The 68824-nt window shown below is 39.8% G+C and overlaps 2 protein-coding genes across 2 annotated transcripts in view; both read right to left on the reverse strand.

Moving 5' to 3' along the window:
- Positions 1–2471: 2471 nt before the first annotated feature.
- LOC139736429 (pumilio homolog 2-like) lies at positions 2472–37847 on the reverse strand. Its single transcript, XM_071647181.1, has 23 exons — positions 37786–37847; positions 31257–31587; positions 30136–30225; positions 28495–28591; positions 27310–27521; positions 26299–26501; positions 24327–24645; positions 23588–23690; positions 22356–22439; positions 21611–21744; positions 19095–19302; positions 18148–18276; positions 17202–17432; positions 16688–16879; positions 15669–15677; positions 13978–14100; positions 11329–11546; positions 10386–10661; positions 9622–9759; positions 8604–8756; positions 7736–7830; positions 6459–6542; positions 2472–4532 (listed from the first exon to the last, which is right to left on the reverse strand). Exons 2-23 carry the CDS (start codon positions 31494–31496, stop codon positions 4304–4306), a joined length of 3567 nt encoding a protein of 1188 aa, XP_071503282.1. The 5' UTR covers positions 31497–31587; positions 37786–37847; the 3' UTR covers positions 2472–4303.
- Positions 37848–60922: 23075 nt separating this feature from the next.
- LOC139736438 (epidermal retinol dehydrogenase 2-like) overlaps positions 60923–68824 on the reverse strand; it is a 16418-nt gene continuing 8516 nt past the window's right edge. The window contains exon 5 of the mRNA XM_071647188.1: positions 60923–61526. Coding sequence (XP_071503289.1) covers positions 61433–61526 — 94 coding nt within the window. The 3' untranslated portion in view covers positions 60923–61432. The remainder of the gene's footprint in view (positions 61527–68824) is intronic.

The raw sequence follows: 68824 nt of genomic DNA on the forward strand, positions 1-68824 counted from the left end.
ATTACAGATACGCAACACCAAATCTTTCTCGTCATTGACATGTGTATGGAAAAATATTCCACCGTTGCGCAGCAATGTTTCGAATATGACGGTGGGCTACGCCCTACCTTCCTTCAACACTGCAATGCCACTGCCCACTTTTTCCCTATTCTTCGCTCACTATCTCCTCTGCATGTTGTTGTTGTTTCTTTTTTAATTCTGAACATGACAGAAGAACTTTATCAAGTTTGCCTCGCAATAACACAGCCATCCTTGGAATTCCGTAACCCACAGCTCCCATCAAATGTCTGATCGACATCCCTTCTCCACTAAGTATGACTTTCATTCACAATCAGCCATTTGGGGGGCAGCAGAGGTGTCCTAGTAATACATAATTTGCCTGGAGGTAAAAACTTGGAAAAAAAACAAAACAAAAAGGAAATTGCCTGATTGTACAAAGAGAATAATTTGTAATGGAAAAAAAATGAGAGCATTTTACAAGTTCAAAGAGTAACAAATTGAAGTGAAACTGTACATATGTCGATTTTTTAAACTGTCACCTTTACAAAGTGGGTAGTTTTTTTTTTACAAATCAAGGAAGTGTCATATTGACCCAAAGTCAGAGCTTGATATATGTCTCTTTCGCTGTACACTGCGGTCACATATCCGACAACATTGGCACAAAAAGTTTTTGTCTATCTATCCATACACTGTACACATTTTACAGATTAATTGGGGGGAAAAACACCTTGATTCTAGGGTGCTCCGGAGTCTGTGAAATTCGTTGTAACGCCTTGTTCATCTGTCTTGTCTACAAACTGCAGTGTTCGCCCCCTCCACCCTCCCCCTATTCATGTCATACACTACACATCTTCATTTCTCTCACTTGCAGTATGCAAATGTTGTATTTGGTAACTGAAACGGGATGATGCCCAAAGGCCCAAGCCACCAAGGCTCAGTGGTTCAAAGGGTATATCTCAATCAACCACCCTCAATGATGTCTGAGGAAGCAGAGTGCTACACACCAGACATCAACCAGGCTAACCAGATGAGTGAGGATATAAAATCTAATTTGCACTCTGCAGTACCAGGACATTTTCTGAAGGCCGTTAAAATCTGTAGTGCCGGCTTTAATATCCATTTTCTTTCCTTTTCTTTTCTTTTTTCTCCCCCCATTTGCTGCATACTGTATCACCCTCTAAACGTAAGATGGCAAGAATTAAAGTGGATCCCCGTGAACAAGGCGATTTCCGGTTTTTCAGACTATTGAGAATTAGTATTCATGGAGCAAAGGAGAAGACTGCCGTTCGGTGGCAATAAACACTCGCGTCTCGGAAGTGGGGAGAGTAGTGGGTTTAGGCTCTATGTACATTTGCTTAGATTTCTGACGATCACGGAGATATGTGCACAGTCCAGTCGCAGACGCTACTCAAGCGCCGCATCCGTCCACTCCCTGCGTCCCTTTGTACAAGTCGTCAATTGTGTGACCCTGAGGATGACACCCCTCTACGGGGAGAGCTCGTCGAGCCGATATTTTCACATCAGGATGGATTTCTCGATAATTAGAAAAGGAAAAAAAAAATTTACAATATGTACTCTTCTCTATATTACAATAATTACATAAACATATGGGTCTCCGTTGCCATAGTAACACAAATCTACAGTATGTAAAATATTCCCTACATTATGTGGATGTGGCCTGTTACAAGGCACGCTTTGGAAGACACAGGGTAAGACAGGGTTCTGATAAAATGGAAAGAGAAAAAAACAAAAGACAAAAAAGAAAACAGTTTTTGCAGCTATCAAATGTTTGAAACATTGCCGAATCGTCCACTTCACTTTCATGGGTCTATAAAGTGAACAGTATTCCCACTCTTCTTGGTGAAACCTGTGAAGTTCCGCGCTCTCTTTAAAATTTTCCGACGGGGGCAAAATCTAGGCGTCACTTTTACGTCAAACAAAAATATCACGTTTCCCTTCCACGTATAGATATGGTGATGTCTGTGCTGAGGAACCAAAAACAATATGTGTGATGGTTTCTTGTGCATCTCTGTTTTAACAAGGGTAGGGCATGTCTTGGACTCTGCTAAAAATGTTTATAAAAATAATCCTTTTATGTCCATGAAACAAAATGTCCATCCTAATAGTTGTTCTCATTACCATGGGAAGTATGACACTCTAAAAAAAAAACAACAACAAATATCAGACATAAACTGAAATATTATTCAAGTGCACACTCTGAACCTGGGTATCACAATCTATCCTGTTAAGGACTAAAATTTGTGTTCACAGTTAAGAAATCAGCAAAAGTCCTTTGTACCCTCAAAAAATGCTATCAAAGAGATTGAGCCAATTTACAGTAGATATATAACTGCTAATTGCAGTCCATTACGCATACACATGCAAAGTAAAATTCACTCAAAGAAGAGAGAGAGAGAGAAAGAAAAAGGTCTGTGAATATAACCGAAGAGCTATATCCAATGCACATAAAATAACTATTTATCATACAAATAGAGCATATTCAAACTTCCATTTTACAATCCCACATAATTACAAATTACAAATACTCATGCAGTACATACGATGGATATCTACATAGTCCATGCTTATACAACGGTCACTGAAAAATATGTCGGAAAATGAAAAGCTATACTAGTTTGTCACCAGTCCACTTAGTATACATAAGCTGGCCTATTCTACCACTGGTTAAGCATCAATACAAGCAAAAAGACCACAGCAAAAATTGTCATGACTAAATACAATGTTAATACACTGGGCATTTTTTTTTTCACAAGGAGCCCCTAATTCTAGCCTCTATAATAATTCTGAGATCATATACATCTTCAAAAATGTTTACACGAAAAAGAGAGAGAGAAAAAATAAAATGGACATCGCTTTCTCACGGAGGTTACTGCCTCTTCCTCCCTCAACCATCATAAATTCATGCACAGAATCTGGTATGCACTCTGCGATTTTGAGTTTATAGCTTCTTTGCAAGATTGCAGGAAATCTGACCTTTGAACTTGACTCTTGAACGACCTCACTTGTCTCCGCTCAGCAGCTACACGGGGTCGATCAAGGTCAAATCGCAAAAGAGGCCTAGTGTACGGAAATAAGCAGATATCTATCTGCCTATCTGCAACCAAAAGAAGTCATTGCTGAATCATTGCTAGCCAACAGTACAGGGCGGAAATGGTGACAATCACCATCACGATTTGGTCTAGACCTGAAATGATGTCCCAAACCAACCCTCTTCATGCAAGTGCATGGCGGAAGGTTTCTGGAGAGCTGTTATTTTGTTGACTGTCGACATCCTTTCTTTATTTTACTGAATCTAAGGAACTGGCTCACTTTGAGCGACGCACAATCAATGTCATCTTGCCCCGCTACAGAGGAAGAACATTGGGCTTATGCCGTCCACAGTGATGCCCAGCCACAAAGCGTGACACAGGTTCAGAGCAAGGCACTTGCCGAAGTAGGGCCGCGGGTCTTCGGAAGGAGTACGTATGTCTGCAGAGGCAGAAGAAGGAAGCGTTGCAATTTGTGCCACACCTAACGTTCGCAAATGTGTTCTTACTATCTTTTTACATTTCTGTTCTGTTTTGCTTTGTTTTGTGGAGGTAAAAAAGACATATAAATGTGCATGCGTTAAGCAGCTTCCAGAAAACTGATGACTGCTAGCAGACATCCCGTCAAGTTTCTACCGTTTCTATGAAAAGAGTATGGGTTGGCCATTCCTTGCTGCATCCTACCTAAAGTTTGCAATGGCAGGGAGACGACTCGGCTGAAGGATCTAAAATTAAGAATTTGATATGCGGCACGCAAAAGTGGCAAGTTTCAAAGATGAACGTTTGTCTATTTCAACCTGATGAAAGGCTCCGTGTGCCATGTAATCATTTTGCTATGTTTTACAGCAAGATGGGTTGGAGGGGGGAAGGAATATATCAATATTTCGGCGAATCAACACTCCACGTCTTCCAGTATGACATAAGACAATGGGCAAGGTACTGGCTTTCCCCAAACATTCAAACTTGAATCAACATGGCCACAGCGATCAATTGGGTTTACTCTCAGCAAATGCCTTGCTCTCTACAGATACAAGTAGTAGGTGACTGTCACTGTTAGTTTTAACTGAAAGCTATGAATTCGTGTGGAAATCAATATACAATGCAATTTTTTCTCTCAATTCTTCCTTTTTGTATTTTTTCTGACAGGTATATCCACATTAGTTTTCTCTTTGCTTTTTTTTTGGTACTTTTTCAGAATTTTTTTGTTTCAAAGTCGGGTCTCTCTGTAGGTGATATATATGTGGGAGCGTGTGTATCTACAGCGTTCCATTGGTCGGTCCTCCGATGGGGCCCAGGTCGTTGTTCTTCATGAAGAACTTCTCCAGCTTGGCGAGGATGTGCTTGCCGTAGGTGTACTTGCGCAGCGAGGCCACGTACGGCCGGATCTTGTGCATGAGGACCTTGCGCTGGTTGGGCTCGGCCACGTCAATCATCTTCTGCACCACATAGTTGGCGTACTGGTCCTTCATCATTGTGTAGAGGGCACTGTGAGGACTAACACAGACAGCAATAGAGACTTTTTGTGCTACAGTGTCCGATGCATCAGCCAGGCCATGGGGTGTACCGAGTGACCCTGAGCATGCACGGTTTTTACAACATTTTCCCCTTTCTAATACATGTATTCATAAAACTTTCATTAAAGGGATAGTACAGTATTGGTGGAGATGAGAATTGGGCTTTTAACTTTTTGTGAGATAACAAGAAAATACTTATGATATAGTACAGAGCATACCATTTTAAGAGGAATTCAAAGTTTGTTTGATGAAAATCAGGTTTGGAATGACTGAAACAGCCAAAAACAAAGTAAAACAAAGCATTCGTAATAAAGTGTGGGTCCCACACTTTATTAGAATTGCTGTTTTTTTTTGGATATCTCAGCCATTTCAAAACCAATTTTCATCAAATAAACGTTGAATTCCTCATAGAATTACATGATCTTTCATATTTCATAAGAGGTTTCTCATTAGTTCACCAAAAAATGTTAGAAACCCAAAATTACCTCTCAACCAAAACTGTATGATCCCTTTAACTCTCTGTGTGCCAAGGTGCAAACCCCCCGTGTGCCTCCGTATTCTGAGACCGCTACGCTTAAGGGCTTTTGGAAAACATCCTGTTTTCAAAGCCATGTAACTCTCTATACATGCGTTTATGCAACAAATGCAGTACAGCAAAGTTGTAGAGAAAATTGCAAGCTGTGATGGGAAGTAAATTTTATGAAAAAGCTGTGGCCATTCTTCTTGCAAATGGCCAGTGTTCAAAACAATCGGTTTGTGTGTAGTTGTGCATCTGAGCACAATATGCGAAGTTGGCAAAGCCATCTACTGAGTTGGGCATGCAAACATGGCACACAGTGAGTTAATACAGTGGACACTCGTCATATAGAACATTGCTCTAACAAATGCTCATGGTAACAGAATAATTCATCATTCCCCCCATATTTCACAGTTTTGTTGTAATTTACTGTCGTTCAAACCCTGAAATTACAAAACTAAAATACAACAAAACGATTCCACCTGTCCAAAAGGAGCTTTAGATGACGAGAGTCCATTATATCAGTATTTTCCCCCCTTTCAGAGCACTCACTTACTGGGCATTTGGTGTAATGCCTTCATCAAACTGTGATGTACAATACTCTACACAGCAGATTTCACCGATTAACCATTTTATCCACGTAACAGGTAAAAAACACCCTACTCTACAGAAAGTGTTTACATGACCCTACCCTAATAACATGAGTACCATATTAATTGCTAGCTAGTGTGTTTAGACATCTACATGCCAGGCCATTCATTAATTACTGTATTCACTGATCCTGAGTGTGCACAGCAGTACTACTACACTACTGTACATCAAATGTTTCAGAAAGCTTGCATAATATATCTCACAGAAAATACATGTATCTCTTCAGAGGGATACAGTAAAAATTAAAGTAAAGAAAGGATATATCTGACAAGAGATACGAACCTAATGGGATATAGGGTACACAAATAATAACAAAATATATTCTGCTAGAAGATATACACCTCTTCTGAGGCGTATTGTATACATGAATACAAGATATATCCTGGCAGAACATATACATCTATTCTAATTGGAATATACTGCAAATGCCATACATCCTACAAGCATATGTTACAAAAAATCAGCAATTGTAAACAGTTTTGCAAGTGGTTTAATTTGCAAATGAGAAGCACAGCAAAGGAATGAGAAATTACTGTTGCTCTTTTTCAAGAAGCAAAATAAGTGATTTCACACTTCAGAGACTATACACTCTGCATTTGTCTTTTGGAAAGTAATGTTTCTCCTGGTTGAACTTTTGATTTTCAGTTGACTTGCAAAATTCACAAGAATGAGAAGATCGCAAAGAATATATGGCATTTACAGCAAATGTGAGGAGAAAGATGAGCTTACCCGTCATTGTAGGAGCAGACTTCGTCGATAAGGAGCGCCCTCTCTGGCCTCGATGAGTGGGTAATACACTTCTCAACAACGTTGCTGTTGGGGGATGAAATCAAATTACTGTGAATGCACTAGTGAAACAAATTACCGTTCTTTAGAATAATCACAACAGCTATTCCGTCGCAATAGCTGCAATGCAGGAGAAAGAGCAACATGGGCAACTTTCATCTAAGAAGACCTGCACTGCACAAATCTGATACGCATGTAGCATGAAATGCGATCAGTACTGCGCTTTTAAAAAACCTGGTAGCATGGATATACCATGAAAGTGGGAAGCCTGGTCCGATTCGGACATATTCAAGAATCCCTGTACCGAAGTGTGTAAGGCTTTATCACTGATCTCTGTGTAAGTATGCACACAGCTGCAGAATCTTGACTGGGGTCGACTCAATGAGCTACTGATGAACGTACGCTTCGATGCACATATTCCCTGACCAGTGCTATTCGTAGTTTTTGAATGTACCCCAGTGGCCCCAGTGGGCATCAAATGCATCCAGCCACTCATGCATCCCCATGCTACCAGGGGGGTGTTTCATAAAGCTGTTCTTAAAGTTACGAACAACTTATGAGCAACTGGTGATCAGTTCTTGTGCTGAATTATGGAAATTCTAATGAGTATAGCACATCAGAACTGATCACCATTCGCTTGTAAGTTGTTCGTAACTTTACGAACAGCTCTATGAAACAGGGCCCAGGTGTGTTTAACTTCACATCATCACTGGCTTGCAGCATTCCTCGTCACCCTGAGAACATTCATACGTACAGGCATACGACAGTGCTCGTCTGTCCATCAGAGCATGGTAGGGTCTTGTCTTCTCTTATCTGTAATATGGCAAATTTGTGGACTTTAGGTGCTGGCACACCGAACAGAGCCCGAGCTGTGAAAGATGAATCGCCTGTGTGCTATTCTAATGCAACCACCAAACACACATCATACTGTGGTGACCAAAACGTTTTTTTTTTACGTGATTGCTCTCAGAGTGATTTGATTCAGACAATGCGAAGGGGCCTCTAGTTCGGGCAAAGGTAGCTACGGGGAATATTCTCTTCCATTTGCCCAAATGCCCGTATGGGCAAGGGTCCAACTGCCAAACCAGGAACAAAATCCAAAGCGCTTTAAGAAATACGATTAACCCTTCATCTCTATGGGACTGCAAAGTCTGTGCGTGAGCGTGTGTTACACAGCAAAAGACAATCGGCACGGTACAAACTGGAATGACCACACCTACCTGGCAAACTTGTGTTGGCTGAGGACGAGCACCTTCCCCCGCATCTCTGCCACTATCTTACTCTTGTCCTCAGGCCGACCGTGCTCCAACACATGCTATTGGGGGAAAAAAGTACATGTAAATGAATTCAAATACACATTTATGATTTATATACATATCACGGCTTGACATAAATTTTTTTCCATGGTGACCCATTTGGACCACTAAAATCTTTGCACATTAACTTTTGTTGGCCCGAAATAATAGGAAATATAAAAATTCATTTTTAATTTTAGCTGCCTAATTAGGCCACCAAATGATAGCCTTTTTTAAATTTGGGGGCCTGATCTTCAGTGGCCCCGAGCCACTGGTTAACTGCCAATGTTGGGCCCTGTATACAGAGATAAGTTAGAATTGATTGATGGAATTTATTAGAACTGATTTTGTTTTACATGTCCGCTACGGAAGCATTGGACACTCGCTACAAGCATAATGAAATAAGTTCTAACAGTATAAGAGCCATATTTCAAATAGACTTTGATGGGAGATTAGAACAAATAAGGCAGCTTTAAAAGTTGATTTCTTCTTTTTGAAAGTCAAGAATCACAGCCAAATTGCTTGACTGCAGCAGCCACTGAGGCACTCTTCCGGGATGCTAACTTTGTAAACAAAAAATTTGCAGCATTCATATGGGGTTGAAAAGGCATATTTTTGGTGGAAAAACGGTATTTCTACCTCACATGCAATAAAACAAATATGGAGTAATGTGATTTGGGGAATAACAGCATTTTCAATGAAACCTTCAGTATTATTTCACTCCCCACCCCAAAAAATTTACAAAATATAGCAAAAGAGTAACAGTTGGCATCTTCTGACTCTTTGGCGTTACCTGGATGACATAATTGCCGTACTGGTCTTGCACCAGGCTCTCTGTCTGTTGGTGGAGTTCGTCCAGCAGCGGCTTGGTCTGCTCCACGATGCAGTGCTCCAGGATGCGCTGGATGACACGGCAGCCGTATGGGTGGGTTGACAGCGAGTAAACCTGCCGAATGAGAATGATAGAATGAGTAACACTTGAGCGGTGGTGAATTGCGAGTGTCGACGCCGCATACCGCATGTGCCCATAAATCTCACAAGCATGATATTTCGTTTTGCGTCAAAACTTGAAAGATAATTTGGCAAGTGGTTGATTTTACAACTGAGAACCACAGTGACGAATTAGAATTAAGTATCATCTTCAAGAGAGACATTAGTGTTTTCTCACTTTGGAGAAAATATATCAAGAGTTTAAATACAAAAACTGATATTTTCATTTTTTTAATCAGATATCAATTAAAGATGCTAAAAAACAAAGAAAATAATCAAAATAATTGTGATAATTCTAATATCTACTATCTAGATATTTCTTGCCATGTATCAAGTGCAGTAACACTGAAAAAATTCAAGTTTACTTTATTTGATGACTTTACTTACTAAACTTTGAAAATGGCAGTTAATTATCATTTTTTTTTGCATTTAAACTCTTTATATGTCATGGGAGGTAATATTTTTCACGAGTCAAAATCCATATAATGAAATAATAAATAATAACATAATAAAATAATATCAAAAGTCGTTAATTTCACAAAATCCCTGCAAGTTAAAACACTGCAAAGTACATGGCTTGTAACAAGAGGCAGCAAACAATTGTTCAACCTCAATATGGACATGGGTCATCAAAACGCAATCTACTGGATGAAGAGTTACATTCCATGCATCAAGCAAGGCAGCAAGGCAAGGGTTTTGCCGTCTTGGAACAAAAACGTGGGAAAAACGAAATAAATCCGCGATTCAGACAATGAGAGAGAGAGAGGAACTCAGTGTTTCTCTGGAAGAGTTTGTTCGGCAATGCTTTCAGCGCCGCTCACCTGGCCGCGGAAGGCGTCCACGATGAACTGCAGGGCCTGGGGCTCCACGCACTCAATGCACTTCTGCACCACGTGGTTGCCGTTCTGGTCCTTGACGCACTTCAGGACGTGTCCATCGAGCTCCTTCACCATCTCCACCTGTACACACACAAAATACAGAATGGCCCTGATTAGTGATAATCATCAAAATAGTCCACCTGCTGCATTCTACTTTGTCAACAAAATTCTGGCAGGGTGACAGAACTGACAAATGCAGTCACAGCAAATTCATATTCAGGAAAATGGCATAACTTTTCTCTCATAGAAATCAGTTCCATTTCTTTATTTTCTCGTCTTCAAAGAAAATGATTAGAACAAAATAAATGTATCACTACTGTTCCTGTAATGGCATGATAGTAAGAAAGTCATTTTCACCACAAAAAAACAATTTGTTTTAATTTACTTGTTAATTACACATCCCCCCTGATCTAATAAAGCTCCAAAATTAGTAGAGCAAGGAGTGAGACTTTTCATTTTCACAACTACTGTATACGCTGTTATTTTTGCGTACAGATATTTTCACAAATGAGGAGCTCACAGACATTTTCACGAGATGTTGTTTTCGCAAATTGACACAGAGGCCTTCATAAGCATACAATAACCTTAGCGCATGGTGACATCTTCACGTGTTGTTAAATTCCTGGTCCAATTGTGATTCGCAAAATTCGCGAAAATTAGACCCTCACGAAAAATAACAGCTTATACAGTATGAGAATGTTTCTTACCTGGAGTTCTGGTGGAATAGACTCCAGGGCCTTCTGAATGACGCGGCAGCCATACATCTGGAGGGCCAGGGGTAGCACGTGGCCCCGGATGCGCTGGGCCAGGGCCTGCTTCTGCTCGGGCAGGCCAAACTCGAAGAACTTTTGGATGACGTAGTTGCCAAAGACGTCCGTCATGAGGCTGTAGGCGGCCCCGAGGATCTCGCTAAACACCATCTGGCGCTCCGTAGGCGTGGCACGCTCTAGCTTCTGCTGGATGAAGCGGGAGCCGTGCTGGTCCTGTATAAAATCCAGAGGGACAGATAAGTGTTGAATTCAAATGAAATGTGTTAGGTGGAATTGGATTTATCCTGAAACAATGCTACTTTACTCTTAAGATTCATCAGCTGGCTAGTAAAAGCTACCTGTTGGTTTGAAATCTCGGTCCTTTTCCACAATTTCCAGCCATTAGAAATGAACACAAGATGAGTTCAGAGTCAACTGGCTAACCTGCATATTACTATGTCTTATGCGGCTAGTTTCATCTCTCTCAGCTCTGAACTAGTTTACTGATTAATTGAACAAATACAAGACAACTATTCCTACATATTACACATTTTCCTTCATGTATGTATTAGACTTTGTTGGGGGACTTTGTCAGAGAGGAGGGGGTGCTGAGGAGAGAGGAAAAGGAGTTTTTGGGGACATAAATTCCAGTCCCTGGGATCTGCCACATGACCACGACCCATAAGTTCTAAAGAAAGAAACCAGTAACATATCATACATTGATAAGTTGTCACAGTGTGAAGATTTATGCTTCACCACGATTACTTGACAAGAATAAAGAAAGCCCTTTTTTGAACTTGTAATCAAGGGTCACTCAGCGTAAAACACTTGACCAGAGTCACACAGGCAAGGTGCCACAGTACTGGCGAGATCACAGCGATTTAGCCGACCCAAGTCTGACCTGTGAGAACTCCACGATGTGGCTGACGAGGTCGCGGAGTTGGAGGTTGGGGAAGCGGTTGTTGCGGAAGTCCTCCAGGAGGCGGCTGCGTCCGGGGGCACTCTTCTCCATGTAGGCCGTGCTGCGCAGGCTGCGGGGTGGGAACAGGGTGTTGGAGCCCCAGCCCGAGCCGCTGGTGCTGGACGAGGTGGAACCACTGCGGTACTTCACCTCCGCACCTGATGCCAGGAAAGAGATGCGAGGGCCAACATGAATATCACGCGACTGTCGACAGATCTTCATCCGTACACTTAGCATCCTATGAACTCTTTCCTACAATGCTGGTAGTCAGTCAGGCTAATAAAATTGTGTCATATGACAGCAGTAAATACTACGCACCATGCAAAAATTCATGCGTGCAGTCATCAAACAAATCTTCCAACTACATCATACTGCTCAGGTAGCCACATGCATCATCCTACTCCCTACGCAATTCATTGCAACCCATGAAATACACAGTATGGAATTGTTGCCCTGTTATCAATTACCAATTCCATTTGAAGTCTGCTTACATCAAATTTACAGCACTGCAATGTGTGGCAACATAGAAATTTTGTTTGGGTTTGTTTATTTTGTTTTGTTTTTTTCCTGTAGCTCTCTGTTACAATTAGTTTTATCACCACACATTTGGCACTCAAGTTTTAGAGTTCAAGTTTGAAAACATTAAGATGCACGGCATAATCGATAAGTCACCCAATTTGCATGATCCACCATTGGAGAATATTATTTGCAATGACAGTCACAGTTTCTTTTAAACAAGGTAAAAATTATCACTCATAATGCAATCCCAACATGTTATATTTTGCTAACCACAATGTGGCTTCTACAACAAAAAAGGCATATAAAGCTGGATGATACTAGGGACCAGGAATTGCAATGGTTACGGACAAATTTGTGCTCCGAAGTTTCATAATACGAGTGTCAAATTCATTACCATTCCATTACACGAACAAGGCTGGGTGCCAACTTCAAACAAATCTGACATCATATTAGGTAAAAAAATAAAGGCAAGACTCTCTCTACAGACACAAAGTCAACAATTTCGAGCCTGGATATATGTCAAAATCAATTAAAAGAAAAATGCTTGACACGAGTATCTTGTCAGTACGATTAGAACCAAAATCTGAATATATCAAAGATCTCAGAGGTAAACGGATCAAACTGTATCAAATTAATGAACGCAAGAAAAGGTCAAAACATACACAAAACTGTCAATCACATCAAATCGTGTGGTGGTGTAGTGTGGCACGGCAGTGTTTCTTGTTAGTGTCGAAATCGTCAAACTGACAAGTTAATCATCAAATACCAAACACAGCAAATCCAGTTAAAAGAGTACCCCAGTTGATCCAATCACAGTCAAGCATGATCTTTTTCTTTCTTCTTGTTCCCCATACTCTATTATTCTTACAATAAACACATTTCATCATACATTAAATAGCACTGTCACTTACTAAGTATTTCAAACATTTGCAATCTAATCGGAGGATATGAATACGGATTGGAGCGATAAACATGGAAGAAAAAAAGAATATTTAGGATCTGGTTTGTGGTATCGAAGAGACAGATAGACAGAAAGGGACAGTCAGTAAAGAAAGATAAACAGATAAAGAGAGAATTTAAGTGAAAGTGGTAGCGAAATTGGTAGATAGGGTCACTTTGCTGGCCCAAATTTATTCCTCTGGATTTGACATAGTTAAAAAGGAGGTTGGCTTGCAGATGCAGTAAATTTAGTAGGATGCTTTTTCTGATGTAAGCCTGGGGTCTCCATGAAGGACAACTTTCAGCTGGAAAAATTTTATCCCTTTTACGTGCGAGGGCGCTTTCTAAACTTTTTCATCTGCATTCAGGAATTCATCTAAACTCGACCTCGTAGTAGATTAGCAAATCCACTCAGGTGTAGTGATGTGCATCAGTCCAACAAGGAGGCCATGGTGACACACCAAGGGATTAGGGGGATTAGGTAATCTCAGATTAATTGACGATTAGTTTCGAGACAACTGCGTGTCATCGGCGAACAAAGCACAGGAAGAGTTAAGAGAGCACAAAGCTCCCGGTATCAATGGCGACTTTTATGTGCGCGAAGTAAAAAGGCATTTTGAGGTGGCAGTCCTGAAAAGGTGGAGGGAAACTGATTGGATCAATCAGTAGATGACTGGTCTCTAGCTGCTACAAGTCATTTCCCCAAATCACCCCATTCCTCACCCCTACCTCTTCATAACACTGGTATCAACTCATCATTTCCTAGTTATCGATCTTCCTATATTTTTTGATAAATTGTATTCCCTTATACTCAAGTGGCTGTGGGGTCTGAAGAGCACATACTGACTGCTCTGGTCGCGTGTAGCTGCGCTGTCCCGGATGAAGAAAAGAATGACAGATTAGAGATGCGACATGAAAAAGACAGACGAGTTGAAGGAGAAGAGAAACAGAATAGAGACAAAGAAAGGTGGAAGAAAGGGAGAAGGAGAGAAGTGGAAGGGGCGGGGTCAAGAAAGGGATGGGGTCAAGGAATGGGTGGGGAAAGAAGGGCAGGGGCAAGAAGAGAAGGGGCTGAAAAGTGGGGAGGGGGGGGGGGGAGAAGGGCTTGAGACAGGGTGAACAATTGCTTGCCTGGGGATGGAACGGAGTAGGGCATTTGGTCGATGCCAAATGGTGCAGTTGTGCTCAGAGCCCGGTTGCCCCACTCACTCTTTTGTCGGGACCACGTAGCGTTGGGTCCTGTTAGTAGGTTATCTGAAAACAGCAAATGATGGAAGGGAGGCTTCAATGTCTTCCTTCCTTGGCTATCTCAAACTCCTCTAGCTACATCTTTGAGTATTTTTTTTTCCTCTCCCTTCTTTACGATCTCTGCTTTCGACTGACCAACTACTTCCAACGAGATTAAAGAGAATTCATTAAAAAGTAATAATAACAACATGGAAACCAAAAGAACACACTGGATGAAGACCGTGAGAGTGAAATCAGAAAGGTGAATGTCCTTGAAAGCATCAAGGGCTTACTGCCCAGCCACTCCACATTCCACAAGATTGCAAAGCACACCACAGAAATACAGAAAGGCATGTGCACTAGAAACACAAACCACAGTATGTTTGAAAGCTGTATCATCATTCTTCATGATTTCTCTCTTACTTTGACGAGACTCGTCTGCGACAGAGCGAGCAAAATCAACGACAAGATTAACTGCATTCATGTTGGTTTATCCATCATGAAGGGGAACACCAATGTAAACTGGTAAACGTTCCAGTAGATGCAGCAACAACTGCACTACTTGTTCACCCTCCAAGGGCCACACCCCTGCCTTTTGCACCTCTGCTAAAGTGGAGGCGTAAGACACTGGGCATTCTGCTGACCCTTTCTGATTTCACTTCTCACAGCAGACAGAACCCCAAAACAATGATAAGATGAAGTGATATTAGACAAAAAAAAAAAAATAATAATCTAGATTGTACTGATTGCTATGGATGGATTTCTATGGATAACATATGCTGCACTTTGAAGAGAATGTATGAGGAAAGCCCAGCGTTGACATCTGGTTTGACAACTATATCTCATTCATTTGAATATCGCATCTAATATACATTAGAATCATATCAACTTTCATATGGTCTGCCATAAACATTTTAGAAAATTACCTCACCATTTAGCTTATTGATGTTTGCATGTTTTACAACTTAGAGAGAATTTGATATAAGCACAAGAATCTTGATATGGGGGACAAAATATTCGACAGAAGCACCTTATTTGCGAATTTGCCTGAAATTCGAAAGTATTCTCCACAAATGCATTTAAGCCTATAGACTGAAATAAACCCAATCCAAACATTCTGAACACAGAGAAGAGAGAGCAGTGTACTTGTAGCTGGCTTACTCAATGTAACAAATAGTGAGGAAAGGTTTTGCTAAAAACAAAACGCACAGAACATAGTGACGTTTTTTATTCTTAATGACGATGAAGAAAGTGTTTGCACTAGATACTGCCAACAGTCCTCAGCTGACCCCCATATTGTATCCACTTTCTTGTTGTCTCTTTTGCCTCATCATACATTCTCCTCAGTAGCACATCAAACTGTCAAACGGAAACACTTGAAATGTAGAAAGAGAGAAGCTTTTCAATTCAGGTTCTGCTTTGCAGATACAAAACAAGCAGCTCCAAAAAACGTTGCCCGAGATGTACAGAAGTAAAGCTCTAAATATCTTCTAGGTCAACAAACTTCAATGAAAGGAAAGCATAATTGAGAGCAGTAGTGGGCACACCGGACAAAGAAAGACAATCTGTGAGAGGGAAGACGCCAAGGGACTTACCAAAGTCAGCTGTCGAGTGCCCAAGATGAAAGGAAATCAAACCAAAACAAACGAAAACAAAGAGTCAATCAGAACAGGCTTAAAAACAGAGAGTTAATAAAAAACAGGCTTGGTGAGATTACACACTGTTGTTTTCTAATCAGAAACAGCATGATTCGTCATTTATTCATTTCACTGCCGTTTTGCGATAAAATGATTATCAATTTGGCAATGTGTGAATGCTCATTAGGAGGTATTCATATCTATTCAACTGACGAAGTTATTTTAGAGAAAACAAGATCACAGCTGTCTAGAAAACTGAACATGGCTCTATCACGAGCAGAGCTGCCAACTTTTGTAAAGCCTTTCAGTACTATGATGGCTGAAAATCAGTAATTTGCACCTTTTTTGAGTGAAAATCAGTAATCCTTAACAGTGTTATAGAATTTATCACAGACAATGATTTCTAAAATCAGTAATTTGCTTGTAACCTTCAGTATTCTTGTCCAATTTCAGTAGAAATTACTGAAAATCAGTACTAGTTGGCAGCTCTGCACGAGTTTGCATGGGTTTGAAGCATGTCTTCTGCAAAATCCAAACAAAATCATGATAACTTCTGAGGGCACAGCCATTGCCTAATGGTGACTGGCAGTTTGTATTTCATCTTCTCAACCAAGAAAATGCAATGAGATTACTGTGAGAATATGCAGGTCCTTATACAGACGGTCTGAACACAGAAAGAATTGATAGCAGCAGGGCTGTCAATACTCTGACAGAAAAAGTGGGGAGATTTCCAATGAGCGATTTGGGAGATACTCCTGTGTTACATACATCTCAAATGGGCAAAATTAACTCCGAAATCAAAGAAGGTTTTACAATCTGTTGTCATGATATGAAGAGAAATTTAAGCTTTCAGGATACTCCTGCCAAATCAAGGAGGCTTGAAAGCTCTGCAGTTGTAAACAAACAAACAATCAAAAAAGAAAAACAAATGAACAAACAAACAAACAAAGAGCACAACAAACAGAAGGCAAACTCACTCAATCCAAGTCCGATGTTCTGAGACGGCGGCGGGGTGAGGGAGCCTCCAGTGTGGGTGGGCGAGATGATGGGGCCCAGCTGGGGCGAGCTGCCATAGAACTGGCTCATGCCCAGACCCCGCTTGTAGTCAGAGCTGCCACCCAGGGAGTCACGGCGCTGGATGGGCGTGTCTGTCCCAGAGCCACTCAGGCCTATCGTTGGGGAGAAAAAAAAAGACACAACAGATTATGTGTGATAAATGTACAATCTATGTGCCACTGAACAACAGCATGTAGTAAATATTGAATGATTGCTGAATAGACAGAAATCATTTACAACCTTGCTCTGATTCTGACTGAAATGCACCACAAAACAATATTAATCTGATGAAGTGCACTTCTTTATCTACCTGCACACTATATTGTTCTTGCAATTAAGGATATTTTGTCCCATTTTGATACAAATCATCTCTTCTCGCTCCTATACTATTCAATACTATTCAATATTTCAGAATATAGCATGGCAAATATTTACCACTGTTGAAGACCGAGCTGCTCTGCCCGGCGTAGGAGCCGAGCCCACCGCCGTTGCTCTGTGGGGTGGATCCCATCTGGGGGCTGTTGGTGTACAGGGACATGGAGCCGGCGTTGTGCCCCTGAGCCTGGGCTTGCTGGGGCTGGGGCTGGGGTTGCGGCTGGGGCTGGGGCTGGGTGCCCACCATCCTGAAGTTACCGTTGGTGGCTCCGGTAAAACCGTTGGCTTGGACTGTGGAGGAAGGGAGGGTTGCAAAGATGAACATGAATGTCAGATGGGCAAATTGGTCATCTGGGGGCTATTTCCAACTGAGAGCATTTTAAAAGTCAGATTGGTTTCACACGAGATCCTACAGTAACTGCATTTTTCTTCAATTTATTTCAATTCCCTGTTTTTTAAAGCTAAAATTGTACAATTTTTAAACTTAAACTTTGTTAAATTAAACAACCAGCAACATGTATTCTAATCTCTCAAGGACCGAGTATTTCAATCACGGCTAAAAACAATGCAACGTGTGTGTCAGTGGCCTGTCTCTGTAAAGACGACAAGATGCACTGAAAGGGCAACATATAGAAAGTGACATGGCAAATGAATACCTGAATATATGAAAGGCCCTAGTCTAAATTAGGCTATCTGGAGATCCCTTGCAAAGTAATTTTAACGTAGATTATCATCCAAATGAGTGTTATACATTTCAATTTATATACATAACATTTACATAGCTGAAAGATTACAAATATTACAATGTTATTTGTTTGTTATTTTTCATTTTCTACAAATTCCCTCAAATGGACTGGGGCCATTCTTACATTCAGGTATTCAATTGCAAACTCCGATAAGTAAAGGGTGTCCATGTTCAATGGAGTCCCAAGTTAATGTAAGAGTTGAAATTAAATTTTTAATTTGACACCAAGAAACTGTCCCTTGGCGGTCACACCACACTCACCGGTCTGGGCGCCACTGACGATGACCGGTGCAGGGGAGACCAGCCGGACGGGAGCACCCATGCCGGGCCTCTGCCCCAGATTGATCAGGGCCCCAGTCTGGTCGTAGTAGGTGATGACTTGGTAGCCAGCTGAGGAGGGGGGAAAAGGATGAGAATTGAAGATGAAGAGCGGCGGATCACAAAAATGATGCAGACATACAAACAACTGTGCATATTCAAACTAACGGCTTGAAGTACATATAGATAGAAAGATAGATAGATAGACAGACAGACAGACAGACAGACAGACAGACAGATAGATAGATAGATAGATAAATAGATAGACAGAAAGATAGATAGACAGATAAATAGAAAGACTGATAAAGATGGATGGCTAGATCTTCTGGAAAACACAGAGAATAGATCAGAGAGAGAGAGAGAAATGCGTACATATGCACAGGGAGTTGATATCAACATCACTATAAAACTCACTAAAAATAAGTGGGTATAAATCAATAAGATATTGGTCTACTGAAGAAGAAATTGTAACCCTGCTGATCATCACTTACACTGATTCCTAGCCAAAATACAAAATTAACTTTGCTCCCAGACATACATTTATGTGACCATGTCTAGAGTGTTGGTGTACTCTCCATAGGTGACCATTACAACAGCACAGTCCATGCATGCACATGATTGTCGATCTTGTGCGTATAGCAACACTAAGACCAACATCAAACGTGAACCACATTCAACACCAGGCCCAATACTATCTACCTGAACTACATCGTAATTTGGAGGTCAACCTGCCAACACTGACTGATTTCAAGTTCGAGATTATCTTTGGTGATTGTGTTGAGTAAGCTCCAACACCAATATCAGTAGTAAACTTGAACACCACAGCACTGGTTCGGCCTATCTACACTGCACACATACACTGTCCAGCCAGAAAGCTGACTCTCGCCTACCTGCGGGGAAGGCTTGCGGCATGCCCGGCTGGGCGCCAGGCTGACCGGCTAGCTGCTGCTCCCCCTGGCCCTGAGGAGTGCCGGCCCCTTGCTGCTGCTGCTGGGGTTGTTGCTGCTGCTGTTGCTGGGCTTGTTGTTGCTGTTGCTGCTGGGATGGTGTCATGGGTCTCCCGCCGTTCTGGGCTCGCTGCTGCTGTCCTTGTCCACCCTGTAGTCAAACAAAATCCCCCCAAAAGGACAATATTCATTTCTTGCACACAGCCAAGGACCTAAAGAACAATACTGACAGGGCATAAATTCAGGCACTAGCCTTAAAAATAACATCCCTTACAGATTTCACTCCAGAAGATTTCTTTCTATGTCATTTGGCAATTCTAATATTTGTTGCAATAAAAGGCAATAAGCAAATGTAACCTCTTATTGTTTGTAAGGACATGCAGTCAAACATGTCGAAAGCTACCAAGGTCTATAGCAACCACCTGCCGTATACAACCACTAAACACAATTCCCCCCAAGAGTAAAGCCATTTTAATGACCCTGCCTATAGCAGCCATCTGTCTACAATAGCCACTTTTTTCATCTCCCCTGGGGTGGCCGCTACAGACAGGTTTGATTGTACTATAAAAATACCTGGTTACTACTTAAAATCAAACAAACAATTATTTCTTACCAAGCACTTATTAGGAAGTATGCATACTGCTCAGAGTAATCTACGTCAATGACCCTGGCTCAAATGAAATATTACATCTGCAACACTGCAGGTGCACCATCCCCACCTCTTTGTGGAGCCTTTCTCACCAGCTGAATTTTTATGACGTCCTGGAATCATACATAGACCACCCACAGGAAACCCTATCAGCTCCACAGTACAGTGACACTTGTAGTGTCGGAAGAAATTGATCCAATATTGGTTGGGACCCGAAGTGCCCAAGCACTGCACCACCAGGCCATAATGGGTGATTTCAAGTTCGGTGCTAGTGCTAGTATTTGCGCTTGATTACAGTCAAATACTAACTGATGCAGCCATGACTGCTTAGTTTTAGACAAATAATGAGGGTGACAGATTAAAATGCCACAAATTTCATCCTTTTTTTGAAACACAACTTAATCCTAACTAGGCCAGGCCGGGCCGGGCCGGGGGGGGGGGGGGGGGGGGGCCTCCCAGGCCCCCCCTCTAGATCTCGGCCGTCGACCGCGCGATCGCGACGAAAATTGGCACACACATTGCCTATGATGTAATCTAAAGTACCATGAAGTTAATTTTTTCAAAAATTATCATTTACGCTAAATTATGCTAATTTATGCATACTGATGCATGAAATCAGACAATTTGGTATAAATCACTAAATAAAGCTCAAAATAGGCAAATCTTTTGTGTAAATATCTTTTTTTAGTGTCCTTAGCAAATGTAAGAGAAAAAAATTGTGCAATCAGAAAAAAATTTCTTAAGTATTTTATTGTTTTTTTAATTTCTTACGTATTTCTTTGTTTTTTCGACTTTATGTTTTTCTTTGTTTTTTCAATGAAATTTGTCCGCGACATTGTTCCGAACAAGAAAATATGTTATTAATTGATTTTAATCAATTAAACCCCAAAATAACCATGCTTTTATGAAATTTGCCTGTAAACACAGTTTGCATTGAAATTGTACACAAATTCACGTTTTTGAGCAATTTTTGGTCTGACATGCACGTGCATATTTATGCGCAACTTCGGAACCGCGCACCCGGGCATCGCAAATTTGGTGTCAAAAGATGCGGGAGACTCAAAAGAAAAAAGTCATGAAACGTCGCGGCGATAGCTTTTCGCGATAGCGATATATCGCGCGAAACGTCGAGGGGGGGGCCTCGGAGGCCCCCCCCCCGGCCTAGTTAGGGTTAATCTTGCTCCCAGGGTCAGATTTATGTAGCAATGCCTAGAATGTTGGTGTACGTTACATGGGCGACCATTGCATTTGCATAGACTTTGCATGTAAAACGTGCATCCATTATAAAAGTGAATGTGGGTCTCACACGGCAATGCTAACACCAGCACTGAACTTGAAATGACAAAGATGATAATCCCTACGGGCTAGTGTTAGTTAATGAGAAAAGGCACGTAAATGTCCAACACAAACGGCGGGGCTCGGTTCAGCAGACAACATTCAACACTGAGGCCAGCACCAGCAACCGGAAATACGTCATAGTTTTGAGGTCAACCTCCCTATGCAGACTTATTTCAAGTTTGGCTTTATCGCCGGTGTTAGTGCTGGGATGGCACTAGCACCAGCACCGAACTTGAAGTCACCCAATGCCTTCATCCATGAGGTAACATCCCTTGACTTTTGTGAGATTTTGTCCTCAAAGCATTTCCATTTCTGTGATGTAGCCTCCTTGAAAAAAAAAAAGAGAAAAAAAAGCTACCAAACTGATCCCCCCCCCCCCCTTCAATACCTGTAAAATACTGCAACTACTGAGAACAGGTTGGGTATTTGCGTAAGGAAAAAACAAAAGCATTGCCCCCTGGGGTCAGCTCACCTGCTGTGCCTGTTGGCCTGCCGCTGCCGCAGCCTGCTGCTGCTGTAGTCCTTGGGGGATAAGACCAACTGGGTAGACGGCACTCCAAGGGGTCACTCCATAGGCATACTGGGGTGGGACAACGGCCGGAGCACCTGTTAGGAAAAAATGAATAAAATAAAAGGAGACATATTGGCAACCTCTTGTGAACTTGAAGCTTGGGACAGTGCTATCTTCTAGTGCATCAAGTACAGAGTAACTGGAACAGATATCTGCCGCAAGCATTATTTTGGACGACATCTTGCAAGACCACAATGGAAGTTCTAAAAGGGGCACCAGCTCTGTTGCATACAACAATTACTCAGTTCTTCCTTTCAAATCTATTTCTTAGATTGTGTGCCCACATAAATCATCTGTCAACATCTTCAGAAATGCACAATTTTATTAGACCTCTTGCGAGGGATCAATAATCATTTATGAAAATCCTCTCTCTAGAAAATCTACCTCAACTTAGATGCTATATACAAGTTCCGGTATAAAGAACCATGTGCTGTTCATTGTAATGCAAATCTGAGATCCACCTATATATGCCCACATTCACAACCCCTTTACTTCATACGATAAACAAACCACATTTGTATGAGCAAGAGCCAATGAAAGAACCAACATCCTTCCATTTGACTACAAAGTCCTAAATCAGCAACGATCAGCGCTAGGGCAGTTGGCACGGTAAAAAAGAACAGAGGGGGAGAAAGGGCCATCTTACCGGTGACTGTAGCAATGCCGAGTGCGTAGGGGTCTTGGGCGGTGGGGGCGGTGCCGGCTATGATGTAGGGGTTAGCGGCAAAGGCTGAGGAGAGAGGGGGAGGATGGTGTGTGATGAGATATTGTTCAACATGCAAAATTCCATTTCATGTTCTAGGTGGCTTCAAAACTTATAGTATTCACCAACAGAGTCATTTTGACAATACTTTTGGGTAGACACAAGAGGGACAGGTGTGATTTGATAACATCACAATCTTATCTTATTGGCATGTGAGGTTGCGACGATGAGTAATGTTTGGTGAAAATGGGTCAAACTTGAGAATCCCACAACATTATCCTTCTGTGTGCAAATGTGACAACACCTCCGATCACATTGCTTGCATTCACACTACGTCAATTGAACTTGAACGTGGTATGGCACTTTAGTTTAAGCACAACACAACCAACACCCTCGACAACAGACTAAACTGAACATTAGCAGCAATGATTGACAACGGTACAACAACTGTGTAAATCCATCCGAAATTGGTTGCTATGCTGCATTTTGACATACAGTAACTGCCTATGCACAAGAGTCTTTTTCAGCATGCTATATTTCAACAACATTTAAAGCCTACAAATCCTATCCATCACTAGCTGAAAGGGCGAATACTGAATATTGATTTTTTTTTCCTTAAATAATGCCTATGGCACCACTTCGTGGCGGAGGCATAAAAATTTGACAAAGCACAATATAACACACAACAGACACAAAATATTAGAAAAAGAAAACAAGCGCAAATAAAACATTCCGCTTCTTTTGACCAGCATTGGTGTGATCAAGGAGTGCACAGATTTGTTCAGAAGATGGGTGCCTCATACCCAATCTTGTGGCGGCTTTTTAGCTCTGCATGGCATGGCAGGGGTCATTCTGGTCTTATAACCTACAGAGTCCCCGAAACAAACACGTACAGCCAGAATGGTATACAAAGCATACTCCTTACCCTACGGCAGGGCTGCACACTAACTCATTTTTTCTACTGGTCCAACCTGTCTGTCGGACCAGTAAGTACCCAGTTTTTCCACGTTTTACTTGTCCATTCCTGAAAAAGTTACTGGTCCGACAGTGATTTTTACTGGTCGGGGACCATCGGACCAGTGCCAGTGTGCAGCGTTGCCTACGCCCCCCCCCCCCACTTCCAAAACAAAAGAAGAAACTCCCAACGCTCGAGAGTGCTATTTTGCAAGACTCACCGAGCTGCTGCTGTTGTGCTGCTGCCAGTGCGTACTGCTGCTGAGGAGTGAGCTGCTGAACGGAGATGGTCTGTGGGGTGGGTTGACGCTGCTGGAACATCTGCTGTAGGAACGCAATGGAATAAAAAATGATACACAACGGTTTACTCCTCTCTATTCTGGCAATACAACCCTCCCCAAGACAATTACCCCCAAAAATGGCATTGTCATACTGCACAATGGGACCTACCTTTTATTACGATCGCTTTGTTTTACTTTGTTTTTGGATGTCTCAGCCATTCCCAAACCGATTTTCATCAAATAAACTTTGAATTCCTCTTAAAATGGTATGCTCTGTGCTATTTCATAAGCAGTTTCTTGGTATCTTGCAAAAAAATAAAAGCTCAATCCCGATCTCCACCAATACTATACCATCCCTTTAACCCGTTGAGGATGAGTCCCGAGTATACTCGGGCAGGTGTCTATGGGAAATGCGTACTGTAGCAAAATCAAACCGTCCTCAACGGGTTAACAGAAATAGCTTGAAATTAGCAGATGAAATTTTTCTTTGATAGAATGTGATGTACAAAGAAAATACTCTCATCTGCAAAATTCTAAGGTAAAGTTTATCGAAATTGGCTCTGGCACACACAGAAAAAATAATAATCAACAAAAAATTGTACAAAACTTGCTACTTTCACAGTAACCAAGACAGCCAGCTATGGACTGAAATTCATGCATATGCTACTCCGAGACCAACCTGTGGCTGTTCATAGTTGATGTAGCTGGGGCTGTCCATGCTGTGGGCCATCTGGTTGCCGCCGGCGTAGTCGAACTGCAGCCCCTCGATGCCGCCGACGTTCTCCATGCCGGCGCTGGTGTCGATCTGCAGGGGGTTCTGGACGCCGCCCTCGATGTAGGGCCCCTCGGAGGGCTGGGGGTGGTGCTGGTGGTGGTGCACCTTCTGCATCATGTTCTGCAGCTGCATGTCGGCCACGGAGGTCACTGGCTGCTGCATAGCCGCGTTCTTACCCTCCTCCTGCTCCGTTGGGGAAGGATCCCGGCTCCCTGGCGTGCGGCTGAAACAATCAATTAACAATTCTTTATCGGGTCGGTGACTGAGTGTGACAGGTTACTGTCACTTGTGGGGGGGGGGGGGGGGGAGAGGTGGTCTAAGTCATACACTTTCCAGGAAAAAAAATGTTGCGTAACATATCATTACCGTGGCTACTGAAATCAACCATGCACTGGTACCACACTCACTCCACTCCTTGCCCGAGTTGCTCCTTTCACCAAAATGTGAATGTATATTTTCACACACAAAATAACATTCCAAGCTACCATATTGTTTCTTTTATTAAAAAAAAGAAAAAACTAGATATATCGCTACGGCGACTGATATGCCTCCGCCATAATGCATGGTTCTCCTAATAGGTCTATAGTGCAATGTCTTGACAATGCGTGATGACAGTTTCAAACAATTGGCAAAATATTGAAATGACAGGTTTGACACAAATGTCCTGAATGTTCACTTTCCTAGAACTAGGTTCAATTGGATGAATGATTAAAATGTCAGAGTGCAGGTATTTGGGGAACTGATGATTTTTACTTGACTTTTGACCCTTTTATAAGTTTATGCATTGAGTAATTGTTCAAGGTATTGAGAAAAAGTATAAATTCAGTATCAAATGGGAAAATAGCATTATCTAAACCTGGCCTTTGACCTTTGACCTCAGAGTTCCAAAGAGAATCACTGTTAGGTTGAACATGCATAAATATGTAAGTTTCATGATGATACCTTGAGTTACTTTTGAGATATGGAGGAAAAAGTGCAATTCAGCACTTTCACTTGACCTTTGACCTTTTGACCTTTGACCTTTTGGCAAGAAACTTCCCACAGAATATATATTGTGTAATACATGTATACATCAAGTTAAAAAAAAAAAAACCTTCATTCATTGCATAAATATAAGGAAAGTAGTGATATTTTGAGGAGTTGACATTGACCTTTGACCCCCTGACCTTTGACCCATGACCCCCAACTTCCCTAGATAATCACTGCCCATCGGTACAAGCATATATACTAAGTTCCATGAAGATACCTTGAACCATTTGCGAGATATGGAGAAAAACATGAAATTTCATTTTTTTTTTTACAAAATAACCTGTGACCTTTGACCTTTGACCCTGTGACCCTAAAATCCACACAAAGTATTATCCCCCAAGGATATACCCTCATACCAAGTTTGATGTAAAACCACCACACGGCTCTTGAGATATCGACAAAAACAAAACAGGACGGACGGACGGACGGACGTACATACGGACAGACGTACGTACGTACGTACGTACGGACGGACGGACGGACGACCCGAAAACATAATGCCTCCGGCCACTTCGTTGCGGAGGCATAAAAAGGCTAATGCATACACATTTACAAACCCAAACACACACACACACACACACACACACACACACAAATGCTGAGCTAACCACAATGGAAAAAAAAAATATATGCAAAAATCTGAAACTTATGAAAAAAAAATCTGGAGTGAATCAAAACGGGAATATTTTAATGCATTTGGATTGCCACAAAGTCTGAAAGGTGGGTTTTGGGCAGAGCAAAAATAAAATATGCAAAAATCTGAAATTAGCTTCAACTCTGAACTCTCACATCCCTTAGGCAATGTGACACATTGCCACACATAGCACACACGCACACACACGCATACCTGAATGCATTGGGGTCCTCCTCCACCTTGGCCTGCGGGGTGGGGTCGATGCCGTTCTCCACCACCTCCTGCTTGTCCCCCTCCGCCTCAAACGGGGACGGGGTCTTGCTCTTCTTGCCGTTGCCCTGGGCCTGCTGGTTGATGTCTCCGCCCTGCTGGTGCTGATGCTGGTGCTGGTGCTGATGCTGTCCTCCACCTCCATCCTGGGGGACGGCAGAAAGAGGACATCAACTACCATTAAACTGTTGTGGACGAGATCACTTCGCTGTAACACACGCTACCCATAGGCACTTGCCCGTGTGTACTCGGCAAGTGGCTATGTAAGCACTTGCCCCATTGCCCCAGTTGGGCAAGTGTATTGAAATTCACGTTCCGGTAAGTGCTCTGAAACAATCTGAAAATCTGCTTGCCGACTGGGCAAGTGGTAAAAGAAAAAAGGTTATGTAGCACCCTTCTCAGGACTAGTCTTCAACAAGTTAAGTCACTGATCTCTATAGAAGGCATCTGAATATCTCATTGGCCCATTCATGCTGTACAAACAATGGAAGCTACTGAACCACCATGTTACCATGCACACTCTATGCAGACATGCAGACATTTTCCAACAGAGATTGTCACCCAGATCATGTGATGTCATGAGCTCCTGACAAAACGTATGGCGATGTGCATGGTAAGATGGCGGGACAGTGGCTTCAAAGTGACTAGCCAATGAGATATCCAGATACTTCCTACAGAGATCAGTGGTTAATGTACATCGAAGACAAAGCTGCAAACCTCTCCATCCCTTTAAGTCAAGCTGGTGCAGAGGGAACTGACATATTTTGAAGGCAGAAATCATATTTTGGTGTAAAATATTGCCCAAAATGTGCATGCTATATCAAATTCCAGAAACATAACATTTTCTTTCACGAAAAGAAGAAGATACAAAATATTGATCGAGTGAATGATTGATTGATTGATTGACTGACTGATTAATGAATGGTATACGGAGAGTCTCACTCTCTCTCTTACGCTGACAAATCCCGGCTTGAGTCTGTGCAGCTTGCCCTCCAGATCCTTGCCCTGCGGGGAGGAGGCCAGGACGTACTCCGCCATGCTCAGCCCCAGGCCGCTGGTGTCCGACCGCGGCGACATGACGGTGCTCTCCTGGCCCTGGAAGGTGCCCGTTCCTGGAGAGAGCTGCCGACGCTGCTGCACCATGATCGGCTGCGACATGGAGTGATCTGGAGAAGGAGGGACAGTCGTCACAAGGTTAGTCACTCACTTACAAACCGGGTTGGAAGAGCGTAGAGCTAGGACAGGGTAACATTCTACTTTGGCTCTCAAACGCCTTTCTTTCAAAGTGAGCTGTGATCATTGGTGACTGCAATTTTCACACATAAACTGAGCCCTCTAGAATTTTAGATATGTTTCACCTTTGTCTGTCAAAACGTATACCACTTCATGAGTACAATTATTCCACGATTGAAAATGCATACGATATTTTGAAAGGGTTGGGACACTTGCTATGAGTGATGAGATGAACTTGCTTTTGGTACACTTCACATTGCATAACATTTAGATAATTACAACCTATTGCCCTAATGGGGAATGTAGTTGAAGACCCCATATTTGCAACAGGCAATCTCCAATTCATGTCACCTGCACTACAGTGGGTTTAGCCGCGAGCAGGCACGCGGATTCTAAGCACCTTTCATTACGTTACAGTGAAAGCTTGCAATATTTTGTTCGCTGTTACAGGAATAAATTTTTGTCTTTTGTTTAACTATTCATCGCAATAAAGCTGCGAGTCAGCTAACTTCGCAAATGCACAAAGTTCCCTCTCACTTGACTTAACACTTAGATTACCTTCTTTTACACTAACTTGCATTAGAGGGTACCTTACATTTTAAAAGACATGGCAGCTAGGGGATTCATGGGTGGCTTGATTCATTCGCTGCACCAGAGTACATTCAAGAACAATACATAGCACTGGTCAGCAAATTGCGCATCAAGCGCACACTCATTGGTAAGGGTTGACTCCAGTCAAGATTCTTCAACTCTGTGTGTACTTTCACAGAGATCAGTGATAAAGCTGGACACAATTCCTGACAGGAATTCTCAACAGTATCTAAGCCAGGAGCCAGCCTTCCCAACTCCATGGTATCCCTACACTACCACTTCTTGAAATGAAAGCCATTAAATGTCTGCACTCACTAGAGCCTGGTAGTCCCCCGCTGCCTCCCCATGCATTTGACGGCCACTGCTGAAAGATGTCCTCCTCCTTGTTATTCTCCTGTGCATCCCAGATTTTCTGACACACACAGAGACAGACAGACAGACAGACAAAAAGAGATGTGATTGGTCAGTGTGAGAAGTTTTGAGTCATGCACAACTGCAAACTATGTCGTCTGATTGCTTGCATAGCTGCCACATGTTAGCTTTCACAATTGTCCACCATGAAGGCAGGCAACCTAGATACATTAAAGGTAGGGAATCCCATTTGCATGCCTTAAATGAAGAGTTGTATAAATACAGTGATATGTTGAAGAGAGTATCATTTTAGAAACTCCCATAAATTATTGAAAGTGGAAGGTAACATTTAGTACATTTTTATTGACCGTTAGATTTTGAATTGAATTTTTTTCGGGGCTCACCGTAAATTCCAGGACATTGCTAGGCTACCTTTGCAGACCCATGCACTGCATGTGTGTCCATCATGTATATTTTGTGAAGAAAGTTCATCAAAACTTACAAACATTTCTATATACATTCTTGCCACACACTCTATATGTTATTACATCAGCTCTTATACTTTAAGATTTGTGTTTATAGATAAAAAAATACAGAAGACTGCAACAAAAAGGCTTAAGTGTGGCTGACACACAGAACCACTGAGTAGTTGAGTTTTGTGCATTATTCAAATTGTCGATAACTGTTGACTTCCAAATTTCTCAGCAGTGGCCTAAACAAGTCCCCTGAGGTTCATATTTAATGTTTTGCTGCATTTTGGGAGGTCTGTAAAAGGTATCCCCTACCTTTAAGACATCAATCCATCATTCACATATTTTTTTTTTTTCTACAGTGAATGCACTGTATGATACTTAGGCATGCTTCCCCTGACCTTTTTTTTTAATTACCATACTTTTCATTGAATATCGCACTTGTTTCTTGTGACTCCCGCTTGTTTCTAAAACCAGGAAGTCAACATTTACTTTCTCTTTCAAACTCAAGCTGGCAACTGAAACTAATCGCGGCAAATCTTGTCTCTTTGAATACATCACATCTGGAAGTTCCAATATGCCGTGTAATTGTGTGTTTGCATGTCAAGAGCCAATGTGAGGTTTATTCCTGGTGGTTCATCTTAAAGCAATTGTCTATTCATATGTACATAAACCATAGACAAGCTTGGACCAGTGAAAAGCATCAGTGACAATAACCACGTAAGAAACAAAGTACATGGAAGTTTTAAAATGTCATTACCATCACAACCAGCTTTTCTTTTTTAAGTGGGAGAAGTCATGTATTACTAGTGGATTAATTGTTGTTCTTTTTTAAATCATTGTTTTTAAGTGGTAAGTGCTCCTATAACAAGGTCCAAGCAGACTTGTAGTTTTCCGTCAATGATTATTTTGTATTCAATTCACGTGATTTCTCTTGTTGAAAATAAAATATTACGACAGGACTCTTCAAAGAGCCCCAATAGCCCATCATCCATGCTTAAAAACGAGATGCAATTTTTTTATAGTCCTTTATCATTACACATGACAATTACAATACTGAGCACCATTAGTCTGCCCACTCACATGAGCCTGGCTTCGGAGCATACAACATCTGCAGATATTTCTCGAGACTCACCTCCTCAATGTTCCTTGGCCGAGCATCATTATCAAGGTGTAATGCATGGAACTCGTTGGTCATACGACTCACATCTCCAGCGGAGCGAACCTGGAGCACGTAATGGTGGTGGTGGTAATGATGGCGGTGGTAGTGGTGGTGATGATGGGGGTGGGGAAAGAAGGGGAAAATGATAACCAAGTCGAGGGATTACATCGCACCTAGAAAATTTGCTATCCTCTTTCATACACCACACAACTAATTAGGGATATCTGACTCAACCTCAATAGTTACTGCAGTGTAAATGCAAGCATATCAGATGTAAAACATCAATTTGGAGTTATCAAAGGGAAGCTTACCCAAACATGTACATAATGGATACGAAACACTAAGGAGAAGTTTCTGGAAAATTGGACAATCCAATCAAGAGAAATGAATGTTGTCACATTTGGTTAATTCCATGTGCTGCCCTGTATTATCTGGGATCTCCGCAGCAATCAACAATCTCATAAAATTAGAACAATCCCACTAGGCTTTACCTTCATGTTTTCTTGCTAAATTGTTATTTTTAATGGACAGTACATATTCCCTTGAACTCTTGCTGAGACATGTTAAGGCAAACATTATTCTCCATGCCTTCTGGAGGAGCTAGGTCAAGGGTTCTTTCAAAGTCCTCTTTTATTTTCCACATACAGTGTATCATTTTACTACTGTGACATCATGTCTGGTTGTAAACTTCATATCAGGAGAGGGTAATGCATGGAATTATCCACAGCTTCATCTGAAATCAGTATGTCAGATTTTCCTAAACTTTCATGGCGTGTTTCAGTCCGTCTTTCTGCATTCACTAAACTGACATACAGTCTTAAAAGGCCATGTTAACCATATTTCCACAAGGACAAGGCCCCTTTGTTCTTGCACTTAATTCTAGGCACCTACATGAAATGAAATCTCTACATGATGAATTAGGGAAATGAACCCTTGCACTTTTTCTGGAAATTTTAATCACAGGACAGTACATGTGCATGGTCACTTTGAAATGGAGTTCATTTTACTGGTTTATAAACACTTGATTGTGATTACACAAACGTGAGTCAACTGTCCATGTGTGCCGCAGGGTGCAGAAGTGAACCGAAACTGACCTGGTCAAGGACGGAGTCGTCCCCGACCGCCCATCTCTGCTTGGGGTACTGGCCGCCCGCCTCCGTCATGTTGTGTCCCGGTCTCTGGTAGAAGTATCTCACTGTTGCGTCGTCGCGTGTGCGTTGCGGCTGAGCCATACGACCGTATCCCTGTCTCATGCCACTACTGTTGGAAAGTGCTTGACTGCTGCCTCCGCTGTTGTTGCTGCGTGCCGAATTCTCCCATGCAACATCATTCATGTTTCGCACTGCAAGAGACAGACCTGGTACTCGCGTCTTGTCCTGCTTGAGCTATTTACAATGTCTGTGCAGGCAACACGCATGACAAGGCCTGCAAATCAATGAAATCCGAGAGACAAAAAACTGAAGTACAATGTACATTTGTACGATAGATAAGAAGTAAAACTCATGCATACCCCCAACAGTAAAAGATGATATGGTGAAAATGCACATCATAATAATTTGCTGTGTTGTTTTAATTGTTTAAGTTTTCAAATTAGGCATGTTTGAATGATGTCCAGAAGCTGTAAATGCCTACAAATAAATGAAGGGACATACATTTGTAAAATAACTAAAATATAATGAAGAAAAATCTGACTTTTGACAGAGCAATGAAGTAAAAAAATAGAGGGTTTTGCTCATGAACAAGGATAATGTTTCACAATCTTGTCATGCCATTTTCAAAGTGACACTTGATTCACCTTTTTTGTTACACTACAGGGTACCACAGAGCTAACAATAATGGCAATGCCTTATGACGATGGCCTCTGGGAATGGTTCAAGAATATCTTCCGTTTGTGATTTTTATTCTCCTGCTTCCTCTTCGAGTTACAGAGAGCTTGAGCCAAGCAAACTCCTGGAACATAAGAGTCCACGATCAGATAGCTAGCTGGCTGGACATTGAAACAAGAGAATCCAGGAGAGATACTATTTACATCCTGATTTCCTAAGCTTTCTGCTTCGTGGAATAATAACCTATTCACAGAGAAGCAGCACTAATGATGCCGACAACAGAACTGCCCATCAAAGTTATATTAGACATGCAAAGCACACTTTAAGTAGATCGACAGAGATGCCTCTGAGTACATGATTTTCTATTCAATTTATTCAACCATCAACTCGAGCATGCTGATACTTTGTGGATATGCCGTTTTCTTCAATAAACATAATGTTTCTTATTCAACTTAGAACCATCTTCAGTCACCCCCCCCCCCCATAGACGAAGTTGGCATGGCATGTACTAAACAGATAAAAGGATAAAATGCACAGCTGCAGGAATACTTAATGTCCAGATAGCATGTACTAGAGATTTAATTTTGGAATAGTCCAAAAAGTAGCCATCTTGTACTGCATTTATTCTGATTCAGGCCAAAGATTTTGATTCAAATTGACATGTCAACTGTCATCACTGCAAAAGGAATGCGAAATAGTAGTGGATGATTTCTACATTTTAATGTTTGTATTTATTCATTTTATTTTTAATATTAATCAGCAATGACATAATCTTACTTTACATGAAGACACTAATTCAACTTTTACTCTCTACACTCACTGTAAGGCATCTTTTGGTCTAGATCTGTATACATCCAAGAAAACTTAAAAACCACCTCCAGCATGCATATCAAAATCACTTTTGCAAAATGTCCAAATGACAGCATGGCATATATACGATTTCCAAATGATGACACTTCTCAACCAACATTAATCACCCCCTCTTCCCCGCCATACAAGTCACAGAACTCCATGAAATCAATTAACCACTCGAAACAGGAACTTGCAGATTCATGTTCCTTTCATGGAGGCATAAGATTCCTTTCTGAATACAAATTGTTTGCCTTTCTCTTACCTTCTGCATGCATGACTAACAATTCCTTTATGCAGGTAGCAGGTACTAGAAGTGCAAGTCTAATTCTGTCAAGGATTTACAGGCATCGCTTCATTTAATCACAGGCAAAAAGACAACTATTGGTGTGTGTGTGTGTGTGTTTTTTTTTTTTTTTGGGGGGGGGGTAGCAGTTTCAGAATAGTTTAGTTATTGAACGATCATAATTCTGCTTCTGTTCTTATCTGCTACTAGTAGTTGAGAACTGTATTTAGAACTCTATCTACAATGTACAACCGCATTTGTACTTGTAATAATTTCACCATGTTTGACTAAATGCGAGTAGGTTATGATTTGCTGCCCTTACAAATAGTTTGTATGAGGTTGGTCTACCTGGAATTGTACTGTGAAATAACCTTGCATAAAAATTATTCTTCATAACCTATGAACAACAGTGAAAAGGCTTCCCAAATGGTTCTATCATTCACAATATATACATGTGCATGCTGCAAGAAATCACTCCTTAATTAAGAGTCCAATGATAGGCAGAACTTGTCAAAATGTGCTTACATGCTCTGAAATAGCTGGCATTAAACTGTACCACTGACAGGCAGAACACCCTGTTCCATAAAGCTGTTCGTAAAGTTACGAACGACTTACGAGCGACTGGTGATCAGTTCTTGTGCTGAATTATTGAAATTCTGATAAGTATATAGTAGCACATCACAACTGATCACCAGTCGCTTGAAAGTTGTTCGTAACTTTACGAACAGCTTTATGAAACACCCCCAAGCTTGTCTCTCTTTCTCTTTCTTGGATTCTAGCACAAGATGATAACAATGGACCACAGGTGACATGCTTTTACAATCACAGACACTCTGCAAGCAAAATGGCAGCAAATTGGAACTTGCTAAACAATTGTGCGAGTGATCAAATTCACAATCAAGAACACACAGCAACAGAATTACATAAGAAACAGTTCACAGAATCCCATCTTGAGGGGAAAGCTACAATGTACAAGTACATTGAACAGCTTCTTATTTTGCACACGATGAAAATTCTTTGTTTTTCTGTTCCTAGATTGGTGAAATTTCTTTCAACAAGTTGCTACAATTTGTACTTTCACATATTTCTGTTAACCCATGAAATTTGCAAATTCAAAACATTGCAAAGGCATACCGTATCACAACTACGACAAGCATTCCCCAAGAATTCAACGAATCTAAAAACATCACATGTTAGAGCATTGAGTGGAAATGATACTGAAAACATATTGTTAAATTCTTCTTTAAAAAAAAAAAAAGTCTCTAACATCATGACAAAAACTGTGTACATGTACCATGATCAAGACTTCAATTCCACTTACACTACATTTGTACAGTATATTTTTACATAGTCCCTGTGAGCATGGGAAGAGCTAAATCGAAACTACCTTAACTGTACACTAGAACGAAAGACATACGAGCGTGAAGACTTTAAACTATACTGCTGCTTGTGTATGTACAACTATTTCCCTGGAAGAGAACAAGTACCCACTTGAATAAAGCCTTGTTTTGATGATGCCTGCCTTATCTTCTGTTCACCTACACTATAGCTGTACAAAGAGCCATGAAGTTGAACATTAGGGCGTTGAGAGCATTAGGGTTGATGAACAGCATGACATATCGTTCAGACAAAATAAGCATACCATCTACACAGCTGTAGCTTGAGCATGGATGGAAGTCCTCAAGTAAAGCGTGTTGTTTGCTGTAACACACTGCACTGGAGCTGGAGTCGCACAAAAATGCTTTCTACTTCTTGTGCTCTTCCTCTTAGGCCACGATTATTATCTTTCCCAGAAACACGGCTCAATGCCCACTATCAAAACGCGTTTGCTAAGGCCTGTCGGATCACATTTCTCTAGTTGTTGCGCTTATCTCTACTAAGAGGAAGATGTGTCACTGCACAGTTACCCTTTTTGCGCTGTTTGACCCGAGGAGCAGAGGTCAACACATACCGTATGCATACAGTAGAGTAAATTGTTTTCAGCGACCTACCAGAATCCAGACACTTATCACTAATCACAAGCCAGCAAATTCTATTGTTACATCACACGAATGTCACACCATTTCGTATACTGGCACTGTCGTTCACAACAGGCAAGTCCCTTCGTCATCTCCAAAAATCCATCCAAAATCCTAAATTTTGCCGTCAAAAATGCAGAACCGGCACAACTTTTCTAAAGCGCGAGTAAATTAAGTCCATTGTTAAGAATCAGGGTCACCAAAAAAGCGCTAAAAATCATGAAATGTGCCATTCTGTTGCGAGATTTTTCACTTATCGCAAGCTCAGAGCTTGATGGTATCTGTAAAAACACAAAAGAAAAACAAAATCTCTGTATGTGCCGATGCAATGCAGTGACTACAATGCACAGCCTGGGTTGAATACAAGTGCCAACTCGCCAGAATTCGGACACCAACGGGTACCGCAACGTTCCCAATGCAAACTTGCACCAACAAGGTATGATGCAGCACATGTTTCAGCGGCCTTGTATGCGCACTGACATTGAACGCGCATCTAGTAGCGCGCATCTGAATTCTGGAGGGGACGGAAAGATTCTGGTGGATTATCCAGGTGATATTGGGAGTTTGTGAAATTCTATGATGTATTTAACAGAATTAACATTGAGCAGTTTTTATTGATATATATAGTGAAGTGCCCGCACCTCGTCAGGGGACCGAATACCATGACCCCACTTAAAATTGTTTTAAGCGCACTAAACAAAAATTTATGCCCGGGACTGTGTTCAGTATGCTTGCAACTTGGCAGGGCTACTACAACCAAGCAAATTGTGGTGAAAACCGAACAGTTTTTCGCGTCAAATCTGAAATTTAATCAGAATATGTGTTATAAGTATCGCAACTGTCCCCGCACGCATCTTTTACGTGTATGTCTATGGGAGCATCACGGTCACCCGCACACGTCTTTTACGTGCTTTGTCTATGGGAGCGCGGGTGACGAGTTGCGGGCCCCTCCCTTAGCGCGCAACTTTTTCGCATCATTCGCGTTTGACAACGATAGCAGCAAATTTTCGATATCGATCAGTGAACTTGTGATTCCATTGGAATTTTCAGCATTTTTCCTGTATGTGGGTTGGATTTCAAAGAATTTCAGTGACGAAATGTGATTCAAATATGCGCAGACATTAACTATGACGAGGTGCGAGTCACCCAAGTATACACTGTTGTAGATATGATTTTTTTTTAATGTACCGGTACTAATTATTTTAGTTGAACAACATATTGCAGAAAAGCTTAGTGTCCGAAAACTGGTGCTTTTATAGTTTTACTCTCGGCCTACACTCTACAGGTGCTGGGTGTGCGCTATCTGTATTGAAACTGGAAATGGGCAGAATACCTTAGGTTAGCGCGTAGCGTGGGTTGTAGGTGCGAGCGATACGGTAAATGCCTTCCATAACGACATAGAATTTATCATCTCTACAGAAATGTGTTTCGGGTTTAAACATGTTTCACATCACACTTTTCCTTGTGTCACATGGCACTGGTGATTCAAAAAGGCATTTTCTAACCCCATAATTGAAACAGCTTTGTGATTATCGTCTGAATGTGTATGCAGTTTACTTGTGTTAGATGTAGGGCGAAGGTCTAATGTTAAAGCGTTAGTAAAATTTAAATAACGAAAAGATCACCCGACACTGCGACAGTACGGTAGGTCATTTGGAAACATTACACTAGCTCTAGGTAATCTAACCTTTCCGTACATGTAATTCTACACAAGAAGTGAGATGATACACACATGCTTCCTTCTTGCTCAGCTCAGTCTCTGATTTGTTTTGTACTGTAGAAGTCTAACGTTAGACTAACAACGTAACATTAATTCAATTTCTTCTACATGCGTAGAGTTTCTATATTTAACGGTTAGTTAGATCTATGTTCAGCAATGTTATAGAACTCTAGACCTCTTGTCTTGTAGTACGCATGTAAATTTACGGCCAAATTTACTACTACAATATTGGTGCCACAATATTTAACATAATTATAAGAAATGATTTGAGCTAGCCATTGAATGACTGGAATGAGATATGAGTAAAGAAGAAAAAAGTCGGGACTCAATACCGTCATCTGTGCAGTGTTTTTATCGTTTATCAGAGGCACAACGCCACAAGAGAGCAACCATCAAATGGCCACACTGAATTTCAAGTTTTTCAGACTTCGTTTAGACAATTCATTCTAACCTCTGATGTAAAATTTGTGCACACACATAGCCCTTTTTTAACAAAGCGTTCTCGGGCTGCGTGCTACATTGATACGAAGGCTCAGCAGTAGCATTCCATGCCTAACTCAGTATGAGTCATGCAAGTGCATTGTATAGTAGCCTCCGTAGTAAGACACAGGTTCTACGCAAGGCCAATTCAGGATACACACACATCTTCTTTCGTCGCACACATCGAAGATTGCCTACATGCTCACCGTGCGATGCGAAGTACAAGGCATGCACACATACACACAGCCAACCTACGCAGCGATATAAATAACGTGCATTGTTTACAGAAGTTGACCATAACAAAAAAAGCATGTACATCCAGGCCTTCATACGATTTTATGAACAGTATTTACACCTCAAATTGCACCAAATCTAACATATGTAACCTCTCACTTGTTCATAAACATTTTAAGAAATTTCCAAGCTTCCTAGTACTCGACTTACCTCGATGCAGCCAGATTCATAGCCGCTTCGGCACTTCGTCAGCGGGCGACATTTTGAACCGTGAAGCATTGTGGGTGCCATGTGCTCACCCGATTCGCACGCGCAAAGTGTGACGTCACGCGCAAACTATGCAACATTCATCTTCCGATACCGAGTCGTTTCAGACGCTTATCTAGCTGGAGCGTGAAATTAATGCCTGCATTCATTCACAAAAGTTTGGACATGTGATTAGTTTTGATAGCTAAAAACGTCCGTTTCCGTTCTTTGGATGTAAGATATTCTTGCGAGCAATCAAGGGCGTGAAGAAATAGGGAATGGTGCTATTATTCTGACTGCAGATTTTCATATCTTGTTTTCGTCTTCTGTAATCTTTTTGAAGGAACAACGTTTTAACAGAGTATTTTCTTGCCCTCTTATGAAGTGCATCTCGACTTTTTTCCCGGAAGTGGGACCAGTAAAAAAAAAAAAAAAAAAGGCAAAGGGGCATTCAAGATGATTTTCATAATTTCACATCGTGTAGTACATAAATCAACAGCTACATGTATAGACTTGTGGAATTTATTGTGGCCCTTGAGCAGGGAAACCAATAATCTGAAAATCTTAAACAAATTACACCGAACAGTGTTGATGACATAGAGCCTCACATATTTCAGAAATGTAGCAGTGTAATTCCATTACAATACCGCTTGCTTGACCTGTGAAGAATTATGCATGCCTTATTTTGTTCTGCATCCTTAAGCCCCAACCCATGCATTCTTATGAGGCTGCCATGTCATCATCCTTATTCATTGCAATTTGTCATAAATTTTGAAAACATTATTCCTCATCCCAGTTACTATAAATTCTGAAATTCTGTACTCAGTATCACTTATTCATAGGTTCAAGTGTAAAAGTCCGAAAATCTTCCGGAGGTTCCCTTTAAGTTTGTTTGTTTGTTTGTTTGTTTGTTTGTTTTTTGCTGTTGTTGTTTTGCCTGTTAGCCAATTCGATTGGAAGCTCAGAGTTTGTTTGTTTGTTTGTTTGTTTTTTGTTTTTTGCCGATGAAACCTGGAAGTATAGAAGAAGTACGTGTAAGGCCTTTTTCTTCAGCTGAAGAAACCCGGAAGTGGAACCAGAAAATTGTGGTCAGAGTTTTTTGTTTTTGTTTTTGTTTTTTCCTTTTGCTTGTCAGCTGATAAAACCCGGAAGTGGCACCAAAAATTATAAACTGGCTCCCCACTTTTAAAAACGTGGCGCCGGCCGTGATAAAGTGTAGCTAATGTCTCCTTATTCAGCGATGACGGTACGAAAACTTGAGAAATCAATAACTTTTGAATCTATCCTCCGATTTTCCTCAAACTTTCACTGATGTATTCTAACAAAAATTGCTGCTTTCACTCAATCCACAATTGGGCTTTGTATGATATCATCATGACAGCGTGAAGTGTTTTTTTTTAAAGTATCATTATTATTAATGTGAGTTTAGTCCCGCTCTGCTTGTGCGACATTTGAGTCATTTGTTTTCAGGTGCGGATCCACGAATTCCGTGAAGGGGGGGGGGGGGGGGGGGGGCGCCTTTACACAATTGAAGGGGGCGCACGCCTCCTGTTATCTTTTTATTTCTGTTGTTTTAACAAAAAAAAAATGATAGTAATAAAGAAGGCGCGCGTCAGAATCCTGGATCCGCCATCACTGAACTACATGATTGTATGTTCGTTCGGGTGATTTTGCCTCAATTGTTTTGCTGTGGTTTTGTATAACTTTTGTCACGTCTTGTTTTCGAGGCTTAGATTGTGTTTTGTTTTCGTGTGTGCTGTGTTTTGTCTTGTTGTTGTTGTTGTTGTTCTGTTTTAGCTTGTTTCTCGCGTCATTTGACCACGTGTACGTCACGAGGTGTTGAATAACCCTCTTTTATGAAAGACCCGTGACCAAACAGGTTGCTATAATATAGTCATGATTGACATACATGACAAGGCATGTCCTCTCAGAATCCAAACGAAATAGGACTATTCGAGAAAGAAACAACAGGGCTGATGTCCTCGTGGACCACTTCTAACTGACACGTCCTTCCACGTCCTTCCACGTACAGCAAAGCATTATGAGGCCTACACAAGCAAAAAATCCATCTTAAAATTAACATTTTTGAAATCGCGCAATGTCTAAAGAGAGGGTGGAATCCCCCCCCCCCCCCCCCCCCATGGATCTCAATTTTTTTTTAGTGGCGGGGTGAGGTTGGGAGAGGTCGGGGAAGGAACTGGAAGAAAGGGTTCCATGCAGGATCTGATTTTACTTCCGGCTTCTTATACAAAGTGATGGCGGTGGTGGGGAGGGGGAGGGGGAGGGGGAGGGGGAGGGGGAAGGATGAGGGGAATATGCCGGAGCGAGTGCCGGGGGGGGGGGGGGGGGGTGTACAGTTCCATGATCGTGCGCGCAGTACTAAACTAACAAAACTGATGTTTATAGTTATCGCACACTTTCATTTTGTTCTTTTACTCAGAATAGATTATCATGAAGAATTACATCGCAAAACGAGTTAACTTCATTTGTCACGTTGAGATATTACAATTAAAACTGTTAAAAAACAAGGAAACTAATAAGAAAATATGGTGCATATAAACGCCTCTATCATCATGTTTTATCAAAACTTCACGAAATATCTAGTGTTATGTAACAGGTGGGTTATCATTGAATGGAATTAACAATCTTAATTAGGCGGCCAATTTTGTAAAATTGTTATCCATTTTAAATTTTATGTACATTCAAATTCGTATATGTTTGAAGTTGTGGAGTGACTTTGGTCAAACGTTCTCATGTGTGCTTTTGAATTATTTTTGTTTTAGACACCCAAATCAGCGGTCACACGTTTAAATAATCATCGCATCGTTTTCTTTATTTCCATTTTCATCATTAATATCATAGGCCTATCAATGGTGTTTATAATCTTCGTTTGACATCTTTATCTAAAAATCGTTACAATCGTTACATTTTGTTTTTGTGATCTTCACTTTTACATAGGAATTATTTGTATTTATAGTCACGTGTGATCCACATAGAATATCTTATGTAGAGATTTCGGGACATTGTGCAGGTTTAATTTGAACGCTCCTTTTATTAACATGCATGTCTGCCTATGATGACAATTTCGAAATGAGCTGGCGACATGGCCGGCGACATGGTTGAGACCAAGTTGAATAATCATTACCGAATTGTGCGCATTCAATGAATGTGGAATGCGCAAATGCAAATTAGGTTGCCACATTAGTTAATTTGAACGATTATTTGAATGATTACGAAAATTGATTATGAATGGTAATATCTTCAAACCATTTACCTTGATGGCGATAAACTGTTGTTCTTCAGAGCAACAACATTTTGATTGCCTGCAGAACACTCGATTCTCATTGGTCGAATCCTCGGGATGGGACTGCAAATTAAAGATCGCAGATGGATCTTACATTGTGAAATTAAAGTTTATTTTAATTTACAAAGGCATTAGCAGACATTGTGGAAAATGGGAAAACAACGCGAAAACATGAAGTGAAAAGAACCTTTCATTAAACGACCAATATCAGGGCATGACGATGTGGTTTGAGACGGTGACACCACATTTGCTCCTACGAAAATATAGCTCTGGTAGTTTCTCTCGGAGTTTGGGTTAGGGCTGCGATAGAGGGTTTTACATTTCTGAGATTATAATTAAACGGTTTGGGTTATGTTACTTTGTGGGTATAATGTTTGGCTGAATGTGCAGATTTAATTCATGGGAGCAATTGTCGCACGAGCAATATGGAACCGTTTAAGTAATTCTGTTATACCAAGGAGGTTTGAGAAATGGGAGTTCCAACTGGCTGTAAACATTCAAACAGCTGTCAGTTTTCTTTTGACGTACAAAAGAATTCCACAGGCTGTGCATTTGTGACTTTGACGATCGGGATTCGATGCCGCCGTCTTTCCGAGCACAGAGATGATTCATTTGGAGTGCTAACATAATGTCGGCTATATTTTGTTTGTTTTTGTATTAAAGGAAATTAAATTTCAGCTATAATGATAAGGCATATGAAAAAGAAAGTAACTCGGACCTGTCCAGGATTATGTCAAAAAGTCTGAGCCGTACGTTGTGAAAAGATTTGAACTGCACCCTTACTGGAAAGTCGATTTTATCATCTTTCCGATCACTTCCGACAAATGAAACTGATATGGTATAATCTTCAAGTGTAGTTCTTTATTCATATATATGTTAAATTAGTGTAAAAACATGTAAAGTCGGGTAATTTGAATTCTTGTTTCATCAATTTTTTTGTGGAATTTTTATTCGCACATCCTTGTCACCTGCCTGTGTCTGCACCTTTATGTACCGCTCATGTTTCATAAGCCGGGACAGCGAAAAGTAATCACCATCATAAAAAGACATATCTTCCATTGAGAGTGACGAGTCATGATGCAATGCCACATGAATCAATTGTCTTCCTATCTGTGAGGCAGCTCCAGTTTAGCACATAATTCAAATATTTCTTAGTGGCGGCATCAAACATGGGATCAAAGGGAATAACACTGTTGTTACTCCATCTCTTGAACCTCCTTGGTTATACAGGCCGGGTTGTGCATTTGGGGCCTACTTTTTCGTCTCATCTGATAAATTGTGGATGACTTGAACATGAAATGTATTTTCCCCTTCCCTTTCCTACTTGCTAAGCTCTCTTTTTTTTCCAGTTTTATGTTTTCCTTTGCCTTCTTCCGTTCTCTGCCTCACCCAAAAGTTTTGTTTTTACGCCCCTTATATTTTCCATGTTTCTGTTCCTCTGCAAGAGTGTTCACCAGCTGCTGCAGTCCGAATGTTCGCTTCAATTTGAGTAAGTTTTGCTCGTGAGGACGCCCTCTATGGAACACAGTCGTCATGATATCTCTCCTCATATCCTACCAAGTACTACTACACGTAGTTGTACTTGTGGAGTATAAACTTGCGAATGCAGTACTGTAGCTGGTCAATGTTCACCTAGCCACCCCCTCCCCCCCCCCACCCTCTCTCTCTCTCTCATGCCCCACCCTCCCCCTCTCTTTCTCCCTCTGTCTGTCTGTCTGTCTGTCTGTCTGTCTCTCCCTCCCTCTCTCCCCTCTCACATATAATTATTATTACACCATAATAACTTCACACTCCTTTAAAAGTCTGGGATTCATTTGCCAGGAATAATGTATAGAAAATGATTAATAACAAAATGTATCTAAGAGCATTAAAAATGCCAAAATAAACTAAGAACACTGTGATAGTTGTGATACAGTCAACACCAAGGATTAGAATAAAACAAATATTTTGGTCAGCATATTCCACACAATAGCAATCAAAGAGAAAGTTTCCCCAACACAGAGACTCCAACTCTCCCGTTTTCGACGGAAGATCTCCCGCCGAAAGCCCATTTTTGCAAAATCTTTGTTCTCCCGCTTGAGATTTGATTTCTCCCGCCCTGGCTCTGTGTCTCCCGGTGGAAAGGATTTCTTACTTATTGCTATCGTTGTTGAAAAAAATAAGCTTTAGATAGCTCCAGAGAACATTTAGAACCCTACGAACTTTGCGCTTCGCACACATCAACTTGGAGTCTCCCGTTTGCTAGGGGTTTTGGGTGGGAGAATCTCCAGATCAGAAGGTGATTGGGGTTGGAGTCTCTGCCAACATTGCATATCAATATTCATGTGAAAGAAAGATACAATTCGGAGGGGTGCCTGAAGGTTCAGGTGTGAGTTTCTTCAGTTTGTTTCCCTCTACAAATTAAATTCGACTCCCACTGGTTCCTTTTTTCTGACATGTTTGTTATTTTACAGATCAACAGTTGCAATCTTAACAAATTTTATTTGTAGAGGGAGACAAACTGAAGAAACTCTCACCTGTATATTCATGTGTACGGTATTTAGAAAAAGCGTAATTATCAATATTGGAACTTGGTGAGAATTTGAGGAGATTGGACATTCTGTCAAGTAGTTATGCACTTTCAAATTGCTTTTTTAAAAACTAATTTCACATGACACCCTTTATAAATGGGGACTTTACTATTTGACGTAATATCACAGCAGTAGATGGTATACAGAAAATACAATAGTAGTATTGTAGGATGCTGGTGTGTGCATGCATGTATAATGTGTATGTGTCCTTTCGGTGAATATGCACCACAGCAAAAAGGTTTGTTAGTAACAACGAAATGTATTCCAACAATTAGAAACATTCATTTCACACAAGCTGAGACAGCTTTGTTCACTCACCTACAGCATTTTGTCCCACATCAACAATAAAGGACTTTTATATGGGATCAAACTGACGTAGACAATGTACCACTGACCAGTTGATTAGAAAGATGAAAATCATTTATTGCATGATTGAATGATTACCTATATAGCACTGAAGACATCATCGTGATAATAAGGAAATGCAAATCACCATGCAGAGTACATGACATATGTATTTATACAGTCAAAGGCATCATATAGCCAGGGCTCCACACTAACTTTTATTTTTGGTGGCCCAAAGGCAAACATCCGACCTTTTTTGGTGGCCCGACGTGCATTTTTGGTGGCCCCGGGCCATCGGGCCACCGTTAGTGTCAAGCCCTGATATAGCCCATAAGAAAGTTTCATACCTTAAATACAAAATCTGCAAACTTAAACACACTTGAATCAAAGTATGCAATTATGTTATTCACAAACAATGACAAGTTCACTTTTTCAGTATGCACATTGTACCACAGTTAGTCAATGAAGAAAACACTTGTCAAGCCTGTAAGACTGCATCAATCTGAAGTGACAAACAAGACTTTCATGGGTTACTGAAGTGTATGTTGATACATACCCATTTCCCAATATGACAAGTGGTTAGATGCACTGAAAGTCACAATAGGAAATACTTGCAACATATTTTCATGTGTCTCCTCAGAGCAGCTAGGACTAAGTTCTAGAAACAAAGGCAAGACTGATCATAGGGACGTAATACAGCTGTACCGTAAAAGTGGAAAATCTTCACGACTAATTTCTTGCCCTCGGCCGAGTAGGATGAATTTCACATTTTTAGTTCTGCGGAATCAATTTACATATAAGTATTACAAATAACAAGCAAAAATTCATAGGCCCTACATTTTTGCTTTCGCGTCACATACACAGTGACGGCCATGACATCTTCCGGTAGTACTTTCACACCACTGTGTGCTTAGCCGGAGGAAAGAAGCAAATTTGACACAAAATCAACTCATTTGGTCTCCCCCTTGGAGGACACCACTTTAGATGACTTCAGCTATCACTGTAGTCACTTGTGTCCTACTATTCTTCATGTTTTATTGTCTAAAAATACTTCCAGGTGGACATGTCTACCTCATTCTTAATCAGATTATTCATTTTTTCTTTTCTCTCTCTCTCTGTAATATGATTCCTGCAGAAAACTTTCATCATCAGTTGGGGAGATCATACAACATAAGATTCGGGCTTCTACCAACCTTAAGTAGTTTGCTGGCTAGCTTTCATTCACTCCTGTGGACTTCTTCCAGGCCAAGTGTTTGCACCATTTATAGCACTGCCTGCTTGTTTCTTGATCATATTTATCATCAATCTTCAGTCCAATGATCAAGAAACAAGCAGGCAATACTAAAGAAATGGTGTACACAATTGGCCCAAAGAAGTCCACAGGAGTGGACGAAAGCTAGCCAGCAAACTACTAAAGGTTGGTAGATGCCTGAATCTCCTATTAACCCGTTGAGGACGAGTCCCGAGTATACTCGGGCAGGTGTCTATGGGAAATGCGTGTTGTAGCAAAATCAGTTCGTCCTCGATGGGTCAATTAGATTCCTCTTGTGACTACAGAAGGTTGCTGTCCCATCTGGGGACTCTGTGTGAGTGAATTCTCCTTTCAGGTAAATGCTAGCTTGATTACGCATTCGCAGACACATCCTTCAAATCTTATAAAAGCATGGAAAAATGATTCCATGACATTTGCTCCTGTGACAATTGCTCCCATGAAATATCTGCACGCTAAGCCAAACACAAATCTTACCCACAGACATAACCCTAATCCTAATCCTAATCCTCACATCAAACTAAACCTAAAATCCTATCACAACACTAACTCTAGCCCGAAGTCCTTGCAGAAAATAAGACCAGAGCAACTGTCACAGCAGCTAATGTTGCGTCATTGTGAAAACATAATTTATGAAGAATTTTATGATGAAATGGGTTAAGTGCCATTTTACAAATTTTAAGGTAAGACCATCATCAGGTGTTGATAGAGCAAGACAAACCCTTTCAAGTGATACCTTATCTCTAACATATCAAGGAATGTTCTTGAAGTGACGATAAACAAATATCCCATATCTTCTTTGCATTTCAGCAGCTTCAATCGCAAATAGCTGAAATTAACAAGAATGGAGTTAAGTCATTTTGCAATCAAACTCTTCATATACCTTTCAATAAAGTTCTCAGATGCTTGATCTGAACATGAATCAATGCATGCCCATTGTGCAACATGTTCCTGCAATAATCATATCCTCACATATGTGACCGTGCACCTCAAACGAACATAAAGTCACACAAACTGATTTTGCATGAGGACTGAAAATAAGTGAAATGGGTCAACCTTGCCGAACTTGACTTTTTCATATTTTCTGAAAGAGCGGGTCTTCTTTTACATTATGTTAAAATTTGGTATCATAAAACGGGCAGGAAAGTGTGTTTTTTAGCAGTTTATCTCGAACATTTTTGGTAGAATAGTGTGATTAGGTGCGTCTTTAGAATCCCTTTTTCATTTCTGAAAAACCTTGTCCACACTCTTCACTTTCAACTCTAATAACTTTTGAAAGGATAGTGCTACTGCTTTGAAAGTTGGCATTAATTATGGACAGAACGTGTTAATGAGGCATGCTTAATTTCAGTTTAATCTGACAATCCCTTCATTGTTGTTACTCTGGTGGTTTACTTCCTGTTTTTTTGTCCCATTCATCGCAAAGTCAGCACGGTTTGGTAAAGATTAACCGCTTGAATAGACAATGTACTTCAGAGCCTCTTTTCTCAGTTCACACTTTTCCTGGGTTTGTGCGTTCTTTCCAGTATTTAGATAGGTTGGGAGAGTCCATTTGATTTGAGTTATACATCATTTTACAGCTTAAAATCTGCTCTTTCAGAATATGGTCTTAACTAAAAATTCATGTCTGGTGACTTTTTGTTTGTTTTGAGGTGCATGGTCACATATAAAAATTTCAGTAATGAGAACCATAAAAAAAAACCAAACACAATTGAAAGAGGACTCACACTGACACTGGTCAACAAAATGACAGGTCAAGAGAGATAAAAAAAAAATCACAGATATTGCTCTGATTAGTTTATTGCATGCATCGTAACATTCAGAAAGACACAGCTTCCTATGAGACCCGTCTCTCCAATTTCAGATAGATTTTACTGATATACGTACAGTCAATCCTGAAGACGAGTAAAAGTTTTATAAGGTTGTATAGACAAAAAGAGAAAAGATCAGAGAGTCATGGATCTTTTCAGTATAACATACATATTTTTGATAAATGGTGATTACGGTCACGTCACAAACACACAAAATGCAAGTTAGTAAGACAATATTGTGATGACTTCATAACCTCACAACCCTTCTCCTGGTTTCAACAGAAAAGTATTATCAAACCTTTCTTTTTGTCGATGACCTAACAAGCATAACCCAATCTCATTTATGAGTTATCAAACACAGCCCGATCTCATTTACAAAGTCATCTCTGGTGATCAGTACAACTCAAGAGCAAATTATACAAAAAGGGTGTAACTCTATTGCATGATTTTGTCTCTCTCAGAAAATTTACTAAAGATTTTCACATACACAAGTTGGAGACTTGTGCAGCAATGCTGTTACCTAATCTAATTACAGTGGAACCTCGTTACATAGAGGTTGGATTCATTTAAAAGCCTTCTTACATCAAGGCGATATTGCAGGTCAATATTTCTTTGTTTTTTGAGAAACTTCTTTATTTTTATAAGGTTCTTTAACCATATAAACTTCACTTTTTTAACAAAATAATGATTTCAACTGTTTTTCAGTAATCTTATTGTGCAGGAGTTAAGATTCAGTTGTAATACATTAAGGCATATGCCTCTAAGCAAAATATGCCCATAATACAAAATCCTCATCAACAAACTTTATTAAGTACATTTTATGTTCCATATGAATATCACACATTATATCAGTCAACATTTAAATGTTTAAATATATCAGAGTTCTTGAAACCATGATTCTACTCGGCAAACAAACATGGCCAGGAAGGCAAACAGCTGATTTGTGTTGGTTTGTTTTATTTTGTGCTTCAGAAGTGGCCTCTGTCCCAGTACAAAAATGAACGAACTAGTCAGAACAGACTCATTTACTAGATCTAAATTGAGCGAAGGATTGAGGCAGGAACTTTGCTGTAGATCCCAACCTTCTGCCACTATGCTGCATGGACCAAGCTTTCCTAAGCATAGTTCCACAAAGATCAGGCAACTTATGAAATTTGTAAAGATAGAAACATTCAAAATATATACTGCATTATATCCTGCCACCGTTAAAAGATCTAATCCTGTTTGGCTCTGCCTTGAAATGAATTCATCATGTTTTGGATGTCGTTGTAATCGTAGGCCGCGTGTACAGCTCCCTCATGCCACAAACTGCAGAAAAAAAAAAGAAGCAGAAGAAAAAAAGAGAAGGGCATTCATTCAAATTAATGATTTTTGCATTGAGTAACTTATATTGTAACTGATTGACAAATTGCACTTCATCAACATCAATGAATACTGATAATTTTAGTTTTTAGTAGTAGCCATTTTGATTTTAGTTTTTAGTAGTAGAGTTTTAGCAGCAGCCATTATCAAAAATAAAAAATAAACAAATGAATAAATAAATTAATGGGCATTAACACTCTCTTGATTTTCTTACAGCCATTTTTTTTTCTGGCTGGTTCTGCCTACTATGGTTCCTTCAAAGACATTGTTTATTTGCTGGCTTGCAGTGAAAACTTGGCCATCAATACCTGCAGCCAGCAGGCTCGTAGAAGATGACAGAATGCTGGGTAAGTGTAAGATTAATAGTGATCTGCACAAGCCATAAGTTAAATTGATTGGTTCAATCTACCATGCATGTACCACAGTTATGCTGCGTAGAGCGAATCATGAGTAACCTTTGAACCTGCATGTAAAAGCGAGAGAGCACATATGTGCCTACGATCTACTTTCAATGACAGTTAACGGGTTAACATGGCTTTGGGGTTCTAGAGAAGTGGCCTTGACTGCAAAATGATCTACCTCTTTGGGATAAATAGGGGTGGGGGTGGCAGCCCTCCACTTTTTGGGATAATAAAAAAAAAGCAACAAAGAAAATTGGAAAAAGAAAACAACACGCATGACATTCCAGAGGTTCTGTCCATTCTTCCCATCTAAAGGGGGTGAACCTTCGACCCCCACATCCCAAACCCTAAAAACAATAATTAAAAAAAAATTCAGCTGTCCCTGTACAAAGGCAGTTCATCAGGTACTTGGAGCAGCAAACTCACCTCATTAAGACTGACAATTGAAATGACAGCCAGCACATGACCACTAATGGCAATGTCACATCATTGTCTCCATAGCAACAATCCTCACCACCAATATAATTATGCATCATCATAATAACATCAATACAAATATCACCTTTACAGCTAAAAATCAGTGGCATCAATGTCATCTCCAAGGACAACATGTCATCACTACCAATATCATACAAGCATCCTCATCATCACCATCAATATCATCATCAGCATTATCATCACTATAATCAGCTATTGTAGATACCACTTAACTGTTATCATCTTCATAACCACTGTAACCATCTATCATACTCACACACACACACACACACACACACACACACAAACACATATACACACACATAATACATTGTACATATAAATAGATGTATATGTATGTGTGTACGTACGTACTTATGTATGTATGTATGTATGTATGTATGTATGTATTTATGTTTAAAACATATACATATGTATTTACAGGGAAGATCAAAAACTTGTGTGGGTGGCACTATGGCACACATTGGGGATGAGCAACGTCCCAGATAAGATTATACTTCATTGTTAAATGTTAACCAAACTTCAAAGAAGTGACTGAAATAGTCAAGTAGTTTATGATAAATGTGTAGAAAAAAAAAACAAGAGAGAAACAAGCAAGTTTGATAAAGAAGATCTGTCTGTATTTTCATGATTAGCATGTTGAGAAGAACACTGCAAACACTCAAAATCTAAAGGGGAAAATACTTTCATTCAGAAAAAGCCAATCCTCATTTCAGGGCTATAATTACGTTGTGAGACAAACATCTCAAAGAACAGACATTAATGGGACGCATTGAAGGGAAAACATATGAAATTCCTCAAAAATTTATAGAAATGGATACTCAGTCTCTTACTCAGTAAGAGACTGGTGTGAAAGAAATTGCAAGCCAACATCTACTCATCAAACTAAGGATTAAAAAAAAAAAAAATGGAAATCCAAGATCCCCCATGCGCTGGCATGGTATTATTAACAAGAGGAATTAGGAAGAGATTGAGCAATCTACTTTTATATTTCAGTAAGTCATGTATTGTTTGCCAACATGTACCATGTAATTATCAAAGGGAAATGATGCCCGAATATGAATGTGGATTGAGTGAAATGCAGCAATATAAAGTAAAATGCATCAGTGAAGTTTTAAGAAAGTCAGACAATCTGTCCAAAAGTTATGACTCTTTAAAGTTTTGGTGCAGCATTGCTGGAGTAGAGGACAACACAGTTCTTAACATCACCCATGGGCAATGACATGAAGAAAAATAATATACAGAGAATTCCAATAAATTCATTCTGTATGTATTTTGTACGCATTCCCTCCTTGATACTGAAACAAGTTGAAGGTATATGATTCCCCCGTTTTCTGAAAGAGATATAAATCAAGTGTTTTTTCATTATGATAGAAAAGCGAAAATATGTTGAAATCTCCTCAAGTTTTCTTCGGAGTTGTCAAGGAGTTATATCATGAAATATCATAGTCTCCAGCAATGGCAGCACTAAAACTTTACAAATTCATAAGTTTTGAAGGATTGTCCAATTTTCCTAAAACTTCACTGATGTGTTAGACTGCTACATCGACCCACTCCACATACATGGGCTTTATTCACCTTTAAGCATGTTTACTTATGACCCATCTTTTGCAAGTGCTTTAATGTGAGTTACCATCCAGTTGGGGAAAGCTTTTTTTTTAAAAACCTTTTTGTTTGATATAATTTCATATCTTGTTCATATTTGTCTCTGTTTGAAATATACTGTGGTATTTTCTGCAAGCTTTCCTTACTCCAACCTGAAATTTTGTTTGGCAGATACCAATTCAGAGTCCATTCTAATCCATTTTCATATCTTCCTGCTCTGCCAGAGGCATTTCGTACTGTACAAATATTCCTGGATATTCCTTCCGAATACACTGTGAGCAATAATAGCGGGAGGCAGTTTAAAATTGAGGTAAATTGGTACAATTCTGGATATCAATGGTACGGTACTACGTGAGGTAAATATGCAATTGATGGTGTTAACATAGGTAGATGAGTTACAGGTACATTTTTAAAAGGTGAGTGAAAGCTTGTACACAGTAGAGCTATCTCATAATTAAGTACGAGAATGTACTAGCTGTGGCTTTGAGGCTACACTGTGTTTGTGTTTTGGACTCATTTTATGAGGCTGCTACAAAAACACTGAAGTGTTATGAGCGAGCCACCAGGGGACCGATGGCTCATAGTCCCATCTGAAGGACTTGCGATGTATTCAATGTGTGTTATCTTCGGACACAACAGTTGCTGCTGGGGGACTTGAACCAGGGACCTCAAGTCTGAGAGACGGAGGTCTCGCCCACTGAGCCTCATTATATATGGCCCTGAGCATTTTAACAGCTATGTATTTTGAGGATAAATGAACAGCTGCAAAATGCAGTAGACCCACTTCATTTTGCATCTTTAACATTGGTACCTTTATTGACCAAACTTGACCCTAACTCAGAAATCTTACATGCTGCGACTTTTCGACTTGCCCCCCTCTCCCAAACCCAAAAACAATACAAAACAAAACATAACTACTATGCAGCCCCCGAACGTATCAATGAACAACCAATGAAACATCTTGCTACAATCCTCTACCCCCCCCCCCCCCATGATTTCACCGAGTGACTTTCTTGAGACATGTAGATACAGTAGATACTGATTGCTGACAATTGATGCTTGATGGAATTTGGACACTGGATTTGTCACCATGCAGCACTGCAGCGATCAGTTTTGTTTGTTCCTTCCGATGAACCCCTCCATGGAAGCATTGCCGTCCGTGCTGTTAACCACAGCCATGAACGCCCACTCATTCCACAAACTGAAAAAAGAAGAAGAAGGAAATACAAAGTGAATCCTTGCAAAAACAACAAAAATAATCATATATCAATCAGTACCCTTTCTGTTACCCTACCAGATGACCCCTTACAGAAAACACCTAAAATTGTAGTTAAATTCCCGACAAGCTATCAGTCTCACAAGGTTAAGTTCCATTCAATCACTCACTTTGATTTCCACAATAATGCTGAAGTATATGTTAAAATTTAGAACGTGGCACCATTCTGAATCTTAAAAAGAATGTCACTATGAAATTATACAGAGCTTTCTTTGCAATATTCATATCACTCAGAATATTTCAACAATCCTCAATGGCAAAAATTACACCATATTCACAGTGATCACACTTTTCCTCTCACAAATCTGATGCGGTTGTTACGACTAACAGGTCATACAATATTCCTAAATAACTTTACATCCTGATTACTCACAAACTGTAGGTGGACTAAGTGACATTCAAACAGTCAGAACCTGAACAATTTCCCAGATTACGTCACAAATCTTTCTTATAAAGGAGAGGATGCATATGTGCTGTCTAGTTGTGATTTTGGATTGATGAGCAGGCTTAGGCCTACAGCACTATTGGAGTAAAATAAAGTACACATGGTAGATAAGTATAGCAGCAGTAGTCAAGTGAGTTGATAAGTAGAGAAGAAATGAAGTAAGTAATGATAGATAGGCCTACAGATTTCATGAAATTCTCCTGTCAAGACGTTTTCATTGCAACTGATTGACAAATTTGCCCTACATCGACGTAAATTAGCACTGAATTGATCAGTGTTTTAGTAGTATCCATGATAAATAAATCATGGGCATACATACTCGAGCAGGATTCGAACGCCTGTCCGGAGATCAGGAGGTCGTAGGTTCGAATCCTGCTCGAGTATGTACACCCATGATTTTTTATCATGGCTACTACTAAAACACAGATCAATTCAGTGCTTATTTATGTCGTTGTAGGGCAAATTTGTCAATCAGTTGCAAAGGCCTACAGAAGTATTCAAAGACACAAACCCATGTACAAGAGCAGTAGTACGTATGTCACTTCCATTTAAACTCCTGCTTTTTCCCATGATTAACATGCCTCCAGCACACCTTGTTGAAGAGGAAATGGTATCAAAGCATTTCATCAGTCTTACAAGGATCTAGAATTGTCTTTTATTCATTTTGTGATACAAAGCCAATGACATTCTCAAACCATTTTTTTTTTTGACAAGCGCGCAATCACAAATTTCTATGTATGTGAATGTAATTTGGATGAGGTCGCAACAGATTTTCTTTTTTTTTTAATTGGCAAGGTGAGCATGACAACATTGAATGTCAGAAGCTAATTTGTTGTCTTATATACAATGTACTTTATCCATCTATTTTGTCTATTTATCCATTTACATCTATATATATGCATACAAAGGTTTCACTTTAATGAGCAGTATCCACTCAAATGTTATCATTTTTGCTGAGAAAAAAAGGGGGTTTTGAGCTCACATGAAATTGCGTCTTCTTGTTACGTGACAGTTTCAAATAACTAAATATTAATCAATATATAACATAAAATGTGGAAGGAAAAAAACTAACTACAGCAGACATTTTTTTCTTTTTTTTAAAATCTCTTAATATGATAAGAGCTTTGAAATTTGATGTGCCAAAGAAATTGCATCAAACCTGGAAAGTTACAACCATGTAAGCACTGACAAAAAGTGATAGAGCTGTGAAATTTGAGAACAAAGCACTTATCTTTCTTTTCATTTCTTTCTGGTGATGCATACATGTTATGCAAAAGAGATCAAAATTACATAAATTAGAAGGATGAATTGAATCGATCTTACCTTCTATCATGAATTTGAGTCAGATCGCTGCACTACGTGATGGTATGAAAAGGTAGGACAAACTCACCAACGGTCGCACTGCCACTTCACAGGACAGCTCAACACAGAAAGCAGCATGGACGTTTTTTTTTGTTTGTTTTGTTTTACCTCTCTGTAATTCATGCACATCCCTCCACGCACTCATTCAAGACTTCTCCATTCACATGAAGATGAATGCTGTTGAGCTTATGTTTAAAAAAAATCATTGACTGTGAATTCATCCCTGAGCTCATATCAAACGGTCAGTGATATGAGAGCATGATATCCTTTCAGAAATTTGGTGCATGCTGGGAATGAAAAATAGAGCAAGAAATGATTTCAACAAAACTCAGCACAAGTTTGTATGTCCACACAATGGGCCATATTCACATAATGAAAATGTAGGAGAACAAAAAATGGACTTTTGAAAGGAATATTCTCAGATGAGCAACTCCCCCTGACCTTCTCCTTCCAGAGAAATAACATTTCTCTAATGGTTGAATTGTTTCAAAGACAACAACAACAACAACAACACAACAACATCCACTACAACACCGCCACCATCACCAACAACAGTCACAAAGAAAAACAGAATCTTCTGTTTATAAACTTGGATTAGAGAAAGGGGCTGGTGGCATTATATCCATCCTTTGAGAGGGTATGCAGTCTCCTCTGCCCACAAGTTAAGACCATCAGAGTTGACCTGTTCAGATCTCATTTTGAAGAAGAAAAAAGTGACCACACCCAATGATTCATCACTGGCACTTACTGATGGAAGGATGCAGAGATGGAAGAAGCAGAATTAGTTGGAGGAGGAGGAGGAAAAGGAGGAGGAGAAGGTGGAATAGAAGGAGGAAGGGAGGATGAGTAGTAGGGAAAGAGAAGGGGAGAGAAAATCAAAGAAGAGGTGTAATGAGAAGAAAGATGAGACAGAGGAGACAGAGGAGGACAAGGAGGAGAAGAAGGATGGAAGAATGAAGAGGGGGAGGTATAGGAGGAGGAAAGGAGAGAAGTGGAGGGAAGATGGAAGGATGATGAAAGGATGAAAAGGGGAGGAATAGGAGGTAAAGATGGAGTAGGAGGATGAGAGGATGAGTGGCAGAGGAAGGGGAGAAAAATAAAGAAGAGGTAGATGAACAGAAGGGAGATGAGGCAGAGGAGGGCAAGAAGGAAGAAAAGAAGGATGGAAGAATGAAGAGGGAGAGGAAAAGGGGGAGGAAGGAAAAGAAGGAACAAAGGAGGGGGAGTAGGAGATGGAGATGGAGAAGGAAAAGAAAAAAAAGGGGGAAAGGAAATGAGGAGAAAGAAGAATAGGAGAAGGAGCTGCCAACTTTAGACATAAAAGAACAGACAAAATGAAGACTTTCTTTGAGTACAAAATGTGCTTCTCTCTACGCACAAACATTTATTTCTCCTGAAGACGTATAGTACCACAGTTCACACTAAGATATATTTGCATCAACTGATTTTTAAAAGAATATCTGAGTTTGAATAAATGTTTTATGCTTTGTTATTGGTACAGAAAAAAAAAATGTTATTGATCAAAATAAAAAAAATCTTTTAACCCCCCCCCCCCCCCCAAAAAAAAAAGGAAAAAAAATACACACATCAGGGCTGCACACTGGCGCCGGTCCGACGGTCAAAGACCGGTAAAAGTCACTGTCGGACCGATAACTTTTCAGGAAATCCACAAGTTACCGGTCCGACATGACCAGTAAAAAGAAAAAAACATTGGTGGGGTCAGTAGAAAGGAAAAGAGCAGCCCTGATCAGGGAGAAACAGAATGCAAGATATCGCACTGTTCAACAAGTTTTACGCAAGTTTTCGTTTATGTCTACCGGTGCAATTTGTACAGTAAACATAGTTTTTAGCACTAGCAGTGGACCAGTTACATTCGCGCTCGCTTGCGCATTTGGTGCTGCTCACGCACTGCCATGCAATGCAATACATGCAAAGCACACGATGCAAAGCATGTACAGTGTAACTGCTTCTCGTTTGCTTGCGATCGGCGGTCATGCCAGACAAGAAGCATTGAAAGAAGCGCACGCATTTCTAGGTCATTTTACTCATGATTTTTTAACGCAAGATCGATCTGATCCCGGCTTCGCAGCAGCGTGCCAGTTATGTTAGAACTAATTTACTTGTGTCGATTTTTAGAAAAAGTAAAAACACATTCGATATTCAGCGATACAGTAAATGGATCTGATTGCGTTTATTTTCACTTTGCACAGTCATTTCACAAATTAATATTTTCATTCGCTCAGAATGTTCTCATAACGAAGATAGGCGCAAAAAGGATCACGAAATCGGCCCTTCCGTGTACTTTTTAAGAACGCATGCACAAAATGTGAAGAGATAATACTAGGGAGAAAAAAAAAATCATGAAATCATGGCAGTCCCGCTTACATATTTCAGGTAGAAATTGTCCCAAAAAGGATCATGAATTCGACCGGCCGCATCGTATCTTCCAAAAGATTATGTACGAAATGCGAAGAGATTATAGAGGAGAAAAAGAAAAAAATAAAGGACACATTTTGGTGAGTGCATCATAAACGATTACAGCCGAATAACAATTCATGAAATCAATGCAATCCCATTGAAATTTGAGGAAATAATAGGCGCAAAAAAAGGATCTTGAATTCAGTCCTGCATGCCGTCTTGGTTATCAAAAACGCATACACAAATGCGACGAGATTATTGGGAGAAAAATAAAAAAGACATTTTTACCCTTCTGGTGCGTGTATTACAAAAGATTACATCCGAAGTAATTCATGAAATCGCCACAATCCCGCTGATATTTGAGGTAGAAATAGGCGCAAAAAGGATTGTGAATTCGGCCGTGTCGTATACCTTGTAGATAAGAACGCATGTACGAAATGGGAAAAGATTAGCGGGAGAAAAATAAAGGACACATTTTCACCCTTTTTGGCGCTTGCATCATGAAATTACAGCCGAATAGTAATTCATGCAAATTTCGCAATCCTGTTGGAATTTGAGTAAACAATAATAGGCGCAAAAAGAATGTCGAATTCGGCCCTGCATGCAATGCATAATTTTGAAAACGCCAAATACGAAGAAATTATCGGGAGAAAAATAAAGAACGCATTTTCAACCCTTCTGGTGAATGTATCACAAAAGATTACAGCCGAAATAATTAATGACATATCGCAATCCCGCTGATATTTGATGTAGAAATAGGCGCTAAAAGGACCGTGAATTCTGCCGTGACGTATAGGCATGTACGCAATGCGAAGTGATTATTGGGTGAAAAATGCAGCACACATTTTCAACCCCTTTTGGCCCGTGCATCATAAAGATTACAGAGCCGAGTGATAATTCATAAAATCATCTCAATCCCGTTGAAGTTTGAGGAAACGATAGGCGCAAAAGAATCATGATTTTTGGCCGTGTCGTGTATCTTTTAAGAACGCATTTACAAAATGCGAAGAGTTTATCGGGGGAAAATAAAGGACACATTTTCAACCCCTTTTGGCGCATGTATCATAAAAGATTGCATCCGAAGTCATACATGAACTCATCGCAATCCCGCTGATATTTGAGGTAGAAATAGGCGGAAGAATGATTGTGAATTTGGCCATGTCGTATATCTTTCAAGAACGCATGTACGGAATGCGAAGAGATTATGGGGAGAAAAATAAAGAACGCATTTTCAACCATTCTAGCTGGTGCGTGCATCACAAAAGATTACATCTGAAGTAATTCATGAAATTGCCACAATTCGTCTGATATTTAATGTAGAAATAGGCGATAAAAGGATCGTGAATTCGGCCGTGTCGTATACGCATGTACGAAATGCGAAGAGATTATTGGGAGAAAAATACAGGACACATTTTCAACCCCTTTTGGCCCGTGCATCATAAATATTACGGCCAAATAATGATTCATGAAATCATCGCAATCCCGTTGAAGTTTGAGGAAACAATAGGCGCAAAAAGAATCATGATTTTTGGCCGTGTCGTATATCTGTTTAGAACACATTACGAAATGCGAAGAGTTTATCGCGGAAAAATAAAGGACACATTTTCAACCCATTTTGGCGCGTTTATCATAAAAGATTACTGCCTAAGTTATTCATGAAATCATCGCAATCCCGCTGATATTTGAGGTAGAAATAGGCGCAAAAATGATCGTGAATTCGGCCGTGTCGTAGAACGCATGTATACGGAATGCGAAGAGATTATGGGGAGAAAAATAAAGAACGCATTTTCAACCATTATTGCCGGTGCGTGTATCACAAAAATTTACATCCGAAGTAATACGTGAAATCGCCACAATTCCGCTGATATTTGAGGTAGAAATAGGCACAAAAAGTATCATGAATTCGGCTGTGTGGAACATCTGTAAGAACGCACTTACGAAATTCGAAGAGTTTATTGGGAAAAAATAAAGGACACATTTTCAACCCTTTTTGGCGCGTGCATCATAAAAGATTACAGCCAAAGTAATTTATGAAATCGTCACAATCCCGCTGATATTTGAGGTAGAAATAGGCGAAAAAAGTATCATGAATTCGGCCATGTGCTGCATCTTTTTAAGAATGCACTTACGAAATTTGAAGAGTTTGTCGGGAAAAAATAAAGGACACATTTTCAATCTCTTTTGGTGCTTGCATCAGAAAATATTACAGCCGAAGTAATTTATGAAATCGTCACAATCCCGCTAATATTTGAGGTGGAAATGGGCGCAAAAAGAATCGCGATTTCGGCCCTGCATGTCGTGTACCTTTCAAGAACGCATGCACAAATGCGAATAGATTATCGGGAGAAAAATAAAGAACCCCTTGTAGCGCGTGCATCAGAAAATATCACAGCTAAAATAATTCATTAAATCGTCGCAATCCAACTGACCACCAAGAGCAGGTTACGCAACAAGTTCGCCTGCCGATGTTTAGAAAAAGTCACAAACACATTTGATACAATCTGATTTTGTTCATTATCATTTTACACTGTAATTCACAAACAAACATTCTATTTTTTCCTATCTTTTTTAAAAATTTTTTGTGCAATAAATAATGCAAGTTTAAAAAAAAAAAAAATTAATCTGTAAAATGTACATGGGTGGGGGGGGGGTACGTCCATAAAAAAACAAGAAAATACGTTTGCAAGTCATTTAATGTTTTTTTAGGTTGTTGTTGTTGACCGGTAAATTTTCTGTTCGGACCGGCAAAAATGGTAAAACGGGGCATTTACCGGTCCGACAGAGACAGGTTGGACCGGCAGAAAAAATGGGTTAGTGTGCAGCCCTGCATACACACAGCAAATGAAGAGAAAGTGACCAAACTTTTCTAACAGTGGCGAGACATCGGATGCCTGTACACCAGAACACAAAACACCACATCCATACTGTGTAAGACAAATGCCTTGAGTAAGATAAAAGACAGCAACTAAATACCTTATACACTTCCAATATAGTATGTTTACATCTCCATGTGAAATATTAGGATACAACAGATACTTGGATCCATGACTGGATAATTTTTTTTTCTAAAAAAAAAAAAGATTAGAGAACAAAAAAAATGCTGTTAAATCATACGTGAAAATGGAAAGCAAAGGTCAATATTTTCTCCCTTCAGAGTGTAGTGTAATGTAATTTAGTAATATTTGTGTTTTGTAAGCAATCCCAGTGACATTCAATGCATATGAATCAAACAAATATCACCATGTTCCTCCTGATGTTTTAGAGGCATTAAAGATGTTGACAATGCTCTGATCATTGATCAAGCATTGATGTTCCTAACCACATTGGCTGGTCGCGTAATGCAGTTTATAATCTGTTAATGCCAGAGACTATTTCATGCACATTCAACTTCAAATTGATATCACTGACACTTATGAGAAGAAAACTACGGAAAACTACATATCAACTGAAAGAGAAATAATTTGTCTTTAATAAAGAATGTAAATCAGGGTCCTCTGATGAATTCTTTGACATCACATAATATGCCTTTATATATGTCTTATTGTTTGTAAGGCTGTTTGTTTCTGTTATCTGTTGTTTTATGGAAGTGCTAAATAAACCTCAATCAATCAATCAATCACACAATATAAATATTTGCATTATGAAATACACATTTATGAACAATCATATTGCTTATTCACAAGAAACTACTTAAGAAATATATAAATAGTCTGTGTACGGAAAAGCAATCGTCATTTTTTAAATGTTCATGATGTAAGCTTTCCAATGGTATATAACTCACAGCGTATAATACTTACAAATATAAAGAAATATTGAATGGAAATCGACTGACAGCTATAGGTTAGTGTGGTCTGATGCATAAACCTATGGATGTGACTACAGTAAAGTACATGTATGTGCACGACTTTGTTCCATCTCATATACAGCTGTAGATGTAGAACTATTCCATCAGCATTTTAACTTCAAAAGTAAATGCCAATCCAAACAACAGTGACAGGAAGCAATGCAAGGGACTGTGGGACGTTAGGTCAGAGTTCACAGGTAAAAAAAAAAAACCCTCTATAAACGGCATCATCATGGTAAAAGTTATTTCTGTTACATATTATACCACAGATCGGTATTTGCAGTGCTTGCAAAACTACTGGATATCCTATTGATCAGAAGACATGGGTTAATGAGATTGTGAGGTAGAAGTAAATCTTGCAGGAATAAAAAATCACCTTCTTCTCTTTTTCTTTTTAATATTTTCATGCTTTCCCAGGAAGGCAGATTTCACACAATGACCCATTTCCTATTTTTTGGAAAACTGGGAATACAAACAAAAACTCAAACTAGAGAAGCACTCTGAGAGCGCAGACCTCCACCAAGCAGCTTACTTCCACCACTGATCTTGTTCTTTCATAGAGATCAGTGATTTCCACCCATACATATGCATGCTGATAATCGCCTGATTTCCCAATATAGAAGACTTTTGTTACATCATCAACTTCAAGCTGCCCGGCGCGCCTCACCCCAGCAGAAACTAGAGCATGCACTTTTGTGCGCATATGAAAACCTCAAAAATGCGCAGCTTGAACTCCCAAGTTCATTGACCCTACCTGCCAAAATATCAAAAATCCTTCATAAAATCCACAAAAATTTCCAGATCACTACCAAAATCTAATCATCTGTTCCTTGTGTTATTCTAAACCTTTCCTGCAAGTTTCATCCAAATCCATTTGCAACTTTTTGAGTCATTTTGCACACGGCCAAACAAACAAACAAACCACCGATAATGAAAACATAACCTCCTCCCTTGGCGGAGGTAACAAACATAATAGATCAATTCTGAGGACTTTTCACCTCTATCAATATATTCTGACATGGTTACTGTCATTCACGTGCGGGTAAGATCATAACTGAAGTAACTTGGGTTTTATTGCTGTGGTCCGACAGTAAGCTTCTTCAGTCCTGCTTCTTCCTTCCGACAAATGTTTCCATTGCGCTGTTGGTCCCGCTGGCATTATTAAGGGCCAAGACAGCGTACTCGTTGATGAGACTGTCGTGAGGGGAACAAAGAGAAGATGGGCCCATGAAATGAGTCTGCATCAGCCAGTAGTCTATGTCACAAGAGAATCATTCTTCAGTAATCATATTTGACAAATACCTAAGAGACTTTATGACTTTATATGTACCACTCTGCGTTTTAAAGGTACAGTTTACCTTTGGGATTAGTAATTCAAAACATGTTCGAGATACCACATTTGATGCATATGTGTAGGTCAGTTGTATCACAAAACATCCTACCATGTGAAACTTTTGCAATGAAGCCTAAAATATTAAGCAAATAATCAACGTTGGTGAAGGTGATGGGACAAACTATCACTTCCGAGGCGATCTGGATGTAGCTGAGGAAAGATAGCGTACACATTCAGATCGCCGAGGAAGTGATAGTTTGTCTCATTGCCTGTAACTAAAAGTTGATTATTTGCTTTATATTCCACATCTAGGGTCCTAGAAATTCCCATTTTATTCCACATCTGAAACCGTTTTAGCTGTCTTTAGGTATCCTTAGGGCTTATGCTACGTGTGCGCGTAGATGACAAAACAATGAATTTGCTGCGTGTACCGCGCGGCACCGAAGTGAAAGTGCGTTACACTGTGTACTATCAAGTAACCTAGGTCACATGATAGTCCACAGTGCAACGCACTTTTATTTCGCGCGTACTAATCTTGCGTTAGGACTGTGTGGACTGTGTGGAGATCAGCGAAACAAAAAGGACTATCAACATAGAGTGTAACAAACTTTTCTTCCCAGGTGATGTGATGGGCAAAACTACGCTTGATCATGTGATCAGCTCTGGACCAATCCTATTGCAACATTCTTAGTATGTGGAATATAAAAGGAGATATCACTATTTTTCTCATTAAACCATAACTGTAGACGGCTTAGTCTGGAAACATTTCTAATATAACTATTGTTCACATTTTGTATATTCAACAGCACTTAACATCGATTACACTGGTTCAAATTATTACATCGGTTGTATCTATCCCTACCTCACATTTCAGAACTAGTTTGAAGCACTAATGCTGGGGTTTTGTTTCATCTGCAAATGGTAAATTATGCCTTTAACCCTAATCAGGCTGGGCTTTTTTGGCTATGCTATATCTGGGGGGGCGGATTCCGCCCCCCCTTCAGATCTCGCCTATGGAACGCGTGATCGCGCCGAAAATCGGCACACGCGACGCCCGCGATGTATACTATCAAAATGTATGGTTGCTTTCTCCGAAAAAATTTTTCTTATATATTATATTAATTAATTATTGTAATTTATGCATAAAATCAGTTTTGGGCTCTAAATCACTATTAATGCTCTAATTAAGCTAATTTCTTTTTAAAAATATTTCTTGTATCGTTCTCCTGAGACATGGGACAAAAAAAAAATCTGTATCGAACTCAATTTCTTATGTATTTGATTGTTTTTTGAATTTCTTATGTATTTCTGTTTTTCAGCCTTTTGTTTTTGGGCCAAAATTTGTCACAGACATTTTTCGAAGCTTTATTATGCGAAAATAAATTAATTTCGTCCATTCTAAGTCAAGATATGAATTTTTGTGTGAATTAATTGAAAAAACACAATTTGCATTGGATTTGTACACAAAATCACGTTTTGGGGCAATTTTGGGGTTGACAAATTTTTTTTCGAACGGGCGTCGCGTCAAAACGGTACGCGCGGGCGCAACAATTTTGGTCTCAAAAGTTGCACGATACTTGAAAGAAAAAAGTCATGAAACATCGCGGCGGGAGCTTATCGCGCTGCGAAGATATTGCGTGAAATGTCGAGGCTGATCAGCCTGATTAGGGTTAAGGGATGGTACAGTTTTGGTAGAGACCTGGCTTCAGGTTTCTAACTTTTTGGTGAGATAAGGAGAAACCTCTTATGAAATGTGAAAGAGCATGTAATTCCAGGAGGAATTCAACATTTATTTGATAAAAATTGGTTTGAAATGGCTGAGATATACAAAATAAAGCAATCCTAAGAAAAGGTGGGACCCACCTTTTATTAGGATCACTTTGTTTCAATTCGTTTTGGGATACTGCACCCATTTCAGACCTGATTTTCACCAACAAAACTCTGAATTCCTCTTAGAATTGCATGCTCTCCAACATTTCATGGAGGGGTTTCTAAGTATCTCGCAAAAAGTTAAAAGCTGAAACCTCATCTCAACCATTACTATACCATCCCTTTAAGTTGACTTTGACAAACAGAGAAAAGTCAAACAGAGAATGCAGGAAAAACTTACAGAATTTATACAAATCACTCATTTTCAAAGATCAGTAATATTGCCTAAAAAATCTAATACATGCATGTTATATTATGGGATAATGTCACTCCCTCACACTCTGTCCTGTTTTGTCTGAAGTTATCTTATTTTTAAAAAGTTAAATAAAAGAAAACATGAAAAAACAAAAACATGCATCCTGTAGACCAATTCATTGAAGTATCATTGTATTTCAACTTAATTAAACATGACATCTTTGTTCATTTAAAATTTTTTTGTTTTGATACAGATCAAAAGTGTATTCAAAAGGCATTATGTGTCACAGTCTGCTGAATGAATCATTTCGATAAATTAAAATGAGAAGAGCAATGAGCTATTGCTACTGTGAGTGCAGCTGAATTTTGATCGGCAAGTCTGAGATATAATGTGTCAGATTGAAGATTTGAGGAAATTTCAGTGGGGTGGATTGGTGTGGAGAGAAGAGGGAGGTGTATTTGTATGATTATATTCAGGCCTAAAAGTCAACTGAATTTAAAGGGAGGGTACAGTATTGGTGGAGCTGAGGATTTGGCTTTTAACTTTTTGCGAGATACCAAGAAACCACTTATGAAATGGTACAGAGCATGCCATTCTAAGAGGAATTCAAAGTTTATTTGAAGAAAATTGGTTTTGGACTGGCCGAGATATCCAAAAACAAAGTAAAACAAAGCGATCAATATGGGTTCCATATTTCATTAGTATTGCTCTGTTTTGGGTATCTCGGCCATTTCATAACCAATTTTCATTAAATACACATTGAATTCCTCTTGGAATTACATGCTCTTTCATATGTCATAAGAAGTTTCTCATTATCTCACGCAAAAATGTTAAAAACCTGAAGTTAGGTCTCAACCAAAACTATTCCAGCCCTTTAATGTTTCACACAAGAAAAGATACGTCTTAATTATGGGTGTTGAGTTTTCAATGCTTACTGCTGCAAGGCAAGTCAGGGATGGAATATACTTCCCACTCTAATACAATACAATGTAGGTACATTCATGCATATAATGTTATCTACTGCTGGACATAATACAAGCAATATTTATTCAAAATGGTACAGTGGTTAAGGATATATATAGTAGATGTGGTAGGTATATTGTATATATGCATGCAAGCATAAATGGTAATACATACATGGTCATCCTGACTAGTTTGTGAGCATTTTAAGTAAGTTTGACAGATATTGAGAGTTGAGATATTATTAGAGAACTTTGCAAGAGCTTGTTTTTGCTTTTGTTTTTTGCTTTGCCACTCCCTCAATGTTACAATTTTTTCTGCAGGATACTGCCCATTATTGTCATTAATGTCATCAATATAATCATCATCGTCAGGATTTTCATTATTAATATCATCAGCATTGTCAATGTCATTGTCATCTTATAATCTTTTTATAACTTTCAGTTTTAATCTGGTCAGTATGATTATCATTATCATATATTAGGAGCACAAGTGGTATCATTATCAGTATTGCATATACCCATACAATCATTCTGTCCTACAGATTTGAGGAAAAGGATAACTTAATCTCAAGAGCGAATAAAAGAACCATATAACATTCATACAAAAAATACAGATTAAAAAAAAAAAGAGACAAAAAAGGTTTCAACAGTACGCAATTTTATGTGGACCGGGCGGGGCTGCCGTGGTTTGCATAAAGTCATATCTAATGACTACAGTCCACACACTTTCCTCCCTAATTCTAATGTTGCACATAAGGGTTTCTATCCTCTTGTAGGATTTTATATTTCTGGGCTCTTTGGGTATAAGTAACCTTTAGAGATATTTATTAACCAAACTCAACAATCTCAATGAATCAATTTGCTATAATTCCAACTCCTCGGGGATAGTATTCAATGTGAATATTGCAGCAATGACAGAGGGCAAAACAAATATTTCCTGCTCCAAATCATAGGGTATTTATTGTAATATCATTCCTCCTTCAAGAACAAGGGATATGATAAAGGTCAAAGATTTGTGACACCCCAAACTCTTACTATGGAAAGTACATGCAAACATCACTGAATCTGTGTGCAGGAAAGGCATAGGATAAATCTCCACTTTTTTTTCCTTTTTTTTAGAAGAGATAGATAGAAATAATGTGAAAAGGAATGACATCACCAAGTAAAAGAAAAATCTCTCTAGTTCTAACAAGGTAATAGATCTTTATGAAAAGAAGGAAAGAAAGAAACTCACCTTTGCTTTCAGAAATGGCCAAACAGAAGATGAACTTGTGAGGGTGCAGCTGAACTGGGCAGGCAAGTGCCCTTGCTATTACATTTGAGAGCTCAGTTATTGTTTGTTTTTTTTCCCAAGCTGAAATGCAAGCTGATGAGCCGAGCGAATGGGAAATGTGTTAGGTTGCTAGGCAACATGTTCGCAGTGACATGAAGAAAAAAAAAAGTGACGGCAGCTGCAGTGGTGGCAGCAGCAGCAATAGTAGTAGAAGTAGCAGGGGACGGTTGTGGCGGATACTCCTTTAAGTGGCGAGTAGTAAAGAAAGCACTGCTTCACAGGGAAAGTAAATGTTTGCAAACCTTTACCCTCATAGTTTCCTACAATGAAATGCAGATAAAGTCTCCCTGCCGGCATAGTGAATATGAACTTATGCAAACACTTTACACAATTCTCCATTATTTCCACTACCTTAAAAGACAAACAAACCCCAAAATCCTGTAACAGGATAAGGGCAACAAATACTAGGAAGTTTAGATCTTTTAATTTCAAACTCATAAGATCCATTCTATACTGTGTCCATTTGGTACAGGGAAGTGCAAGCAATAAAGTAGAGGGCCACAAAAGCCATCTTATGTAAAAATGGTATCAGCTCATTCTTCTTTTCCTGGTTTTCATGTAAACAGGCAAAGACATTCACACCAAACAGACAGACAGACAGACAGACAGACAGACAGACAGACAGACAGACAGACACACACACACACACACACACACACACACACAAAGACACATACAGACAAAGACAGACAGATAGACATATAATGCACATTCAAACACAAACACAGATACACACGTGTATACATGTACAGCCTAAAATACAGACAAAGACACACACATACACACACACACACACAGAGCTAGCAGTATCCATGGACGCAATCTAAGGACTGCTTATCTCAACTTTACAGTTCTGACAATTGTTCTTTTATATCACACTGCCAGTGTAAGAAATTTGTGACCCGCTACAACAAAAGGATCTGTAAGTCGTCGGAGGACAATTTTCTGAAAATGGCATGATATTATTCCCTTACTCTTCTACTTTAATTTCATATATAGCGCAGCTCATAAGAGTACTCGATTGCGGAGATATCGATGGTTTTGGAAATTTTGAGAAAAACGACTTCAAAGGTTTCCTTCCGACGCTATCGTGATCAAGGGCTGGCGAGACATTTTCACCGCTTAACAATAGAAGGTATGCTCCACGCGACCTCCACAATGTTCACTCAAGCTTAGCACCAGCGGTCTACGCACGACCAATCAGTAATCAGGGTGCCACGCACTGACCAATAAGATCACTCCCTCATTGCTAGGGGCGGAGTCTTGGTACGGCGCTAAATCCAAATCTTCGGACACGTTTCTGTTACGTTGAAAGTCCAAAAATCATGGCCCAGAAAAATGCTGATTTCTTGCCTTTCCTTTGATCATTTAGCTTCGAAATTTCGCCAGATGATAGACAAAACATTAGGCTACAAAATTATGCCAAAAGCAGAAATCCGATTGTTTTGATGAATTTTGATGATGTGACTTCAAACTCAATTTTCTCGGCTCAGCCGCCAGCGACTTTAGGATCCTTTTGTTGTAGTGGGTCACATTTGTCCCCAAAAAAAAATAATGTTCACTCTTTTATCTTGCAGCATCAGATAATGTCGGTACAAACATACAACAAGTATATCGTGAAGCATGATTAACTCATCTTACAGCTTTAGAACAAATAATTTGCTACGTTTGCACGCCCAACTCAGACGATTTCTTTTTCATATGTGTTTGCAGCACTAAGCCAATATAGAATAGTCACACATTATTTTCATGACTCGTGTTATGATGTTAAAGGCTACACTGCAACTACAAAGAAAAAAGGAGCTATTTTTTCTTTTCACTCTGTGAGTTAAGGTAAAGAAGTTGTAGTCAAATAGTAGCCATTGTTGTTTGCCCTTTGACAATGAAAAATCAAAATTTGATGTCTTTTTGCAATCATATCTTGCATGGAGTGCATTGAAAAATAAAGGTATGATTTTAAAGAGCAAGCCATGTATGGAAATGACGAAAGAATAAAAAAAAACGAAAGAAAGAAAACCCACAAACTAAAAACAGATCATGAATAATGATACATTTGTAATCAGCAATGTTCTTGCCTCATCTTGAGAACATGAGCACTTTATTTTTCTTGCATGGCATGGTACTGGCTTGGAAGAGGTAAGCCGTCCTGACATTTGCACGAATTTGGCTTCCGCACTGCCCCCACATCATGACGTGTCAATGCGTGGTATTTACTGGCATGTGGTCCCTTTGTGGTCATGTCCAAAAAGCTATAAAAAAAACCCCGCATACTGTCAAACGAGAAATATTCGCGTGCATTTTAATTTTGCGAATTTCACAAAAGCCAAGATAGGTAAAATCAAAATGCATGCAAAGGCTCTTGTCTACACTGTATGGATTGCATGCTAAAGGCACTTTGTAAAAATTTCATGCCGCTAAAATTCCATGTTTTACAGTAATCTTCAAAACACGCTTTGTCACGTCATCTTTATGCCTTGCTTATGCATTATTCACGAGTTGGTATTCATTGCCACGATATACTTGCTATAGTCACTTCTTTTTTCTTTTTTGGTCACATGACTTATTTCAACTGAATCATGCACTTCTGCACTGCTCTGCATATTAATATGACACATGCTGAAATGGCTAGTTTGTGCATAAGTCATGAAGGTTCACAAAAGTTATGCCAAAATTTTGTACATGTTGAAAATTTCATCACATATTTCACGCATCGACGGTATTGGCCAGCATCCTCCCGAA

The sequence above is a fragment of the Diadema antillarum genome, unplaced genomic scaffold, assembly GCF_040938485.1.
Source record: "Diadema antillarum isolate AM-2024a unplaced genomic scaffold, OU_Dant_1.0 seq00000647_RagTag, whole genome shotgun sequence".
NCBI classification, from domain to species: domain Eukaryota; kingdom Metazoa; phylum Echinodermata; class Echinoidea; order Diadematoida; family Diadematidae; genus Diadema; species Diadema antillarum.

Excerpts from the sequence above, each read along its gene's own strand:
- LOC139736429 (XM_071647181.1), bottom strand. The coding sequence starts at position 31,496 with ATGAATGATGTTGCATGGGAGAATTCGGCACGCAGCAACAACAGCGGA. Across the intron at positions 27,522-28,494 it reads CGGGGGACTACCAGGCTCTA|ATCACTCCATGTCGCAGCCG; the intron begins GTGAGTGCAGAC and ends CTCCTTCTCCAG. Across the intron at positions 11,547-13,977 it reads CTACTCCGTTCCATCCCCAG|GTGCGGAGGTGAAGTACCGC; the intron begins GCAAGCAATTGT and ends TCCTGGCATCAG.